Source organism: Miscanthus floridulus, chromosome 1, assembly GCF_019320115.1.
Source record: "Miscanthus floridulus cultivar M001 chromosome 1, ASM1932011v1, whole genome shotgun sequence".
Classification (NCBI taxonomy): domain Eukaryota; kingdom Viridiplantae; phylum Streptophyta; class Magnoliopsida; order Poales; family Poaceae; genus Miscanthus; species Miscanthus floridulus.
The window spans coordinates 44,574,557-44,643,789 of record NC_089580.1 but is presented as its reverse complement, the minus strand read 5'-3'; the positions used below and the strand labels follow the sequence as shown (position 1 = coordinate 44,643,789).

The 69,233-nt window shown below is 49.4% G+C and overlaps 7 protein-coding genes, 1 long non-coding RNA gene and 1 pseudogene across 9 annotated transcripts in view; 3 read left to right on the top strand and 6 right to left on the bottom strand.

Moving 5' to 3' along the window:
* The first annotated feature begins 1,907 nt into the window (after positions 1–1,907).
* Positions 1,908–4,840, top strand: LOC136482048 (photosynthetic NDH subunit of lumenal location 5, chloroplastic-like). The gene is made up of 7 exons (XM_066479301.1): positions 1,908–2,021; positions 2,138–2,317; positions 2,956–3,106; positions 3,207–3,295; positions 4,009–4,063; positions 4,143–4,228; positions 4,376–4,840. Exons 1-7 carry the CDS (start codon positions 1,989–1,991, stop codon positions 4,526–4,528), a joined length of 747 nt encoding a protein of 248 aa, XP_066335398.1. The 5' UTR covers positions 1,908–1,988; the 3' UTR covers positions 4,529–4,840.
* Positions 4,841–5,668: 828 nt separating this feature from the next.
* On the top strand, positions 5,669–6,290 carry LOC136482037 (zein-beta-like). Its single transcript, XM_066479290.1, has one exon. The coding sequence runs from the start codon at positions 5,730–5,732 to the stop codon at positions 6,288–6,290; it is 561 nt and encodes a 186-aa protein (XP_066335387.1). The 5' UTR covers positions 5,669–5,729.
* Positions 6,291–29,796: 23,506 nt separating this feature from the next.
* Positions 29,797–32,453, bottom strand: LOC136508038 (uncharacterized). 2 transcript variants are annotated; one of them, XM_066502675.1, is made up of 7 exons: positions 32,124–32,453; positions 31,697–31,806; positions 31,552–31,593; positions 30,800–30,967; positions 30,558–30,725; positions 30,158–30,367; positions 29,797–30,063 (listed from the first exon to the last, which is right to left on the bottom strand). In XM_066502675.1, exons 1-7 carry the CDS (start codon positions 32,326–32,328, stop codon positions 29,860–29,862), a joined length of 1,107 nt encoding a protein of 368 aa, XP_066358772.1. In that variant the 5' UTR covers positions 32,329–32,453; the 3' UTR covers positions 29,797–29,859. The 2 variants fall into 2 exon arrangements, with proteins under 2 accessions (XP_066358772.1, XP_066358836.1); XM_066502739.1 differs by having other exon boundaries at positions 30,800–30,889.
* A 5,751-nt stretch (positions 32,454–38,204) lies between these two features.
* Positions 38,205–39,501, bottom strand: LOC136482029 (lysine-rich arabinogalactan protein 19-like). Its single transcript, XM_066479284.1, has 2 exons — positions 39,346–39,501; positions 38,205–39,004 (listed from the first exon to the last, which is right to left on the bottom strand). Exon 2 carries the CDS (start codon positions 38,985–38,987, stop codon positions 38,442–38,444), a length of 546 nt encoding a protein of 181 aa, XP_066335381.1. The 5' UTR covers positions 38,988–39,004; positions 39,346–39,501; the 3' UTR covers positions 38,205–38,441.
* A 3,702-nt stretch (positions 39,502–43,203) lies between these two features.
* LOC136455967 (uncharacterized) lies at positions 43,204–46,444 on the bottom strand (annotated as a pseudogene).
* Positions 46,445–49,857: 3,413 nt separating this feature from the next.
* LOC136455960 (dynein axonemal assembly factor 3 homolog) lies at positions 49,858–50,718 on the bottom strand. The gene has a single exon (XM_066455700.1). The coding sequence runs from the start codon at positions 50,716–50,718 to the stop codon at positions 49,858–49,860; it is 861 nt and encodes a 286-aa protein (XP_066311797.1).
* A 439-nt stretch (positions 50,719–51,157) lies between these two features.
* LOC136507987 (uncharacterized) lies at positions 51,158–53,971 on the top strand. The gene is made up of 2 exons (XR_010771831.1): positions 51,158–51,731; positions 52,157–53,971. It is a non-coding gene; the product is annotated as an uncharacterized lncRNA (long non-coding RNA).
* A 2,670-nt stretch (positions 53,972–56,641) lies between these two features.
* LOC136507894 (lysine-rich arabinogalactan protein 19-like) lies at positions 56,642–57,938 on the bottom strand. Its single transcript, XM_066502520.1, has 2 exons — positions 57,783–57,938; positions 56,642–57,441 (listed from the first exon to the last, which is right to left on the bottom strand). Exon 2 carries the CDS (start codon positions 57,422–57,424, stop codon positions 56,879–56,881), a length of 546 nt encoding a protein of 181 aa, XP_066358617.1. The 5' UTR covers positions 57,425–57,441; positions 57,783–57,938; the 3' UTR covers positions 56,642–56,878.
* Positions 57,939–61,370: 3,432 nt separating this feature from the next.
* The window catches only part of LOC136507798 (uncharacterized), a 10,181-nt gene continuing 2,318 nt past the window's right edge, over positions 61,371–69,233 (bottom strand). The window contains exons 7-13 of the mRNA XM_066502431.1: positions 63,166–63,291; positions 62,830–62,982; positions 62,664–62,717; positions 62,373–62,474; positions 62,039–62,209; positions 61,862–61,941; positions 61,371–61,750 (exon numbers count right to left, since the gene is read on the bottom strand). Of these exons, the coding sequence (XP_066358528.1) occupies positions 61,690–61,750; positions 61,862–61,941; positions 62,039–62,209; positions 62,373–62,474; positions 62,664–62,717; positions 62,830–62,982; positions 63,166–63,291 (747 nt within the window). The 3' untranslated portion in view covers positions 61,371–61,689. The remainder of the gene's footprint in view (positions 61,751–61,861; positions 61,942–62,038; positions 62,210–62,372; positions 62,475–62,663; positions 62,718–62,829; positions 62,983–63,165; positions 63,292–69,233) is intronic.

The window sequence follows — 69,233 nt, the reverse complement described above, 5'->3', positions numbered from 1 at the left end:
ACATGTGGGCCCCACCACCCTTCTCCCCTTAACTGACATGTGGACACCAGACAAAACGACGACGGCGCTTGGACGGGGCGCATCCGCGCGTGGACTAAGGTTTTCATTATCGGAAATAAAAATTTATCGGAGGTCATGGATAAATAGGATAAGCAAGATATATCGGAAATATCGGACCAAATTCAAAAAAAATTCAAATTGTTTTGAAAAAAATTCGTAGAATTTGACTTGAAACTATTCCTAAGCTATTAAACATCACTTGTTCACTGATAAAAACAAGAATAAAACACTATAGTGTGGGATTGTCGCACGGCTGAATTTGGGTTGTCTGTGAGAAAGTAGGAAAGAAGGGAAAAATTTGACCGATGTCAAATTTTATCGGACCCTGTGGATAGAAAGAAAATTTCGGAAATTTCCATGAATTTCGGCCGATAAAAAAAACCTTGGCGTGGAGGTGGCGGCGCAGGCGCGCTCGCGCGGCCAGGGGCGCGTCCCATCCCCGCAGAGCCAGCACCCCGCAGAGCCCATGCCCACCCCACCCGGATGGACGCCGGCCGGCCGATTCCCCACTCGATCCACTCGCCGCGGCTGCGCATATCATCGACGACGGACGACGACACCTCGATCACCCCCTGTCCAATCCGCGGGACCACAGCCCCGCCGGCCGGAGCCGGACCCCCATCTGCCCCGCGCCCGCTCTGCCTGCTACCAGGACTGCTAGCTCGCTCATCAGTCGCGTGAGGAAATAGCTTGCTGCTGCGAGAGCTAGCGAGGTCGCCTAGCTTCTTCCGGGTTCCCAAACACTCTCTCTATAAGTAGAAAGAACTAGCCGCAGCGGCAAGAGAGCTCCCCTCCCCTCCCCTCCCCTGGATCGTGTGGTGCGTGGTGCAACGACGTGCGCGCGCCCCGAGCTGGTGGGGTGAGGAGCTGCGGTCGTCGCCTCGTTGGTGACCCATTATTGCTGGGCTGGCCGTGGCCGGCCTGCTGTGGTGTGGTCTGGAGGAGGAGGAGGAGGACGAGCTAGCGGCAGGGAGGGCTCGATCGACCGGCACGCAGCGGCGGCGGCGGCCATGCAGCGCGGGGACCCGCTGGTGGTGGGGCGCATCATTGGCGACGTGGTGGACCCCTTCGTGCGCCGGGTGCCGCTCCGCGTCGCCTACGCCGCGCGCGACATCTCCAACCGCTGCGAGCTCAGGCTCTCCGCCACCGCCTCCTGCTGCTCCAGTTCCTGGACGACCTGAGCGCGAGTAGGAGGACGCCGTGGAGCACGCGGACTCCGCCCCCCGTGACGACGACGGCGGCGTTGGCGGCTCAGGCCTGCCGTTGAAGATGGCGTTGAGGAACCCGCGAGCCGCGCACCGAGGGACGCCGGCCTCCTTGGCAGCCTTCTTCTCCGGCGCGGGCTCGGACTTCGCGGTGGCGGCGACGCTCGAGACGAGAGCCCGTCATAGCTGGAGCACTCGGAGAGTCGGAGAAGCTCGACGTGGTGGCACCGTGCGGCCCTGGAGCCGCCGCCTTGCTGCCACGATAGCTCCTCGCCGCGGGGATGGGACGCGCCCCTGGCCGCGCGAGCGCGCCTGCGCCGCCACCTCCACGCGCGGATGCGCCCCGTCCAAGCGCCGCCGTCGTTTTGTCTGGTGTCCACATGTCAGTTAAGGGGAGAAAGGTGGTGGGGCCCACATGTCAGTTAACGGTTCACGGATGACAAACCCGACGGAGTGTCATATAAGGAACAAAAGTTAAACTCGGTGTCAAATAGGGAACGAAAATTTTTTAAGGGCCAAGAAAGGAACGGATCATTTGTCTGGTGTCAAATAAGGAATTCTCTCAACATAATTTCCATGATACGTGGGGGGTTCATATGTAAGAGAATTTTGGCTCTCTCTCCGTTTGCCCTTTCTTATCTATCCGTCGTGGAGCGGAGAGTCTTCCCCACCCCAACCCATTCTCCAGCAACCATCTCCTCCTCTCCGTCCCCATCCCCTGCAATGGCGGCGGCGGCCACCTCCTTCGCGACCCTCGTAAGCCGAGCCCCCCCCCCCCCCCCCCCCCCCCCCCCCCCCCCCCTCCGCCTCCTCTTTGCCCACCATCTCCCAACCCTTCAATCGCCTGACGGACCCTCTCGTGTTGCTTGCAGGCCGTCGCGCGCTCGGCGGGGCAACGGTCCCTCCTCGCCTCCAAGGCCGCCCCCTCGCCGCTCCTCTCCCTCCGCAGCGCCGGCCTCCCCTCGCAGGCCGTCTCCTTCTCCGGGGGCCTCGCGGCGTCGCCCTCCCACAGCCGCGCGCGCTTCGCCACATCCGCCAGCGCCGAGCCCAAGGTACCATCTTTACGCTTGCGCTGCTGGGTTCCTTCTCTCTCTTGTTTAATTAATCTACACCATCTATCTATAGCGGCTGAAGTGGATACCGGGCGTGCGGTAAAGTTTGCATCTTTTTTCCATTCTACTATTCTATTTTACAGGGGAGGGAGATTATCATCCTTCAATAAGGAGGCTAATTTGTAATCCTGGCAACTTAGACAGCTTTTGGACATTCCATCTGCCTTAGATGTCAACCTTCCTGCTATCCACTTTATTAAATTGGACTTGCTACTCCTTTAGTTCAATGGGCATGCTAAATTTGAGTCACCACTAAAATTTCTGGGGACACAAGTTCTAATTGCAGCACATCATCAATGATTTGTTATGATAAAACGATTGACTCTTCAGACACTAGGAGGCCATGGGACACTCAATGTTTCAGGGACCTGTATCTGTCTGCATTATACCCACATTAGCCATCGCTTGTGCGAGGATGCAGATGTTCAATTATATTTAACTGAAACTGTGGGTTACTGGGTTAGGCAATTTTGTGGTTGCATTCAGTTAATATATGCAAAATACTCCTACCTATGTCACCTCAGTGTGTAATGTATGGCAGGATACCTATGTTGATTTGTCTCTTGTGCCTTTTGCAGGAAGCAGACCTTCAGTCTAAAATCACAAACAAGGTGTACTTTGACATAAGCATTGGGAACCCTGTGGGAAAGAATGTTGGGAGGATTGTCATCGGTCTGTATGGGGATGATGTTCCACAAACAGCAGAGAACTTCCGTGCTCTTTGCACTGGTACGAGGGATAGGACTACCATCTTGCTTGTTGTGCAATCTTATTAGTTTGAGTATTGCCTTGCCCAGAAGAGAAACATAACAAGGTCCACCTTTTGCAGGAGAGAAAGGGTTTGGATACAAGGGATCCAGTTTCCACCGTGTCATCAGCGACTTCATGATTCAGGGCGGAGATTTTGACAAGGGCAACGTATGTGTTAACCTGCTATCACTAAACTCTGTTGTACTGCACTTGGATATATTTTTTCCACTGTGCATATTCAGTTTAGAGAAATTAAAGAATATATCTGCATGCTGATGTGCTGATATGTTTTATCAAAAGACTGGATGATTTTTTTAACTTACTTTTCGTTCTACAAGTGTATCTGTTTTATCTTGTTGATTATTCTGCTAAATATTTTCTCGTTTTGGGATTAGTGAATTGAATTTACAGAAGTTCAGAGTGGTTTATGCCAGACATTTAATTGGTGAACAAAAAGAGGAATTGTCCTACTCCTACATAGGTTTCTTGATAGTCTACTAGCTTTGTGTCATACAGTAACCTTTGTGACGCTGCTAAAATCTTGTCATAGTACATTATGTCCATGATCTATTTGTCTTTATATATACATACATGCATTTTGCAATTAGTATCATAATTCATGAAATTAGAAGTGATCGGCATCTAGTCTTGTTTTCCAAACTTATGCACACATTTTCCATGTGTGACTTTATGAGGCCCAACTGGCAGTATAAGATTGGGACTTGGGACACTGAATTCTTTGTGCACAGTCTAGCAGATTGGTTTTTAAAAGACTACATAAAAGATTGGTTTTGTGCTTGAACAGTTGAACAAAGAGAAACTGAATTGGAAGATGCAGCTTTAAAGTTTTGCATGTGATTAACTAGAAGTTACATTTGCAGGGTACCGGTGGGAAAAGCATATATGGACGCACCTTCAAAGATGAGAACTTTAAATGTATGCTCTACATCTGAAACAGTAGTGATGGTTTCTAGTTCCATGCTAATCCTGATGGCATGCTGTTTTCTTGTTTTAGTGGTTCACACTGGACCTGGAGTGGTCAGCATGGCTAATGCAGGACCGAACACCAACGGCAGCCAGTTTTTCATTTGCACTGTCAAGGTAATCTTGTATACCTTGTTTAACTACCAGAAAAATGGACCTTTTTGGTGCCTCTGCTACTTCGACAATTTATGTTTCAACCACATTCTCTCATGTACTAGCTCCAAAACTAACCCGGAACTTGTATGACTGGTGCCTTGGATGCAGACACCTTGGTTGGACGGAAGGCATGTCGTGTTTGGCCAGGTCCTGGAAGGGATGGACATCGTAAAGTTGATCGAGTCACAGGAGACTGACAGAGGTGACCGCCCGAAGAAGAAAGTAGTAATCAGCGAGTGTGGGGAGCTTCCAGTGGTCTAAGTGTTACTCATCTGTTGTCCGTCTTACCTCGGATGGATGGTGATATTTCCCCCACCTGAGTTTACTGGTTCTGATGCTATGAACTTGTGCTATCTCTATGCTAGTTATAGAGATATTTCGAATTAAAGTAAGATCCCAAATCTGAGGCATACTGTTTGCTGCTCGGCTCGAATAAATGTGCTAGTTTCCCCTTGCCCTGTTTAGGGAAAGGGTTTTGTTCACGAAGTCACCCTGTAACCTTGTATGTTTCATACTTGGAATGAAGGTTCATGGAAATCATGATACAAAAATATTGTGTTGCATTGCATGCAAGAGCTGTTGATCGTCCAGAGCAATGTACATGGCCTGTTTGGTTTATGCCCAAACTTGCCACATCTAACTTTTGGCAAACCGAGAAAGTGTGGTGAGCAAAAATGAAGCCAAACTTATGATAAAGTTTGGCAAGAAAATAAGTCTACGTTGTGTGAGGCGGTGCTAAGAAAATATGGCGTGCCATAGCTACAGCAGTGAACCAAACACACGCCTATAAAACTGTGGCACGCTTGACTTGCGGCGTGGCGAGTTGTGATCACGAACCAAACATGCCTCCGTGCTATACATGCAAACTGATAAAGTCATGTGGAGTGGCACTATCATTCCAAGGTATCCTACTAACAACCAGCACAACATTACAAACTTGGTTTCACTGAGGCCAGAACTCACAGGACGCTACCTTCACAAGTAGAATGAATGGGTGATGAGTCATGCATGCTGATTTGTCAAGGTGTGCATATATACCTACATGAACTGATGGTGCTGAGTCATGCTGATGTGTCTAGCAATACTACTCAGCGTAGCCCAGTTTATCTCAACAAAAAACAAACAAACATACACGCCATTACAAAGTTAGATTCACAAGCGTCTGAATTCAGTGACAATCCTTGACATGTAAAGTGTTGATTCATATGTGCTGAAAGGAAGCTCAATGATCTGTCTATACATACAAATCCATGTAAAAAGGCACTTGTATTTCCACGTCATGCAATGCAACATTCCAAAATCATCAGTTGCAGATGCTGCAGAACGCAAGCCATGGATCATCTATAAATAGCTCCCACATATGCACTACTCTATCATCAGATCCCACATCCAGATCACAGGCACTACTACTGCACCAAAGCAAGCAAAGCAGTAGAGAGGATCGTCCAACAGATCAGCTAGCATGAAGATGGTCATCGTTCTCGCCGTGTGCCTGGCTCTGTCATCTGCCAGCGCCTCTGCTCTGCAGATGCCCTGGGCGGGGCTGCAGGGCTTCAGCCCCCTGATGACGATGATGGGCGCCGGCGGGCTGTACCCCTGCGCCGAGTACCTGAGGCAGCCGCAGTGCAGCCCGGTGGCGGCGCCCTTCTACGCCCTTCGTGAGCAGACGATGTGGCAGCCGAGCTTCATCTGCCAGCCGCTCCGGCAGCAGTGCTGCCAGCAGATGAGGATGATGGACATGCAGTCACGGTGCCAGGCCATGTGCGGCGTGGTGCAGTCCGTCGTGCAGCAGCTGCAGATGATGATGCAGCTCCAGGGCACCGCCGCCGCCAGCAGCCTGTACCAGCCAGCTCTGATGCAGCAATGGCAGCAGCTGCTGCCGGCGGCCCAGGCCCTCACCCCCATGGCCATGGTAGTGGCGCAGGTTGCGCAGAACATGCCGGCCATGTGTGGACTCTGCCAGCTGCCCAGCTACTGCACCACCCCCTGTGCCATCTCCGCTGGCATTCCGCCCTACTATTGATTCATTTGGGAAATCTGCTCTCTCTATATATGTAATAACGCAGTAATAAGACGACACACATTATCATGTGTGCCGTGGTGTGACCAATAATATATGCATGAGTCAACTACAAGTACTCATAATAAAGTTTTGGTTCTAAAGAATCTATCTATGTTGTCAACCACATCGCTTAATTGACTTGGTCAACACGTACAACGTCTTCACCTTCATTCATCCGGTACTTTTCTGGTCAGGCACATGTAGATATTTCAAAATCTCTGTTTAGGCTCAAAGTATAATCATGCATCAGTGGTGCTTCCCTAGAATAGCAGATATGCGTGAGTGGCATGGGTAGCATGTTTGAGATCAACAACTCCATCACTAGCATCAGTGGTGCTTACATAGCATGTTTGAAAAGACTTGAGGTGAATTCTTCCAAAAAAAAGAAAAAAAGACTTGAGGTGCCGAGGGACGATGTCGGTACAATGAAGAAAACCATCGAACTACTTCTGATCCACACGCCCCTCCTCTTGGAGTGCTCTATGTTCCTTGTCATCCCAACATGTCCTCTCGTCGTAGCTCTAGAGCATCTCCAAGAGATTAGCCAAAATGATTATTCAAATTTAGTGATTTAGCTATTCTCTAAAATGAATCTCACTTAAAAAAAAACTAGACTACTACAACAGACTATCTAAATTAAGACGCATGAGGTAGGCTATCCAAAAGTAGAGAGCGAATGAGGTGGGATAGAGAGCTAGTAAATTTGGAGTCATTTAAAGAGTCTGTTGGAGACGTTTTTTCCTTTAATAATAGCCAAATTTACCTTTAGAAAACGATTTGGCTAATTTTTTGGAGATAAAGCTTGCCACCCGCTCTTTGTGTTCATAGACGAGGAGTGTGTTAGCATCACTAGCGACGTCGACGTAAGGGAAACAGAAAAACACATCTCCAAAGTCTGTGCTTACATTTGATGGCTTTTATGCGGTGACCTAGTGAAGAAACGTGCTCCGACGGCTGAGACTACAACAAAATCACAAAATGTATATCTACTTTTTATATATGAGGTGCAATTGATCCACTAATTCTCCGATGCTTATGCGTGAGAGCTTGGCAAGTTGTATAAGTATTTTTTGTTCGAGAAGCAGGCCACAAGCAAAAAAATCATAGCATGACCGATATTAACTATGGTAGAGTGGTATGGGCAGCATGCTTGAGATCAACAACCTACTGGCATTATAGTGGCGATTCCAAAGTACGGTGGAAAAGGTTTGAGCCTTCGAGATACCGATGGATGTTGGTTTGATGATGGTGCCAACAAGTGGCTGCTTGAGGTAGAAGCGGCTCCAACTGACATGAGCAGAATTATGATAACCTGATGATGGTTTAGGGTAAAAAAGGCAATTATGGACAAATTTGCCAGAGAAAATAAAAAAATAGTTAAAATTTAAATTTACGAGGGACAAGGAACTAAACAATATTATGTAAGAGACTTGGATATATAGTAGTTTTATTGAGGAATGGAGAAAATTGTGCCGCCTTGAGATTTAGGCTTAGTAAAAAATTGGACAGCCACGAGGTAGCAGGGGAGAGAGGGGGGAGAAGAGGATGAAGATGACGAGAGTCAAAGAATTTATTGATGATAGTCGTACAGAGTTCATGTAGATGGTGTTAGTTTGATCTCCACCAATTGGCCCCAATGGGCCCTTGGATCAGCGCCCTGATCGGGGGCGCACAACCGTTCCATGGTTGGTGCCCCCCCGTCGCACAGCACCATAAATGGAGGTGGGGTCCGGGGCTCTAGCTACGAGGTTGACCTGAGCCGCCGTAACCAACTACAGAGAAACCCTAATCCGATCTAAAGAAGGGTGCTACCAGTGACGGGAAGCCCCACCGACTTTGTCGTCGCCTCTGTAGTGCCACCACCGGGACGTTGTACCTCGCCTCGCCGTCAGGACTGCGACTGCACTTCATCTTCGGTCGCTGCGGGCGCACTAGCTACCAAGGTACACCAACAGATGTTTTTACCCGCTAGATCTACACCTAGAGGTTAAGAGATCCTATCAATGGTACCAAGAGCTAGGTTCTAGTGTAAATCTAAATTAGGGGTAGCAATTTAGGAGGAGATGAGAAAGATCCAATTCGGATCAAGACAGAGGGTTCCGAACCCTAAACCCAAAATCGGGGAAGAAAAGGAGTGAGAAGGGCCTCGGATTTTGAAAAGCAACCCTAACCCTAACCCTAACCCGCGCAAAAGCTCGGGGAAGAAGAACAGTAACGCAACCCTAACCCTAATCGGGTGAAGCACAGAGAAGAGAAAGGGGTCTCGACACGCGAAGCCGAACCCTAACCCTAACCCACGAAATCATCTCGGGGAAGAAGAACGGTCTCTAACCCTAACCCTAGAAAACCCTAACCCAAGAAACAGATCAGACGAAGGAGAGGAGGACCTACCGGACTCTCCTGCCGCGCGTCACCACCACCGTCGCGTGGGTTGTCTCCTACCGGCGCGCGGGAAGGAGCTCCGTCGCCACCTCGTCGGCGAGCGGGGAGAAGCCGAGCCGCCGCTGCTCCTCGGGCCGAGCCGTGCGAGCTCCGGCCAAGGGTGCCGCCGCTAGTCTGCTGGACGGTGGCACGCTCAACCACATGGGGAGCGCGCGTGCCGGCGAAGGGGTCGGCAACGATGCCATGCTCTCTCCCTTTTCGCTCGGTCGATCGCTGCTGCTACGCTGAGGGGAGAAGAAAGGAGCGCGGCGAAGAGAGAGGAAGGGAGGCAGACGAATGAGTTAGGGTTCGGGGGAGGACGCCGCGCGGGCGGTTTTGTTCGAGCGAAACGCGCGCGTGGCCGTCGGATTAAGATGGATGGCGGAGAGTAACCGAACCGGAGGCCGGCCCAGGCGGGCGCGCGCGGCCGTGCAGCTTTGCCGTCCTAGGCCTAGGTTGCGGCCTGGGTGCGGGCAACGCACGTGCAAGGGAGCTGGGCTGGGCGGTTTTGCCGTTTTGGGCCGAGAACCAGTCAAGATTGAGCCCAATATTTTTTTCTTTTTTGTTTTCTAGTAAATGGTTATTTCTGGAAAATAAAAAATGGCTCAAATAAAATAGAAGAAATGTGATTTTTTCTGTGGGTAAAATTCACAAATTATCTTTAAGCTTCCGCTGCAAAGGTTAATGCTGATTATCTTCTAATTAAATTTGAACCAACGGAAGAATTTAATTTTGAAGAGCAGTTATATTTAGTAAATTATGATTATGTTGATCCTCTAATTAAATTGAAACCAACAGGAAAATTTAATTAGAGGAGTAGTCCGTTTTTGTTTATGTAAGATTATGGTATTGCCATTTTCTGACCAACGTTGATGATGACAATATTATAACGAATTTAAGTTTGAAGTTTAAATCTCTGGTAAATTTTAGACCAACGTGGTGAATTTTTCGAAGAGTAGATAAGGACCAAGAAATGCTCCTGAACTAAAAGAAGTATTTCATTTAGTTTTCGCTGCAATGAAGTTGATTATCCTCTAATTAAATTTGAACCAACGGGAGAGTTTAATTTTAAAGAGTAGTTATATGTATTTCAAGTTGATTTTTGAGTTCTATGCATTAATTCTATTTTCTATCCAACGGTGATATAGAATTGATGCAGAAGCACCTTGTATATTTTAATTCGATGATATCACTTGGCGCATGCCAACGGGCTGCAATGCTGGGGTATGTCAATGAAAAGGCTTGAGTCAAGCTAGTTCAGGACAGTTTTTATTAATTAGTTTATTAATTTTCTGATTAAATTGGAACCATCGGGAAGATTTAACTAGAAAATAAAGTATAAGTGAATGTTTTAGTCGTCATAACTAAGTTTTCGTATAGATGCATCCTGCATGGGGAGAAGTTTTGGCATAGTAATTATGTGTCCATCCAGCATGGCGGGAGAAGTTTTATGATGATTCACATGTTTTGTATCCCGCATAGCGAGAGAAGTTTGGGTAGCTCTAATGATGTCCTAGTATTGACCTTGGCACAATAGAAATGCATAGTCATGGTCAATACTAACCAAAAGATAAGAAAAGATGCAAGTGTGACTTACAAAAGTATCGCTAATGAAAGACCTCATTTAGTTCTTAAAGTGAATTGAGGAAAGTGTACTCCTAAACGGATCAAGAAATAACTTTGTTTACATGACACAATCATGTGAATGAAGTAAGTTATAAGTGTCTCCCCGTTTACAGGCCTTATGAATAGTTATCGAAATTATGGCAGTAAAGTTCATGCCATATTTCGAGAGGGAGAATATAAAGATCAATTAAGAAAGATACTCTTCATTAAGAATAAGATAAAGATTAATTAAGATGACTGTGATCGTTGGAGGAGTACAACGGTTACAATAATGATACCCCTAAACAGAGAAATAGCTAAATTCCTAGAGTTTTTAAAGTTTCGACAGGAAAATAGTGTAGTCAGTCTAAAAAATGTTAAGGTGGTGCTTAAAGCTCCATATGAGATTTTAACAGATTAAATCCAAAATAAGATATTTGAAGATATGCTATCTTTAGAAAAGATGGGAAGGTCTGGGGGAGCATGGTATGTAGAGGTATGTAGAGACCTAAGACTTGAAGAGAAGAGGGACTGTGTGCCCACTCCAGTGACTCAGGAGCAACAAGTTTCTCAATACCTGGTGATGTTGTATGACCAATACAACACCTGTTGTTAACTCTTCTAAGAAGATGAATAATGTAAACAAGGATCTTGTGATACAGGAGCCTGTAGAACCAATTGCCTCTTGGCAATGAAGGGCAACAACAGCCCCATATGAAAGTGCCAGTAGCTAAGGCCCCAGAAGGTCTCAAAGAATTAGTAAACCAGTTTTTTCTGATGACTATAAAGTCTATGTTAGTAAAGAAATTCAAATGAAAAGTGATCCCACCTCATTTGAAGAAGCCATGAGAAGTGTTTACTTATTTAAATGGCTAGAAAGATATAAAGTTAAAATGAATTTGATGAATACCAACGATATTTGGGACATAGAAGTAATTCCTAATGGAGGCAAAACAGTAGGCTGTTAATGGGTCTACAAAATAAAATGTGACTTTAAAGGGAATGTAGAAAGGTATAAAGCACGACTTGTGACAATATGCTTTAAGCAAAAGAATGAAAAGATTACAATGAGAGATTTCTCTCCAGTCTTATGTAAGGATTCTTTTAGAATCATAATGGTGTTTAATGGCACATTATGATTTAGAGTTACATCAGATGGATGTAAAGATGGCATTTCTCAACGGGGATTTATATAAAAGCGATTACATGGCACAACCCAAAAGATTTTGTCATGAAAGAAAAGAACATATGGGATGCCGCCTGTAGAAATCCATTTATGGGTTAAAAGTAAGTCTCTAGACAGTAGTATTTGAAGTTGATGAAACAATGAGAAAGTTTGGGTTTTAAGGAAAATGAGAAGGACAATAGCGTTTATGTGAAGTTTCAAGAATGGAAAATTCTTTTTCCACATCCTATGAATAGATAACATTCTACTCACTAGTAGTTATGTTAATCTGTCATTGGAGAAGAAGAAGTTTTATCCTCAAGTTTCAATGTGAATGATCTTGGTGAAGCGTCATTGGTTCTAGGAATCGAAATTCACCAAGATAGAAAAAATGAGGTATTAGGACTATCGCAAAGGCATACTTAGAAAAGTTTCTAGAGAAGTAAAGTATGCATGCGAGTAAACCTACGCCTGCTCCTATAGTCAAGGGTAATAGATTTGTGAACTTTAAGTGTTTCAGGAACCTATATGAGATCGATCAAATGAATATGGTTCCATATGCTTCAGCTGTTGGAAGCTTGATGAGTGTACAAGTACAAGTAAGAACTTACCCTGACGTAGTTTATGTATCCGGGATATTTTAGCAGAAGTCCAGTCCAGATATAGATCACTGAAATGGAGTTGAGAATTTCTTGCAATTTTGCAAAGTATCATAGGCCTCATGCTGAGTAAGAAAGAACAAGCACTCTCAAATAGTAAGGGTGCAAATGTTAAGTCTTAACGAGATGTGTAGTGAAATCCACAGCAGTTGCTAACACTCGCGGTTGAAGTATTATTGTGGAAAAGCTCCAAAGAAAAAGTTGCGGTGTCATCAGTGATGCATACCATAGTATAGCTTGACATAAGGCTTAAGGAACAGGCAAAATGAGGTTAAGGGAATTGTACCCGGATTTAATAATGATAGACAACAGGAATAACCATTTAAAGTAAGTTAACTCCTAAGACAACAAGTTAAGTGTGCTGCCAAACACATTGACACTAAGGTATATGTTGTAAAGGAGAAAATCCAGAATCATGTTGAAAGCATTGAGCACATAAGTACCGAGTGAGTACTTACGGATCCGCTTATCAAAGGCTAACCACTCAGTGCGTTTAGAGAACACACAGTCGACATGGGTTTATGGGAAAGCCTATGATTTCTAGATACTAAGGGCCTAGTTGAGTATCTGTTTCAAAACAGAGAGGTGCGTTGTAGCTATTGAATCTAATAGCAACAGACCGTGACGATGAGGCACGCTCTATGCACTGATCTGTGATGGAATGGGAATAAGATAAAGTAAGTAAGTTAAGTTTAAGGAATAATATGAGATCAAGGGGTAGAATGTTAGTTTGATCTCCACCAATTGGCCCTGGGCCCTTGGATCAGCGCCCTGATCGGGGGCGCACAACCGCTCCATGGTTGGTGGGCCCCCGTCGCATAGCACCATAAAAAGAGGTGGGGTCTGGGGCTCTAGCTACGAGGTTGACCTGAGCTGCCGTAACCACCTACAAAGAAACCCTAATCCGATCTAAAGAATGGTGCTGCCAGCGACGGGAAGCCCCACCGACTTCGCCGTCGCCTCTACAGTGCCACCACCGGGACGCTGTACCTCGCCTCGCCGTCGGGACTGCGACTGCACTTCATCTCCGGTCGCTGCGGGCGCACTAGCTACCAAGATACACCAACAGGTGTTTTTACCCGCTAGATCTACACCTAGAGGTTAAGAGATCCTACCAGATGGATGTAACAGAAGCGGATAAAGAGAGAAAATTAGAATCAAAGACAAACAAAACTATTTACAAAAAAAATCTCAAACAAAAAATAAATTAACAGAAAAATATGCAATTTGCGCGGATAACCTTACTAGTTTAATTAATTTGAGACTGATTTCATCGGTAGTGGACGGAATTGGAGTAGTGCGTGGTATGGTATATATGGGAGGGAGCAGCGTCTTTTCCTCCTTTTTGTGCTTCATTCCAAAGAAGCTTTTACAACAACGCAACCACACTTAGGTTTGCAATGGCCCACGGTCGATCTGTCCACCGTTGGTTTGTTCATCCAACGGACTATACACAAATTACATCAACATGCATGGTGCATATACCGTGTATAGAAGGTTCATTTCCATGCTATTGCATTGTTGGGAGCGGCCATATCGGTCGTCAGTCGTCACAGCAAGAAAAAGCTACTACCTAGCCGGCCGGCCTCCGTCTTCATTATCACACCATTTATTTCTAGAGCGAGCGAGCCATAGCCATAGACGCATGCATGTATATATTATGTAGAATCATCCAGTCATCCTGCAGTCTAGCTAGCAATTTTCAGATCGAGAGATCGAGAGAGAGAGAGAGAGAGAGAGAGAGAGAGAGAGAGGAACACGTACACTACCTACCTTAGGTACGTAGCTATACACCTAGAAGGCTAGAAGAAGAAGAAGAATTGGGGAAGGAAGGAATTAGAAAGATGCAGGACTGGGCACCGGTGTTCATCTCGTTGGTGCTCTTTTCATAGCTCTAGCTTCTAGTTACATACTAGCTGCTATGTATATATATACTGATCGAATAAGATGATCAGTAACAAACTAGCTAGCTATCAACCTAACTCCGATCCATACATGCTCACCCTTCAAGGGGCCGTGCAAGCTATAGACAGATACGTAGTACATACATACATGCATGTTTGTTTTCCTCTCACCAACTCTCTCAGCAGTCTGCACTGAACACTACCGTATGTCGTATATGTGATCGACACAGCCAGCCACAAACTTTATTAACCGGGAGAAATTGATTTATTCGCTAGCAAGCCACAAACGATATCCAAAAGATCGAACACTAGGCAGGTTTGCAGAACAAGCTAGGTCATCCGATTCCCATTGCATCATCGATAGCGAGGCAGAGGCAGGGCAGGAGGACGACAGTGCTAATTAAAGGTCGTAACAGCAAGAAGATTCCTTGCTTTAGGCCTCGTTTAGTTGGCGTTTTTTTTGGCGAAATAGTACTGTAGCACTTTCGTTGTTATTTGACAATTAGTGTCCAATCATAGTCTAATTAGGCTTAAAAGATTCGTCTCGTGAATTTCGTCTAAACTGTGTAATTAGTTTTATTTTTTATTTATATTTAATGTTTCATGCATGCGTCTAAAGATTCGATGTGACGGAGAATCTTGAAAAATTTTGTAAAATTTTGAGAACTAAACAATACCTTACTCTTACGATAGACCGATCGATCGATTTGCATTCGCTGCCTCATTTGCATTGGTTGGTGTTGCACGCACGCCACACACAGCAAAACAAGTTGTTAGTCCAAATCAGGAATTGACACACGACAGGACAACCAAGACTCCAAGAGAGCTAGCTAGCTACTCCATTCGTTCCACAATAATTTTCATTCTAGGAATAAAAGAAATCTCCAAATTACTAGCTCGTCATTTTCGGCTACTGATCGATTTTATTTGCTGTTGCGCTTAATCCAAACGTGTTCAAAGGAACGAACTATAAGAGATGGCACACAAGAACAACTGGTTGTTGAGAGCGAGCTATATGTCATAGACTAGTTCTATGACTACAAGATTGTCAATGACCGTTCTATAGCAGAGAAAGCTCATGAGATTCAGACACTGGCAAAAGAATTCGAGAATTTTCCATGTATGTTGCTGGATAAGTTTGTGGCAATGCAAGAAGAATTATTACAAAGTTGCCATCATCGTGGCCGGATTTTGTCACTTATCGAAAGCAAAAGAGGCAAGAGTTTACCGTTGCTGACCTTATTGGATCTTCGGATGTTGAGAAGTCAAGGACAAAAGACACTCGCGGCGTAGGAGAATGTTGGCCCACAGGATCACCGGCTCAGGTGAGTGAACCACTCACCAGTCTTGTCGAGCACCCGCTAGTGTTGCCGAGCACCCACTAGCCATGCTGACCACGAACAAGCGTTGTCCGTCCCCACACACTATGGCTAGAGCTAGAAGAAGAGAGAACAGAGCATGCACACACAGTACAAGACACCAGCGTTGACCGAAACCCTGTCTAGGAGATGACAAATCTGAACTCTCGTTACTGAGTTGCCGTGGTAGTCTATTTATACAACTCTATCCATCTAGTCCCAGTACAGCTGCCCTGCTGCAACAGTGACTAGATAACATACAGGGCTGACACTGCGCCGGCCACTGCATGTGCCTACAGTGCTGCAGGTGAGCATTTCGGCGCCTGCACCTGCAGTGACTACTGTATCACAGCAGGGGGCCTTTTCGGCGCCGCCTTCCCCTTGCCGTGTTCACACAAGGTAGCAGTAGACTATCTAACAATCTTTCCCTAATCCTACTGCTAACCCTTGTACCCCCTCCATGCCGATCATCTCCTTCAGCTCTGTGAGTCGAAGACGTCTGAGCGGCTTGGTGAGGACGTCTGCGAATTGCCGACCAGTTTAGATGAACTCGATGACGATCTGCCCTCCATCGACATAGTCCCTGAGAAAGTGGAACTTCACGTCGATGTGTTTACTCCGGTCGTGCAGAACTGGATTCTTCGCGAGGGTGATGGCGAGCTGGTTGTCCACCATCAGTGCTGGTGGGTGAGCTTCCACGCCGATCAGCTCACCCAGCAGCCGGCGTAGCCACACAACTTGGCACGCCGCTGTGGCCACCGCTACGTACTCTGCCTCGCACGTAGATAGCGTCACCACCTTCTGCTTCAGCGACAGCCATGAAATTGGGGCTGACCCGAGGAAGACGAGCACGCCAGAGGTGCTCCGTCGCCCGTCGATGTCCCCTGCCATGTCTGCATCATTGAACACAGTGAGCTGCAGCCTACTCTCGCCGATCTTTGGGAAGATGATCCCATGATCTACCGCCCCTTTGATGTAGCGCAGTAGCCGCTTCACCGCAACCCAGTGATCCTCTTTGGGATCCTCCATGAAGCGACTGATGTAGCCCACGACGAACGCAATGTACGGCCTCGTGTGGACTAGGTAGCGTAGACCACCGATGATGCTCCGGTAGAGTGTTGCATCCACCTTCACCGCGGTGCTGGCCTTCGTCAGCTTCAGCCGCTCCTTCATCGGAGTTACGCATAGCTTGCACTCAGCCATGCCGCTCTGCTCCAACCGCTTGGAGGCATACGCGCTCCGACCGAGCGTGAGTTCCTCCTTCCCCTATCTCACCTCAATGCTGAGGTAGTAGGAGAGTGCGCCGAGATCGCTCATTTAAAAACGAGCTGCCATCTCATGCTTGAAGCTGTTGATGTCCTCTGTGCGTGCGCCGGTGATGATTAAGTCATCCACATACACGCCAATGACGAGCTCCTCCTTCCCCCATCGCCACGTGTAGAGCGCGTGCTCGGTTGCGCACCTCTAAAACCCAAGCTCGACCAGCGTGGCGTCTAGCTTGGCGTTCCATGCTCGTGGGGCCTGTCGTAACCCGTAGAGCGTCTTGCGCAGTCGGAGCACCATGTGCTCCTCTCCCTTGACGGCGAAACATGGAGGTTGCCTAACAAAGACTGTGTCCGCTAGCTCGCCGTTGAGGAAGGCGGATTTAACATCCAAGTGATGGACGCGCTAGTCCTTTGCTGCTGCCAAAGCTAGTAGCAAACGAACCGACTCCATGCGCGCTACTGGCGCAAAGACCTCCTCGAAGTCTATGCCCTTGCGCTGAACAAAGCCTTGGGCGACGAGACACACGTTGTGCTTGACAATGGCGCCGAGTCCGTCCCGCTTGACCTTGTACACCCACTTTAGGCTGATCGGACGGCATCCTAGAGGTGGATCGACGAGCTGCCAAGTCTCGTTTTCCTCGATCGCCTTCATCTCCTCCAGCATCGCCCGTCGCCAGTTTCCATCGCGCTCGGCTACCGCGAACGTGGGTGGTTCCTCAGCACTGATGAGTAGCAGCTCTGCGTCATTGAGCAGCCTACCCGCCAAGCCTGAGGGACCTATGTCGCCGATGATGTCGTCTAGCCTGCGGAACCGCACATCCTCACCTTCGTGGTAGGCATCCACGAACTCAGTGATGTTACTTGGAGGTGAGGCTGAAAGCATCTAGGCCCCTAGTTGGATGTCGGTGATTAATATCAATACAAGATTACTATGACTAACGTGTGTTTTGCAGAAGCAATTAAGTTAGGTCATGGTAATGGTGATCGATTGGGCAATCGAGGTGGTCATGCCCCTACGATGGAAATCATTTCGGTTTTCAAAGGATGGACGACAAGGTTAAGGATGACTAGTTCTAAGTATCGATTGGAGTTGGAGAGACACTTAGAGTAGTTTAGGACTTTGTTTTTCCTTTGGCCGTACTATTAAGGGGGGTATGGACGGGTAGCTTGACCTAGATGAGTCTAGTGAGTTAGGTGTGGTGCACACTTGTTATTACTAGCTCTAGGTAGCTCCTATGAATGCCTAAGATCCTTTGGAGCAAACTTCATTCACATATGTTTGAGAGTTGGAAGTGAATGGAGGGTCAAATGCTGACCGGACGCTGGCTCCGGTGTGACCGGACGCTGGCCGTAGGGTCCGGTCAGTTCATTTGATCAACAGACTGCATTCGGTGCGACCGGACGCTGAAGGGGTCAAGTGACCAGACGCTGAGAGGCAGCGTCCGGTCGACTCTAGTAAGGTTCCAGTGAAGGGAATCTATGACCGGACGCGTCCGGTCAGTACTGACCGGACCCTAAGGGTTCAGCGTCCGGTCGAGTCCAGTAAGCATCCAGTGAGGGTTTCATGCGACCGGACGTGTCCGGTCAGTGGTGACCGGACCCTGCCAGCGTCTGGTCAATACATTTTCACTGGCTCGCGGGTTGAACTGATCGGAGCATCCGGTCAACACGACCGGAGCGTCCGGTCACCCCGTAGAAGCTCATAACGGTTTATTTTTCAGGCTGTCTTATAAATAGAAGCTCCACTCGTGTGTGGAGTTACTTTTGCTCATTCCAACAGCTGAGAAACACGTTTGTGAGTGTCAAGAAGAGCAAGGTCCTAGTGAGGTGATTGAGATTTGAGAATCCAAGAGAGTAGCCTCATTAGTAAATCAAGAGTAGCAAAGTGTGCATCCATCTTCTCATTAGGCTTCGTGTGGTCAAGTGAGAGTTCGTGCTTGTTACTTTTGGTGATCGCCATCACCTAGATGGCTTGGTGGTGATTGGGAGCTTGGTGATCACCCGGCGGAGCTTGTGGGTGACCCAACTCAAGTTGTGAGCGGCTTTGGGTGATTCGCCGTGACAGAGTGTCGAAGAATCAACCCGTAGAGAGCACTTGATCCTTGCACGGATCAAGGGGGAGCTACACCCTTGCGCGGGTGCTCCAACGAGGACTAGTGGGGAGTGGCGACTCTCCGATACCTCGGCAAAACATCGCCGCGTTCCTCTCTCTCTCTTTACTTTGAGCATTTACTTTGAGTATTTACTTTGAGCAATTCAATACTTGTCTTTACATTCGTAGAATTGCCATGCTAGAGTAAGTTTGGAACATAGGTTGCAAGTCCTTTGTGCGTTAGTTTGATAGAAACACTTTTCTAGGCACAAGGGGTTAATTGGGCCATCTGTAGGATTTGATTATTGCAAGAAATTTTAGAATTAGCCCAATTCACCCCCCTCTTAGGCATCTTGATCCTTTTAGAGGCGAACTCGATCGGCGTCGATGGAATTCCCTGTTCCACCAGAGCGCTCGGCACAGCACCTTGAGTGCTCGGCACTACTTCTGGACAGCTCGTCATAACTCCTGCAGTGTTCGACCACACTGTAGGAGTGCCCAGCCTCAGTCTTGGAGTGGTTTGCACCACTGCAAGACGTCTTGGCTCCGCCACGGGAGTGCTCGGCACCCATCGTAGAGTGGTCGCCACCACTACAGAACCTCCCGGCACCACTCTTGGCGTGCTCGGCATCCTTCCGGGAGTGCTCGGCACTCTTCCTTGAGTGCTCGTCATCCCTCCCAAAGTGCTCGGCACTGCCCTAGGAGTGCTCGGCTCTACCGCCGGAGTGCTCGGCACTCCTCCCGGAGTGCTCAGCACCTCTTCCCCAGCGTCTCCACCACCGTGGATGACCAAGCGCTCGACGATGAAGGTGTTGGTGAAGCTGCCAGCTTCCCCTATGCTCAGACTGCTCCAGTCCCAAGCTGCCTCCTCATCGAACATAACGTCGCACGAGACAAGCACCTTGTCTCCGCATGGGTCGTAGAGCCGGTACGCCTTGGTACCCTCCGCGTAGCCTAGGAACACCATGGGTGTGCTCCTGTCCTCCAGCTTGGTGAGGTTCGGCTTCGTCTTCCTGACGTGGCCGATGAATCCAAAAATCCAAAGGAAGGACACGCTCGGCTTGCGCCCATACCAAGCTTTGAACGGCATCTTGCCCGTTAGGGCCTTGGTCGGAGAGCGGTTGAGAATGAACACCACTGTGGTCACCGCCTCACCCAGAACCTTGTCGGCATCCCTTTGGCCTTCATCATGGATCGGGCCATGCCGACCACCGTCTGGTTCCGTCTCTCCACCATGCCATTCTGTTGTGGTGAGTACGGTGCGGTGTGGTGTTGCCCCACACGCTGATCCGTGTAGTACGCAGCAAACTCCACCGAAGTGAATTTGCCGCCGCGATCAGTCCTCAGCACGCGGAGCTTCTTGCCGCTCTTGGCCTCCGCGCGCGTCTTGAACTTCTTGATCGCCGCCACCGCTTCGTCCTTGCTCATCAGGAGTTGTAGCCACATGTAGCGACTGCAATCATCCACAAGCAGGAGGAAGTACCGCCGACCACTGTTTGTAGTAGGCGTGATCGGCCCGCAGAGGTCGTCGTGGACAAGCTCGAGAGCATCCTTCGCGCGATACTTGGCCGCCTTTGGGAATGGTAGCCTCCTCTGCTTCCTGGCTAGGCAGCTGTCACACAGCTCGCCTCCGTACTTGATGTGGGGTAGCCCTCGGACCATCTTTTCCAGCCGACCAAGCGCGTCGAAGCTGAGATGTCCGAACCGGGCATGCCACATCCACGGTTCCTTGGAGTGTCTTGCCGCCAGGCACACCGGCTGCTCTACCTTCAGGTCGAGCAGGTACAACCTGTTCAGGGACCTCTTAACCTTGGCAAGAAGTCGCTGCTCCCGGTCCCTGATCCTAAGAACTCCGTCCTTGATCAGTACCTCGCTACCGCACTCATCCAGCTGACCAATGCTGATGATGCTGGAACGCAGCTGCGGGATGTAATATACATCCGTTAGTGCGCGGTGCTCCCTGTTCAGGCACATGAAGATAATGGTGCCACGCCCTTGGATAGTCACCCTTGAGCCGTCACCAAACTTCACCGTACCGGTAACATCGTCGTCGAGCTCGGAGAAGGATTCCTTGGAGCCCGTCATGTGGTTACTGGCACCAGAGTCCAGATACCACCGCTGCTCCTGGTCGGTGCCCACACGTCTGAGGTCAACTTGAGCACGTGGTTCATCGAGGTTGACGATCTTCAGGGCCTTCCCAGGTCCTTCCACCGTTGTTGCCTGTTCCCTCTCCTCGGCCTCGACGTTGTACAGTGCACAGAACGTTGCCATCAGGATAGTGGCCTCATCCTCATCATCGGCTTGTGCTAGATGAGTGTGAGTCTTCTTCTCCTGCTTGCGGTTTGGGCACTCCCGTGCCTAATGGCCCATTTTCCCACGATGCCGGCAGGCGTTGGGGTTGACCTGCTTCTTCTTCGAAGAAGCCTTGTCGCGGCGCTTGCTATCGCCACCGCGGCTGGAGGAGGCGGCTGCCTTCCCGGAGTTCCTCCGAGCAGCCCACTCCTCTTTCGTCAGCAGGAGTTTCCTGCTGTCCTTCATTGCTGTCTCCTGCTCCAGGCGCTCGTCCACCGCCCGCAGATGGCCTGTCACATCCTCAATGGTGAGGGTGGACAAGTTCAGCATCGTCTCTATGGAGAGAGCGATCTGGATGTACTTTGCCGGCACGGAGTGGAGGTACTTGGAGACCGCCTCTTCTTCGTCGATGGGACGCCGTGGCTCTTCAGCTTGCTGATGAGCGTCTGTAGACGGAGGGAGAAATCCTTCACCGTTTCACCATCCTTGAACTTGAGGTTGGCGTACTCCTGCTTCAGAAGCTGGGCCGTCGCCTTCTTTGCGCGGTCGAAACCGACGCGCATCGCCGCAATAGCCTCCCACGCCTCTTTAGCAGAGCTCTTTGCCCCCAACGGCTCCCTGTACTTCGCCGGTACAACAGCGAGGATAGCCTCCAACGCTGACATGTCATCTTCTTCATTGTCGGTGCCCTTATCAACAGCATTCCAGAGCCGTCGGGCTCTGAGCTTGACCTTCATGGTCACCGACCACTCTCCATAGTTGGTGCGAGTCAGCGTCAGCCAACTGGAGCCGCTGACCTCCCGCACCGTGCGAACAACGACCTCCGGTCGTGGCTAGGCAGCCACAGCAGTGCCATTGCTGTCGTCCATCTCCGAACCGTTCGTCATCGCCAGCGGTTAGTCTAGCGACGGCGCTTGTATAGCTCTGATACCACTTGTTGGCCCACAGGATCGCCGGCTCAGGTGAGTGAACCACTCACCAGTCTTGCCGAGCACCCACTAGCCGTGCCGACCACGAACAAGCGTTGTTCGTCCCCACACACTATGGCTAGAGCTAGAAGAAGAAGGGAGAACAGAGCATGCACACACAGTACAAGACACCAGCGTTGGCCGAAGCCCTGTCTGGGAGATGGCAAATCTGAACTCTCTTTACTGAGTTGTCGCGGTAGTCTATTTATACAACTTTATCCATCTAGTCCCAGTACAGTTGTCCTGCTGCAACAGTGACTAGATAACATACATGGCTGACTTTGCGCCGGTCACTGCATGTGCCTATAGTGCTGCAGGTGAGCAGTTCGGCGCCTGCACCTGCAGTGACTACTGTATCACAGCAGAGGGCCTTTTCGGCGCCGTCTTCCCCATGCTGTGTTCACATAAGATAGCAGTAGATTATCTAACAGAGAAGAGTCGGGTCCATTAGATGTTTTGCTATTTGACAGATCTTTATTGCCCTCCTTTTTTTTCTAATAACATGCATATTAGCATTTGGTTGACCAAATTATTGTGGACGAAGTAGATGGGCTCCGTTAATATACAGTTGACATATACATGCTTCAACTGTTATGTTGAGAATTCCACAAGACTGAAGCCTAATGATTGTACGTACTCTGAAATTTGTGCCCCATCCTCAAATAAAGACAGAAGGAAATTAAAAAGCACACCTGAATGCATGTATCAGTTGGGTTGATTGGTCACGCAATTGAACGAAGACTTATTGCTGCTAAGCTTACCTCAGCTGCTCAACATATACATTGCATAAATATCATTAGTTAAGGATAATGAGAAACGTCCAGATAGATATAGATCCCTCTCGCTCTCGGTGTCTGTTAGTATCACACTTTATACTTTCTAGTAAGAAGAAACGCTAGCTAGCTCTGCCGCATACTGAATGAAAAAGAAAGAAAGCAATTCCTTATAATAAAGTAGTCATCTCTTCTGGTGACAACAATCTCCACCACCTGACCTAAGTAATGACCAGCAAATAAAAGTAGCGTTGTTTCTGTTTACATACACAGACACACACCCAAAAAAAGGTATCTCCGTCCTGAACATACATATACATACCAGTAGATATAATATATGGTTATTAGAAGTGAAGGAAGAGAAATCTATACACAACTGAAAGAGAGGCGTGTGGGCAGAGGGGACGACATGCCATTGTCATGTGGGAACGACCATGGAAAGCGAGACATCACCAACCAACCAGAACCAGAATCAGCAGGCGGATCATCATATCATAGCAATCAAATATGCAAAGCATGGCCAAGAGAGAGCTAGAGCGAGCACTGTATGTACCAGCAAAACCAAACGAAAGCATGCAGGCCACATGCGTGTGATGAGGTATAGCTCACCTCACCTCTTCTTCTCCGGCTCGGCCTTCTTCCCCCAGCCACTACTCCACAAGCAAGTCAACAAGACACTAGGTAGCTAGCCGGCAATAGTATTATACTGGTAGTAAGCGATCGATCATCCATCCATCGATCGATCAAGTGAAGAAAGATCAGGAGAAGGATGTCGGACTGGGGCCCCGTGGTGATCGGGCTGGTGCTGTTCGTGCTCCTCTCGCCGGGGCTGCTCGTCCAGCTGCCCGGCCGCCACCACTTCGTGGAGTTCGGCAACCTGCAGACCAGCGCCGTCTCCATCCTCGTCCACTCCATCATCTACTTCGCGCTCATCACCCTCTTCGTCATCGTCATCGGAGTGCACATCACCACCGGCAACTAGCTACCTATAATATATCTCGATCACCACCACCTTGTTGTAGATTCAATCATATCGTCTTTTCATTAATTTCCTCCTCTTCTTCATTCGCTTCTTTCTTTTAATGCATGCATCTGTATTACTACATCATATATACATGCCTTCCTACTTCTGACTCCTCTGTGTCCTTCATCACCATACTAGAGTGTCGTGTATGTAGTAAGGTGGATATGTAAAGGAAATTTTTTTTTGCCCCACCCCTTGCAAATAAAAGGATCGGACCAACTCTTTCTTTGTTCAGGTACTTTTTTTAAGTTAAAAGTATCGTTGGTTCATTAACTTTTACCTATGTTTCACTTAGGTCCATCAACTACGAAAGTGGTTTTTCAGGTCCATAAACTTTTGAAGTGATGCATCTCTAGTCCATACCCCTTCGTTTATATTTTTAATCTGATGTGGCAGTCCACGTTGTCGCTGATCTGTCTTCTGGAGTCATGCGAAACGAGGTCGCGCGAAGGCGGGGCGGCCGGAAGTGGCAATCCTAGCTCCACGGAAGGGCTCGGGCTTGTGCTAGTGCGTGTCCGTGATCCAGTGCGGCCTTCAAAGACTCGGCCTTGGTTATCACGGGGTCCGCGGAGGACATGGACATGGCTGCCGCGAGTGGCGCGGCAGCGCCGTGCTGTGCAAATGTGCCGCAGTGTGGGACGCCTTCGCGGTGACAAGCCGCGCCGACGCCACTGCGGCCGCGGCAGCGTCGTGCGAGCGACCGTGAAGTGCACGGTCTGTGCAAAGGGTGGCGGGGCACTACGTGCCTGCGGCAACGTCGTGCGAGCGACCGTGAAGTGCACGGTCCGTGCGAAGTGCACGGCATCGCGTGTTGATGGTGTCCGAACGGACTGGGCGACGTGAGCTTGCAGGAACCACGTACGCGCGCATCCAGGCGAGGTCACGAGGCGGCTCGAAGGCCGGGCAGATAGGCCAAGGCGGAAACAAGGAAAAAGGGCGGGTCTCGGGTGTGCTCACCAGCGGGCTTGGTGACGGCAGGGCGCCTGGTGCAGGGAGGGTTCGGTGTAGACAGGGCCGATGCAGGGGAAGGCGTGTCCCTGAGCGGCGCGGCTTCAGTGGTTGCGGCGGTCACCGTGGTCGAAGGAGAGCCAGCGCCGGGGCGAGGAAACTCCTGCAGGCGGTCGGATGAGCGGGCGTCGATGGCTAGATACAGATAGGTTGGGCCTTGGGTCACAGAGCGGCTCACCGGTGGCTCGGGAGGTTGCCGATCACGGAGCAGAGGCGGTAGGACGCCGGCGGTCCACAGCACGGCGTCGCGGACGGCGTCTCGTGGCGCGGCGCAGAGGAACGGCGGGGCTCGGCGAGGTCGACACGTTCTTGTGCTGCGAACAAGACGATGGTGAAGGCTGGGACGGACGACAAGGCTTCTACGGCAGGAAAAGGGGAAGCTTTGATCTTGGGGAGGCTCGCCGACGACTTGCGGGTGGAGGTGCGGCGGTGGGCTGGCTCGGAGTCGCGGTCGCAGGTCGAGGGCGCGGCCAGGGTCACAGGCTACTCGACGAGGATGGAGGCGGGGTCGTGCGGCTCCGTGGCGACGAAGGCTCGGTGCAGGGCTGCAGGCAGAGCTCCGCGGCGGCGGCGGGGTCGTGCCGTCGCGGCCTCAGGGCGTCTCGGCCATGGCGGCCTTGGGCTGGGAAGGGAGGCAGGGAGGATTGGGCTGCGGCAGCTGGGAGAGGGAGAGGGCAAGGGTGAGGGCAGCAGCACGTGACGAGGGCAGCGCGAGCGCGGCGTGCGTTGCATCGGGGAAGCAGCGGGCAGAGGTCTCTGGCTAGCGTGCGCATAAGCTTCACCGGGAGAAGGCCAGGTATCGCCGCCGCCCCTGTGGAGCAGCCGAACGCGGCGCCGCTGCCTGTGCTGACCGTGGACCTCCAGAAGACAGATCAGCGACAACGTGGACTGCCACATCAGATTAAAAAGATAAACGAATGAGTATGGACTAGAGATGCATCACTTCAAAAGTTTATGGACCTAAAAAACCACTTTCGTAGTTGATGGACCTAAGTGAAACATGGGTAAAAGTTAATGGACCAACGATGCATTTAACTCTTTTTTTTACTAGCCCTCTCCAAACTTCTATAATTTCTCTCGTACAACTAGCATTTTTTTTTAGAATTACACATTACAACATAGATGCCCACAATACACACGCACACTCACACCCTATGAACACATCACATACGCAAACCCTATCCCTACGAAGTATATTGTAGTTGAAAAGAACATTTTTTTTGTGTGTGTTATCTGATTCATTCTTTGAGTACTGTGACTAGTTAACTAGAAAAATTATCTATTGTCCCAAATGTTACTCCCGTTACGGAAGTAGAGTGATATTTTGGGTTGCGTGTAATTAACCTAGCTACCAGAACTTTTATTATCAAATACTTTGTGATTAAGGGCCCGTTCGACTTACCTAGAAACCGACTTGTTCGGCTTGTTTTTTCAGCCGGAACAGTATTTTTCTCTCACAACAATTCAGCCAGAACAGTGTTTTCAGCCAAGTTTCAGCGAGCCGAACAGGGCCTAAGGGTACAATAAGATTCAACACATTAAATTTAGAGGTTTTATATGTCTCTAACTAAAGGTACTTTCATTAACCATGTAAGTTTTCTGTGGTTCAAAGGGATAAGATATATATACTACTGATCCCTCCATCCTAAAAAAATAATGTAATTCTAGGTTTTGAGCTAGTCAAACGTTAAGATTGATCAACTTTTTAGAAAATAATATCAATATGTATGTCTCTAAATAAGTTTATTATGGACATACATATTCCACTCATATGGTACTTATTCGATATCATATTTTTTATATAGATTTAGTCCTTGGAAAGTGAGAATTACATTTTTTTAGACAAATAAAGGGACTGTATAGGAGAAGTTGTAGTGTTAAAATTTGTGTTATAGAGACCGTACGTGTTGATATTCAAGTCTCTCTCTTTTACTTAGACTCTACCATATACCCAAATGTTGTACAAGACATGCATGAGAGTTAGGAGGACCAATGGATCCATCCATCTTATTAGTTAGGTCATGCATGCATGCTATCATAATCATCAACTTAATTCAATGTCCCCCAACTACTACAACCATATCTCAGGCAGCTACTTAATTTCTCAGCATCCATCTGCCTCTTGCAAAACTAAATATTTTCTCCTTTACAAACAACAATTAGTTGATAACTTTGACCTCACTGTTCAAAGTTTGATATTTGGTTGCTTCTCATAGATAGAGATATACATACTGCACGAGAGAACGAAACCAATTGTAAGTGTATATGCATGTTCTCAAAGTGCCTAATTTTGACGGAAAATGTATTATACACTCTTCATATTATTTGAGTTGACTAACTAACCATTTGATAAATTATGACAAGTTAAAGGGATGGTTGTTTTTACATGGAGTGAGTATATATGTACATTTTCGAAAGGATAATTTCGAAGAATTAGAAAAGGAAGTCCCTTATGTTTTATTTCTTTTTTAGTTTACACAATAAGTACATGTTGTGTAGACGTGACAGAGACGTAGATGATCGTCCACTACCTTTCTTTCTCCTATATATGATGATGATGAGGCGATTCTTGTTCACCACTGAAGGATGATCGATATGACTGAAGCTGAACGGTGGTACCTAAAGATAGCATCCAACAAACAATTTTATTAATAGAGTTCCTAAGCATAGCATAGCGGCTCTGCACCATCTGTTTTTTAGGCCCTGACGACCTCTCTCTATAATAATATTAGCAGTAATGACATTATTTATAGAAGATTGGTAGTGTCGCATTCCTCCATCACTTCCGGTGATCCAAGAAAAACATCTAACACAACAGTACGTCGACGGACGGCGATGGGCAAGGCATCATGGAGGACGCCGTCCTTGGTCGCATTGGCGCTGCTGGTGGCGCTGCTGGCGGCAGGAATGGAGCATTCCCTGGCTGCCGCGGCAGAGGAGGAGGGGTCAGCGGCGCCGTCGGTTGCGGATACTGATGCACCGGAAGCTGATGCACCAGCGGTGGCGGACGAGGACACGACAGGCGGCGGCGACGGAGCTCCGGCACCAGCGCCGGCGAGCGAGGAACCCAGCCCCAGCCACAAGACGACGATAGGCGCCAAGGCCAAGGCGGGGCTGCACACCGTGATGGCGGGCATCTCCAAGGGCAAGAACGAGCTGGAGTGCAAAGTCCTGGGCCGCCATTGCCCCGCCTCTGAAGCTCCCTCCGCCCAGTAATAATTAATAACATATAACAATAACAAAAAGGCATCCATGATCCATCCACCACACCACACATTCTTCATTTGTTCATTCTTGTTCAATGCGGCGATCTGCATGCATGTATGAATTATGATCATTCCACTCCCCTCCCCTCCCCTCCCTCTCGGTCTCACAATGCAAGGAGAAGAGAGCAGAGGAGATAATAATGCAGTCAAACATGGGTACATTAAGAATTTCTTGTTATTTATATTCTTGATTGATTCTTAACTGGGTACATTAAGAATTTCCAATCGAGCAATTCATCCATCAATTGGCCGGTGATATATATATATATATATATATATATATATATATATATATATATATATATATTCATTTTGATCAAAAGGGTGTGTAAATATAAAAACCAACAAACCAGCAGAGGAATGTATATGAATCTCACAAGTTTGCAAAGTGCAAGAATGACAGGCACTCATCATTCAGACAGAAATTCTGTGTTTCAAAAGATAAGGTGTGGCCGAATACAAAATTCACAATACTGGAATATATCTTCATATCATCATAGCAGCAAACCAGAGTGGTAACAACAAAGTACCTTTGGTTCCAAATTTTAAGACATTTGGCTTTTCTACATTCATGTCTTTTGCTATGCACTTAGATATACACTATGTCTAGATACATAGTAAAAGCAATGTACTTAGAAAAGCCGAAACGTCTTATAATTTAGAACGAATGGAGCATATATATCTTCTTGTTGCCAAAACGAAAAGGCAGATTAAATGTCGAATTTCTTTGAGATCCTTAGTTGCAAAATATAAGAGACAGTTGTTTTTTAGGAAAAATAAAAAAGCCCAGGCATCGTTCTCAGACTTTCATAGTTCTAAAACCAGGCATCACTAAGGTTTCCCTCATTGGGAGATAAACAGGACAATATTTCCTACGGCACAATGTATAAATATATTTCAAAGATCAATGGAAACTGTTCTCTTCTCAATAGGTGTTTGTTCAAGACACCCTTTTATATGTATAAATATATATTAGAGATCAATGAAAGTTACAGTTCTTCCAATCACTTTCATTTACATTAATTTCTAACAAAAAAATAACTCAATGTTCGAGAAAACCTTCGAACCTTGGCTTTTACCTTTGCCGATGAGAGGAATTTTTTAACACCAGCCCCGTAAATTCGCACTAGGATTCGAACCCAGGCCTGCTAGATGCTACGCAAGTACTCTAACCACTCGGCTAAGGGCCCTCTTCGCAAGGTTGCTAAGTACACCTACTCCTACAGGCAGGCTACTGCATGCCGGCCCGGGCGGCACCAAGCTCTAAAATCTCCATGAATCAATCATTGCAATCGTGGGGGTATTACTGTATAATAAGCCTCTGTACTCTGTATTTGAACACACATACACACCACACCCACATGCTTACCGCTCACCAAGATCACCCAAAGTGGGAACGCTCGATAATACTTCCTCCGTTCCAAATCAGAGTCGCTTAAATTTCTTAGTACATCTATTTTGCTATGCATCTAGATAAATAATAATATGTCTAGATACATAAAAAAATAAATGAACCAAAAAATTAAAACGACTTATAATTTAGAACATAGGAAGTATTAAATAAGGTGGAGAATGAAATAGTATTTTTTGCTAGGCTCACCCCTACCGAGTGCTTAATGGCAACATTCACCAATTTCAAAGACAGGGAATACAATCACTAAGAGTAGTTGCAACCATCAAAATACTAGTTGTGTTCAATTTTCTGCATCAAATGGCCGGATGGCCGAGCACTAGTCCTCTAGAATCACTTGTTTAGCTTCATATGCTTCTTCAGCCTCCTTCAAGTAACGGGGCAACTGTCCTAGCCACTTATTCCTAATTCCAAGGGCCCACACAATGTCTTCATAGACTAGCTTGACGGCCTTCGGCTTTAATTTGTCTTTGTATTCTGGTGCATTCTGCAGCAGCTTCTTTAGCTCATCTTCTGAAAAGATCTGGGAAAAAAAAGCACATTGGCCCATTACCCAAATGACAAGTTTGTCAAATGCACACAAGATTAGAACATATTTGCAAAATACTATGATTTACCTGCCGAGGATGACCAGCTAAAAGATGATCTTCAGGGTAACATACCATCTTGAGAGCGGTGGCAAGTTTAAACAAACTCCAACCCTCAGAATTAATGCCAGATATGTTCTTAAGGTGTTTGCCAGCCTCACGCAAGGATTCAGAATGTTTTTCCACACAACAATCATAGTTATACACGACACATGCCACCTCAATAATACGATCATTAATCTGGATGCAAAGAGCATTTGTACGTCACTATCAGAAAAGAAACAAAAGCAAAATAAAAATATTTCATCAAAATACTTTGGTCAGTGAAATTCAAGGGCTAATATGCACATAAAGAGTAACAGTACATGACAGGGAGCAACATAAAGCACTTCACATAAGACATATATGGAAAATGGGGTGATGAGCTCACAATCTCTGGTTTGTAGACAAAGTGATATTTATCCAAGACCCTTTTCATTCCTTCACTCATGAGGGGGCGATCATCCTTAGTCAGCTCGGCAGGCACTAAATGGTGCATGCAATTCTTCAGGCCCCACATAACCTCCATCACGGTACTATCATGCAGGCAAGATATTTTCTGAAAAAATCCACAGTAAAATTGGTGCTCAAAATTGTTCACAGACATAAGCAAAACAAGGAACTAATACTGACCATGGTTTTTTCAATGATTTCCTTATATTCATGACTTCCTACAGCTAGTTTCTGGTCAGGCTTGATACAACATCTGATCATCTTCGCAAGCTGTTCATTAACACCAGTATTAGGGTCAATGGCACTGGCCTTATCCTCAAAAGCTTCAAATGCTTTCAGCCAACAAATCTGATAAAGAAATGAACAGAGACATGAATGTTAGGAGGACACATGCAATTAGTGAAATGATATGCCATGTCTTAGCTATAGAGTGGGTAATTCAGTAAGTACATGTGCCTCAATTGTAAAGATATAGCCTTGCTTGATTGAAAACTGACCATAGCGGCATTAGTTGGTAGTAGTATCATTACCATTTCAGGCCTCAATCATCCCTATCTAGCAGTTACTAGTCAGGAATTCGGGCATGCAAATATCGCCGAAGGTATAAATTTGTACCAACCGCTTCTTTAGATATCTCTTCGCACCACTAGTGACCTTTTAGCTAGTAAATAGTTTTGGGGGAATAAGAATAATACCATCATGCTACATGCTTTCTAAACTGATTAGCATTTCTAACTGATTTATGGCGACAAATTTGCATTCAGAGTCATTAGTAAACAGCTAATGACCACATGACTTCACAATTCTTATCTGATGCAACCAATGAATAAAACAGCAAACATGAATGCTGCTAAATTGCTGCTCACAGTATAAATTGGATACGAGTAACATAGAATAGAAATAACAATAAGGTGGAAAGAAAGAGTTCTAACTGTTTCTGCTATATCACACTTCACGAAATCAGTCCATATGTGCTGCATGTCACAGAGAATAGAGAAAAATGAGGTCAATGGCAAAGACAGAAAGAGCAAACTGCTGCAGATGAATACACAAAGGTAGCCGATTAAACAAAGTTACCTCTATGGCACCTGGTAGAAGGAGTTTCACCCCATCATAACTGAACAACGCAAAGCCAGAGGGCGTTTCAAAAAGGACCAGAATGATCCCATTGTTTCCCAACTCGACACCTGAGGAAACAAAGATTTAAAATAAATTTAGGCAAGCAGAATTAGCAAAGAGAAAGAGAAACATAGTTCGTCCAGATACGAAGCGCGAAGTCAATCTCGTCCAGTTATGAAGGGCGAAGTCAATTGTTCAGAGGCATTCCTCGTCCACGACACCGTAGATCACCACAGCACAGACTCAACACGTCAGCCCCAATTCCCGAACCCTAAAACCTAGATCGACTTCAGCAGCCTAACAACAACGTCAGGCTCAATTTCCAACCCCTAACAACTAGATTGAGAGAGAGAGAGGATGATGGCAGCGGGGCGGTTTGACTCACCTAGCCCGGGGAAGTAGTTCCAATTCTCATATTCCTCCACGTCGTCTTCGTCGCCCTCCTCCGACTCTTCCTCCCGGTCCACCGTTTCCTCCGCCTTCTTCTCCTTCCCCTCTTCCCACGCCCTGGAGGGCGAGGCCTTCGCCTTCACCACTTTGCCCTCCCCCCGTGGCGTTGAAGGCGAGGCCTCCTCCGCCTTCACCACCATCTCCTTCCCCCGAGCCGTTGAGGGCGCCTCCTGCGCTGTCGAGGGGAAGGAGGCACCGGCCTTCTCCTCTGGTCTCCCCTAAAATGATTAAACTGGACCCGTTCCCTCCCTGACCGCACCGGGTGAAGCCGGACGCTACTTATCACCATTCGAGTTTTTTTCGACGCCGACATGTGGGTCCCCGTCTGCCTGGCATCCCACCCCGCTCGGCCACCACGCCGTCCCGCCCCCGCCCCACCTCCACTGCGCGGCCTCCCCGCGCCTCTTCCTTCCTCTCGTTCTACACAACACGCGCGTGGGGGAGACCGGTCGCGCCTCTTCTTCCCGCGCCGCCCGCCGCCCGCCGCCAGAGCTTCGTCGACCTTCTCCGGCGAGCAGGTGATGGCCGGATTGGGGAGATCCGAACTTCCTCTACTTCCCACACCCCCTTCTTCTTCCACAGCGTTGGGAAAAACGGTCCCTAGGGTTGGGCTGACGCGGCCTGACGGCGGTGCACGGCTGGGGCGATGCTGGGCCTTCTCTTCGCCACCATGGTGGTGGGCGGCTACCTCAAGGGCTCTGGAATGTTGAAGCGCCTGGGCAAGCTCCTGGCGTGGCGGAGCCAGGGCGGCCGCTACCTGCTGTGCAGCGTCTGTGTCGTCACCGCGCTCGCCAGTGCGCTCTTCACCAATGACACCTGCTGCGTCGTGCTCACCTAGTTAGTGCTGGATCTCGCCGCCGAGCGCAACCTCCCCACCAAGCCCTTCCTGCTCGTGCTCGCCACAAGCGCCAACACCATCGAGAAGCTGCTCACGGATGGGCAAGTTCATGCATCCAAGTTCCTGATGCTTTCTGGAAAAATTAAATCTCTGTCTATATACCTGTCTCTTGTTATTATCTTTTCTCCTGTGCGTTGCGGTGAATGCAGGGCGGTGATTGGAGCAGTGGCTTCATTAGGTGAGGTGATTGGAGCAGTGGCTTCATTAGGTGATTGCTACTGCTCTTGCAACTTGCGAGTCGTTCTATTCTTGGAGGATTATTTTAGTTTGCTCTTGGATTATTTTTTTATTGTGCTGATGGGAGTGATGATTAGCTGTGGATTAAAAACTTTAGATTAATAGAATTATAGAAGTTTATTTAAAGTATTGGAGTTATGGCAAAACTTCAATCTTTCAGCTAAGAAATTTCTATGTTTAAACAATTAAGAACCAAGTTTATATGATGAAGCAGCTGGGAGATCTTTTCCCTTTTGGTTTGAGAATTATAACGATGAAACTGGAATCATATATAAGATGAGGCTTACCACAGTAATCTCTTCAGCTGTAACAAATTTTGGTTTGAGAATTAGAGTTATGAAACTGGAATCATATATTTCGTTGTACACTCACTTTAGTTTCCTTGCCTTTTCCCAGGGGTTAAATCATCTTTGCCTTTTTATTTTGGAAGCAGCTGGTTCGTGATCTGAATATTTGTTTTGAGAATCATAGTCGGCTGAAACCGCCATTCTCTTTCATCTACGCCAATTTCAATCACACAAAACCTCTTCAGCCACCATGGAACTGAGCTATTGGCCTATTGCTTTGCTTTGTCTAAATGATCGACCCATCTGGAAGTAAGACATCGCTGCTGCTTCTGTGCTTCTTATTAATTAGCTAAACAGGCGAGTGTTTCTGTACAAAAAAAATTATGGTGTAAAATTATTGCTTACAAGATGTTCAATGAAATATCTATGAGCTCAAATCATGTCAGATGTTGGTTAGAAACCCGACGGCATTAATATCTGTTAGAATAAAGATCAGATTAGTGTAAATCAATCACCTTTGTTTATTCAAATTCTTCATGCTCTCACGGTGACTTTCAATTATTGGAAAATGGTTTTGTAGGTATGTAATGCGTAAGGCTTTCCTATCTTTGCCATTTTCCAGTAGTTTGTTTTTTTTTTTCTAATTCACATGTTTTATAGTGCAACTCACCTACCCATGTAGTTCGTTCTTTGGATATTTTTTGGAGTGTAGGCGGTTCATTTGCAACATATTCACTAAAAGATCTAAAGAGATAATAAATCCAATGTAAGACAAATGTTCAGCACTACCATGACACACGATGGACCATTCTTTTTTTATACAAAGAGCTCGTACCAAAATTCCCAACTCTGATATAGTTCATGTTACGAAGACCAGTTTTAAAGGGTAACAACAAAGCTTTGGCAGAAAATGGAGAAGATGGGATTGCTATGTTGATGCAAAAAATGGAGAAGATGGGATTGCTATGTTGATTCTGTATGCTAACTAAAAAGTTCATGTTTTCTACAGAATTTGCACATGTGCTTTCCCGATTTTGCACCTGTAGCTAGGCATGCAGGAATCAGGATTTATTTTATCCAAAGGAGATGAGGTAACTGATGCAATGTTTTTGTGCTGTGTCGATCGATTGCATTGCTTATTTACATGAATAACATGATGAGTAATGTAATTCCAATTTTATCATGATGAAGCTATTACCTCAGGCTTGATACATTCTCTCTAAAGTTGGAACTACTATCTTCTTGCTTGCCCAGCATATCTTGAGACTGGTGCTTTCCTCAATACCAGTCAGACTTGCTTAGGCTTTTAATTTCCTAATGTTAAATTTACCTAACATATGGTGGCAGTTACTCGTCCTCAGATCAAGCAGAAATGTTCAGTTGTGACTTTTCTAATTATTCACTTACTCCATTTTCCATGCTGCTCCCTCTCTCTTAGAATCTTACACATACACCACATCCAATTATTCCCTTACTCTATTTTCCATGCTGCTCCCTCTCTTAGAATCTTACACTTACACCACATCCAATTATTACTAATGTCAAAGCTGCAAAATCAACACAGATACTTTTTATGGTGCAATTTCAATCTTGTAAATTTCATACATGCTGTTTAAAATTGGTACAAATGTTCTCAAGTTAGCTCACGGCTTTCATTTTTCTTTTTGTGCAGAGCTTTGGAAAGGAGGAGAAGAAACAACTTACCCAAGATAGTGGGAAATTGCAGCTTGTGGCATGATTTGATGAAATTAGAAATTAGTGAGCCAAAACAAAGCAAAAAACTAGAAATTGGATTCTATATTATCATCATCATCTTTCTTTACTGTTTGATCCTACAAGTCTTGATTTAACAATAGTTATGTAACCCTTTGGTTTTGGGTTGTTGAATTCTGCACTTCTGAGATGGGGAGGCTCTATTATTTGTATGTTGATTTTGACCCGTATTTGTTTACCATACCCATTGCGCTGAAAATATTAAAGCCCCCCTAAGCAACGCACGGGCATCTGCTAGTAGAGACATAACTCTATGTTTCAAAAGAAACTCTATGGTAGAAGCAAAGATTCTATCCAGTAATATAACACATTCCACTCTTTGAAACAGCAGGCTAACTGACAACATATAGAGTTCAGATTTGGTGCCACAAAAATCATGTTTCATGTATGTAATACACATAAAGTTAAGTATAGCTGCACCAATTCAGTTTGAAATTCATCCTAGATGCCAAGAAACAAAATAGACAAGCAACCAACCTGGCACTCTTCATCATGTGCTGACAGTGACACTTCTATTTTTTTAATCTCAGCATCAAAGATGAATTTCAATCTGAATTGTCGTGGATACACTTTAGATGTACTATATACATGATTCTTGTGATGACTTCTGAAACATTGTAACATGGTATTTTAGTCCTTTAGCTAACGAGGGCGCTAGCCCCCCTGAGCGCCATATGATTTTTCCAACATATATATGTTCTAGCTGTGAAAAAGGAAAGGCAGATTAAGTGGCGATTTCTTAGAGATTCTTAGTTGCAAAAAATGGGACACCTTTTTTTTTTAAGAAAGACCACCTTGCCTGGCTTACCTAGCACCGTTCTCAGACTTTCAGAGTTCTAAAAGCACTCATTATTACTAGTGTGCAAAGCACAAGAATGAAAAGCAGCGTGCAAATAGGTACGTACTTCGGACATAAATTTTGTGTTTCAAAATAAAAGGTGTGGCCGAAGGAAAAATTGAAGTACTAGAATATGTTGAACTCATTGGATCAGCAAGCTAGAGTGGCAACAATATATATGTGTTCTATTTGCAAAAAAGAAAATGCAGATCATATTTCGATTTTTAGTCGAAAAAAAGGAGAGAGAATTCTACAACCCATGAACTGAATGAAATAATAAAAGTATATATGCAATATACTCTTGTTTCTTAATTGGGTGTATTAAGAATACCCAATTAAGCAAATCATCCATCGATCGGGTATATATTCATTTCGATCAAGAGGACATAAATAATGAACCAACAAAACAACAGAGGAAGACAAGCGTTGCACAGGGAAGGCAAGTACTTGTGTGACAATAGCTAAATCACTAGTGAGTGAGTTTGCAAAGTACTAGAATGGAAGGCAGTTGAGAAAATGGGACCTAACACAAGACAATGGCAGTATTCAGACATACACACTGCGTTTCAAAAGAAATTAAGGGTAGAAGCAAAGATCCGAATACTAGAATACATTCTGCTAATCAGATCAGCAAGCCAGAGTGGTGAAAGCATCTATATGTTTTAGTTCAAAAAAAAGGCAGATTAAGTGTCGACTTGTTAGAGACCCTTGGTTGCAAAAAATAAGAGACATAACCCCTTCTTAAGAAAAAAGGTCACCTTGCCTGGCCAGCACCATTCTCAGACTTTCAGAGTTCTAAAAGCAGGCATCACTAGGGTATATCATGGTCATGGGAGATAAACAGGACAATATTTTACAAAAGTATTCTACAAAAGCCCGTGAGGATATAATAACATTGGTCCAATTGAATAATTCATCCATCAATTGGCCGGAAATATATTATTTTTTCAATCAAAAGAGTATAAATAATGAACCAACAAAACAACAGAGGAATGTAGATGACACGAGTTGCGTGGGGCAACCAAAGTGACCATAGCTGAATCAGAGTGAATGAATTTGCAAAGCACGAGAATTAAAGGCAGTTGAGCAAATGTTGTACCCGCTTTACACATGATAATGGAGTATAGAGACATAAACTCTATGTTTCCAAAGAAACTCTAGGGTAGAAGCAAAGATTCTATCTAGTAATAGAATACATTTCACTCTTCGGATCAGAAAGCTAACTGACAACATGTATATGTTCTAGCTGTGAAAAAGGAAAGGCAGATTACGTGGCAATTTCTTAGAGATCCTTAGTTGCAAAAAATGGGACACCTTTTTTTATTTTAAGAAAGACCACCTTGCCTGGCTAGCACCATTCTCAGACTTTCAGAATTCTAAAAGCACTCATTACTAGTGTGCAAAACACAAGAATGAAAAGCAGCGTGCAAATAGGTACGTACTTCAGACATAAATTCTGTGTTCAGCAAGCCAGAGTGGCAACAATATATATGTGTTCTATTTGCAAAAGGAAAATGCAGATCATATTTCGATAATGGCAACAATATACATGTGTTCTATTTGCAAAAGGAAAATGCAGATCATATTTCGATTTTTAGTCGAAAAAAAGGAGAGACGGTTTCTTTTAGGGGGGTGTGTGTGTGGTGGGGGGAGACTGCCTGCCTGGCACCATTCTCAGACTTCAGAGTTCTAAAAGCAGTCATCACCAGCGTTTCTCTCATGACAGATAAGCAGAACAATATTTCCTATAGCACAAGAGGAGATAATGATATTGATCCACTTGGAACAGAATTCTACAGCCCATGAGCTGAACGAAATGCAAAATAGCAATGCTGAAACTAATAAAGCATTGTGCAAATCAAGGAGAAGAGGTAAACAGAGGCATGCACACAAGAGTTCGACAATAGCCCAATAATGATACCATAGAACACAGCAAAAAATGCAGCGTGGCTAGTGGATACCATTCCAACACAAGATCCGATATATCTTTCAGACAAAAGCCTTCTCACCAGCAATTTGATATACCAATTGTAACAAACATATGCAATATCCCTGGTGCTGCCTCAGGTAGTCCAGTGCAGTGGCATTAGAAATCTACAGTGGGTCCCATGAAAATCCCTGGTTATTTGAATCACCTCAACTCAAAAGATCAAAAGAAAACGCAAACGCAGAGTCCGCGTATCAGCTCACCCCAACTCACAAAGCTTCATGGGCTACTTACTAATCGGCTTTTGCGGTGGCATTCTTGACGGCCATGCGAGCGCACGCCTCAAATCTCTTGACTGCTTCAGCACACTTGAGCGGGTCCTTTGCGTTGGTCTTGTAACACTCGAGGCATCCTGCCCTCTCCAAGGTGCAGGGCATGGGGTTCTGGTACGGCACCTTAAACTCCTTGTCGTGCAGCTCCTTTGCTCTCTTGCTGAGCTCCTGGCGTGCCCCAGCCTCCTGCTTCTCCAGCTTCTCGAGAACCGCCTCACTTTCTTTCAGTGTGGAGCGGGTGGCTTCCACCTCCGGCATTGTGGCCGGGGGTGGCGGGGGAGCAGGGGTCACGGGCAGAAACATTGGGGGAGGCTGCAGAGGCCACCCAGGAGCAGGAGCAGGGCTGGTCGTCTTGGGTTCGCTCGGGAATTCCAGGGGCTCTTCATGTGGCTGGATGGTGGGCTTCTTCTTAGGCTTGGGCTTCCTGGCTTTCCGTTTCACCTTCTCATCATCGCGAGCAAGCTGGTCGATGAGCTTGGTGCTGATCTGGATTGTGTAGTCACCCATTGCAGCAGAGATGTGTCCTGCGCCAATAGCAAGCGTATCAATGGCCACATTCACCTTTCTAGAATGCTGATAATTGCGAGCAAGATGCGGATTGTTTAAAGGTAAAATGTGTGTTTTCACTGGATTTGTATACTCCGTTAGAAGCACATCAAATGCGCGATGGTACCCTTAGAAGTAAAAACATGGGGGCGTACACCAGATATTTTTTACAAAAATCGAATAGAAGCTAGCAGTAGGCATAATCCTACATGTGCACCACGTACAAACACTTGTAATTAGATCGGATCCGGATACGAATAGCTTAGGCTAGGGTTTGGGTGCTCGGCTTTGCACAGCAGGAACGGAAGAGAAGAGGTACCTGGTGGGTGCTCGTCGCCGAAGAAGACTCCCGACGACTTCCTGGCACCTGGCGGCGGCGGCAGCCGGCCAGGCAGGCGGCGGCGGTCTGCACGAGAGAGAAACAGAGAAGGCGGACGCGGGAGGAAGGGGAAGCCGGAAGGGGACAGGGGAAAAGGAAAAAGAGGCACAGGCTGACGAAAAATTTATATTTTTACCATTATAACAATCATCACTCGTCCGATTCTTATCACAATTACATATTTATCAGAGAAGAGGGATGAAATCTTACAAATTTGCCAAAAACGAGCGCTTTTGCATACGTGGTGTGCCAGGTCACGATGCTTGCGTGGACGTGCATTGCGAAAAGACGAAGTTGTCCCTGCCCGGCTCCTCTCTCTCCCTCTCTAATAGCTGGGTCCCGCAGCTCCTCTCACCGTCATGTGGGCCCCACTCGTCAGCTTCATCCCCCCGCCTCCAGCTACTTCAGCTCCTCTCACTGACAGTGTCGTGTGCAGGTACACCAGCTGCTTCAGCTCGGCCGCGGTGTGGTGGCTGCTAGCGCCGGACGACGGTGGACGGCGGATGTGTGCAGAGCTCCTCAAGGATCTTGCCCTCCACGTCGGGGTGCTTGGTTAGGAGCCTGAAGAACCATGTCAAGCCGAGCTCGTCATGTCCCGGCTGGCTGTTGTGGAGCTTGTCGCGCTTAGGAGGAGCGCTCGCTGCGGCCTGCGCATCCTCATGCCCGCGACCCCAAGCTTCCCCTACCTCGCTCTCCTTTCGTGCCGCCATGACCAGAGCTCCATCGTCACCATCGATCTCCCCAATCCAACCGTCTCTGCTACTCCCAACAGGCTCTGCGAGTTTGCAGTAGCATGACGACTTCACCCTGCCACTCGTCGTTCAGCAACCCCCGCTCCATCGTCGTGAACCACCGTCATCGCCGCTATTGCCGACCCGAGGTCGAGCTCGCTAATCTCAGCATACACAGCAACTCTCGCCACTCCGTCTCCTCCGTTGGTGCTGCAAGGACCCGCCGTGGCCACCTATCCACATCTCAGCACCAATCCATGGCCGCAGTGGCGTCTTCCCCCTCGACCGAAGCACTCCGCCGGAGAGCCCCGCTTCTACCCGTGGCTGGCTGCCACCAGTCCCTCTCTCCCGCAAGAACTCCTCCATCGACTTCGTGCGCGGTGCCTTATCATCGTCCTCGGCTGCTCAGCAGCCATGGATGGGGACGAAGTTGGATGTGCCTGGGTCCCATCCAGGTGCCAGAGGTGGGAGATGAAACTGACAGGTGGAGCCCACATGGTGGCGAGAGGAGCTGCAGGTCCCGTCTGTCAGAGAGGAAGAGAGAGGAACAGAGCAGGGGCAGCTTCGTCTTTTCGCAATGCACGTCCACGCTGGCACCGTGACCTGACACGCCACGTACGCAAAAGCACTCGTTTTTGGCAAACTTGTAAGATTTCGTCTCTCTAAATATGTAATTGCCATCCTAGGAATGAGAATCGAACGAGTGACGATCGTTATAATGATAAAAATATAAATTCCCGGTAGGCCGAGGCTCGGCGATGCTGTTGATCCCGTGGGAATTTACATGGGCCTTACCCCGGCAGATTTGGTCATCCAAGCAAGGTTTCTAGGCCCGGTCATTCTTCAATCTTTTATTAACTCTCTGGTGATGGCTGACTCTCCTTTTGCCTTCTTAATAATAAGATGGGCACGACCAAATTTATATTAGCAAACCAAACTATGGCAGTGAAGCGAATAGTAACCGATTTTTATGGGATTGCCAATTTTTGGTCTTTCTTCTCAAGCCCATAAACCAAACATGTCCGTAGGTTCCAAATAAAATATCAAAATTAAATTCCACTCCTGAACACAAATGCGTGTTTGGCTGGCTCCCTAGGCGTGTCCGGTTCCTTTGCTGGTCACAGTGTTGCCTAGCCCAGTAAAGATTGCAAGCAAGTTTGAGTGCTTGGTTCCTTTGCTAGAGTGTCTCGGAACTTGTGCAGACAAGATTTCCTTCACCTAGTTGGGCAAGTTTTTCGTTGTTGGTGCCCACAGAGCAAGTCAAGGCTTTCGCCTCGCCTCGCTGAACAAGGTGGGCCTTGCCAGCGTGGGTGAGCCAATAGTACTCCCGCAATAGCAATGAAAATTTTTGCTAGTGCAAACCCCGAGGCAAGCTCGCTAGGAAACCAAACGCTTCTTCTATCTCAATTTCTAGCCGAGCAAGAGTAAGGGAAAAAATTGCTAGCGCAAATCCTGCTGGAGATCTCACATGAGAACTAAGCACGCCCATAATGGCCATTGGCCAGTATGGTAATGTTGTGGTGCGGGCGTTCGGGCGGATGGACTCCGTCTCGCACCGTTCGTTGCCTCAAAAAAATTAGATCTCCAACTCCGCCTCGCACGCTCGCCGCAAAGCTCCGCTCCCCACCGCTGCCGCGAGTGGCGACTGCCTCCGCTTCCTCTGCCCCGGGGCCCTCGCCCGCCTTCGCGACGCTAGGCTCCGCCACTAGAGTCACGCTTGCCGCCTGCCCTTGCCCTCATCGCCGGCGCCGACGCCAGCGTCCTGCTCATTACCTCCTCCTGCTGTTGGAGGCAGCCATGCCGTACTCCGCGACGGCCTCAAGGCTCCTCGCGCCCTGGTGCCCCTAGCAGAAGAAGCTCGCGGCGGCCAAGCACATGGTGCTCTTCGCTCCGCCACCTCCTAGACCCGATCTACCCATCGAGGCGGTTATCGAGCTCCTCAACACGCCTGACATGGTGGTCGCCACCCACTAGAGTGTTGCGCCTGACATGTTGCAATCATTTATTTCAAGTGTTTCAGATGTTTTAGAGGTATGTTGCAAGTATTTCATACGGATATTGCAAAAGTAGATCGGGATGTTGTATATGTTGCAATGGTTGTACATGTATGTTGCAAGCTTCTGTTCCCAATGTTTCATCTGTTTTTCAGGCGTATGTTTTAAGTGTGTTTATTCGGATGTTGCATATTGCAAGCGTTTTATCTGGATGTTGCATATGTTTTACAATGGTTTTTAAGTGTTTTTCATGTGTTTTTACAAGTATTTCAGATGCATATTTCATCTGTCTTCGGACGTATGTTTCAAGTGTTGCATCTGGATGTTTCAAAAATAGATCGGGTGTTGTATCTCCCTCCTCCCTTTATGCTGCCTCACCTCGGTGTCTCCTTCTCTTCCTGATGCCGGCTGGGCATTCACCGCTCTCTCCTCTGCTCCATGCTGGTGACGTTCAGGGCGGCACGAGTCCTGCGTGGACGCACGAAACGGCGCGAGCGCTCCGTCCATCAGCACGTCCAGGCAAGCCCGGTGGCCAGTGACGAGAGATCGGGAGAGAAATGAGGTGGCTTTTTGCAGCTTTGTTCGCATCGTCCTTCCCAAGTACGGAGTAGGAGTTAGCTCCACGGTGCTAGGTCCGTCAACCTCGGCACGTCATTCTGTGTTCTGACGATGCCCAGGTTGTTCCTGGTCGTTAGTGAGACCCTAACAGTGATTAAAATGCAATTAAGAGCATACATGGACCGGGACGACGCGAGAGAACAAGCTTAAGATCCAGCGATGCACTTTACTCTGAAAACAATCACAAAACACAAAAAATTGGCAAATTCGCTCTTCCAAATTTCATGATCACATCTCATCGGAACTTGAGTTCCTCTATCATCATTCATCATCTCACCGGATTCCAACTAACGCCCTGTTCGCTTGGCTTATAAGCCGTACTTTTTTTAGCCAACGAACAACATTTTTCTCTAACATCAAATCAGCCCAGTACTTTACAACATAGCTTATCAGCCAAACGAACAGGGACATAAAACATTGATGCCCATCCAACTAGACTAGCTCCACCCTAATCAATATCTATCCCATCAAACAGCACAGCTTCAGGCCCCACCACATAGTCCTCGTCTTATTGTGTTGAGCTTGGCGTGTCCACGCCATGGGACTTTCTCCCGGCTTCGACGGCCTCCCTGTTTGTTTGTTTCATTCAACATGACCACAAGATCTTAGCACAAGAACAGCATGCTAGCAAAACAAAAAGGCATCTTCTTTACAAACAAGGGAATGCTTCTAAGTTCTAACCTGAATGCGCTGACAAGCTCTTTGTTCTCCGGATCAAGCTGCACCCCCTCATAAAAGGCGTTGGCGGCGTCCTCAAACCTCTGCCAGGATCACCAGCAAACAGCAAATGAACCAGTCATCATCTAAAGACAAATCAGAAGCGGGTGAATTCCCAATCACATCACAGTGCCTCGCGTACCTGTAACAGACGATGGGCCGCACCTTCCCTGTAGCAAGCTTTCGCCCAATCTGGTCTCAATGCCCGGCATGCTTTCGCATCCTCCAGGGCTACGTTCAGCTTGCCCTGCTCGCAGCCAGCAGAGGCTTCTGTTTGAGAGCACTGTTGCGTCAGTTGGGTCCAACTCTGTAGCCTGAAATGCAATTCCATACTAACATTAGTCTCTTGCGGCTAAACTAACAGCACTCTGGACATGAAGAATAACAGCTGGATCTCAGGTACGGTTAAAAGCACAATTCCAGAGTTCAATATTGCTGTGCTTTGTCTATGCAGAAAAAACATTCCATCTTAGTTACCTGCGTATAAGCATCCACTGCTACAAGGTAGTCCTTTCTTCTGAAGGCATCATCACCTCTTGATTTGGCTTCCAAGGATCTTTTCTTTGTCCTCGGGTGACACCTGCGCAGCCAATTAACTAATGTCAGATTTCAATTTTCTGCTAACCTCAACAATTAAATCAAGTCTACCTCTATTTAAGATGATAGAGGCCTACCCCTGATTATGTCCTAATACAAGTATATGACTTGACTGTCATTAATATAGTACAAGCCCGGACCGACACCAAAACTATGTAACAAGTGCATGACATACCTCAACAGTTTGTGTTCGGCCTGATTTCAGAGATGTCACTTCCTTCAATTGAGACTGCAAAGTTTGTTCAACAGTTAGCAGACACGGAGAGTTTTTCTTTTTTTGGTTAAAGGTTTATGGATCCTATGACAATGCAAAATAGCTAAAATGTTGATTCAAGAGGCACCTTTTCCCCATACTCTTTAGGCAGCATGTGTTCTATAATCCCATCTACGTTCCAGTTTGAAACACCTGGAATTGGGGATGTTAATGGTAAAAGAAGTTCCACAGCTTCACGGTTATTTCTCCAAGCAGCAACCTGAACTGGCTTCAGTTCATCCTGAGGTAGAAAATCACATGGCAATCAAGTTGTATTCAGTGTTCGTTGGCATGGTCTGGATACAAAGACCAAAAGATTGCTTGCATCTTTATGGATATTTAAAACAGGTCAACACATAGCATGAACCTGACATTGAAATTTCAGTATGACACTACTTGTTTTATTACGATGAAATACAACTTACATCATCGCAGGTATTCGGGTCAGCTCCAGCTTTAAGCAAACATTTGATAACTTCTATATTTCCACTATCTGCAGCAATATGCAATGGGGTTGCTCCACCAGCCTTGACATTTGGGTTTGCACCAGCCTACATTGCATATTATTCGGTTAGTTTCTGAGGTAGAAGTCATAGTTGATACTCCTTCCATCTGTAAATAGAAGGCGCAACTCCTCCAGCACCAAGACCAGTAAACGATTTAATTTACGTGCGTTCTGAGGAAAGCTGTTTTGGATGTCGCGCATGCGTGCATGCAGGAATGGCCAGCCCATTCACTCCTCCACGCGCGAGAGAGAGACCATGCACGCTCTGTGAGTAACGGTCTGTGCATGCGGCGAGGGAGGCGATGAGGTTAGCAGTCACAGCAGTAAATGTTGCATGTGCGTGAATGGTGCCAGGACTCGGCCGCCTTGTACACTCAGACTATAGAAAAAGTGGTTACGCCTTCTATTCACGGACAGAGGGAGTACAAGGTATTAGTAACTAAGTACATGGAACAATATTGTGTTGCATGTATCAGTCAACTAAGCATTTTGGTCCCCCCCCCCCACCCCCCACCCCCCCACCCCTGAAACTCCTTTATGCTGGCAAACAAGCATCACAGTTCGCATTGCATAATCTAAGCAAGACTGAAAAAGAGGGGCACAAGAAATATGCTTAATTTTATTTATGTGCGTATTCCTACGAATCCCAAGGGCATAGGACACAGCATGAGTATTGCTAGAGTTGTGATTTCCTTATTGGGCTAACCCTAGAAGGGTAGCAATGTATATTGGTCATACATGGGCCTCATGGGCCTAATACACATACTCTCATACTCCAACACCCCCCCGCAGTCTGAGCTACCGGCGCAGCGGAGTTACAGACTGGACATGAAAAGAAGCACACACGATCACACGATCCCCCCCCACAGACGCAACTAGCCACCAATGATGTTGAGGCTGGAGCGAAACTCGGTGAAGGTCGATGACGGGAGGCCCTTGGTGAAGATGTCGGCAAACTGGGAGGTGGTCGGGACGTGGAGGACCCGAACATCGCCGATGGCAACCCGATCACGGACAAGTGTAGGTCGATCTCCACATGCTTGGTCCGTTGGTGCTGCACAGGGTTGGTGGAGAGGTACACCGCACTGACGTTGTCGCAGTAGACCAACGTGCTCCGGGAGAGAGGGCTGTGGAGCTCGGCAAGGAGCTGTCGGAGCCAGGAGGCCTCAGCCACGCCGTTAGCGACAGCTCGGTACTCCGCCTCGGCACTGGATCGGGAGACCACCGGCTGGCGCTTGGACGACCAGGACACCAGGTTGCCGCCCAGAAAGACAGCGTAGCCGGAGGTAGAGCGCCGAGTGTCCGGACACCCGGCCCAGTCGGCGTCAGTGTAGACGACGAGCTCGGTGGAGGAAGACCGCTGAAGGAGTAAGCCGTGGTCGACAGTGCCGCGGAGGTAGCGGAGGAGGCGCTTGAGCGCAGTGAGGTGAGGCTCTCGGGGATCATGCATGTGAAGGCAGATCTGCTGTACTGCATAGGTGATGTCTGGCCTGGTGAAGGTGAGGTACTGAAGGGCACCTGCCAGACTCCGGTAAGCAGTGGGGTCTGCCACGGCGGTTCCCACGGCCTCGGACAGCTTGCCCTGTGTGTCAACTGGAGTAGAGCAGGGCTTACAGTTAGTCATCCCAGCACGCTCCAGGATATCAAGAGTGTACTGCCGCTGGTGAGGAGAAGGCCGGTGGGGCGAGGCTCAACAGTGACCCCGAGGAAGTGGTGGAGCACACCAAGATCCTTCATAGCAAACTCCTGCTGAAGAGAGGCGATGACACGGCTGAGTAAGGACGGACTGGAGGCTGTGAGGACAATATCATCAACGTAGAGCAGCAGATAGGCAGTCTCAGCTCCATGGTGATAGATAAACAGGGACGTATCTGACTTGGCCTCCACAAACCCCAGTGTCAGCAGGAAAGCAGCAAACCGAGAATACCACGCCCGGGGGGCCTGCTTGAGCCCGTAGAGAGACTTGTTGAGCCGGCAGACCATGGCCGGACGAGAAGAGTCAACAAACCCCGCTGGCTGGCTGCAGTAGACCGTCTCGGTGAGAGTCCCGTGGAGAAAGGCATTTTTGACGTCCAGCTGATGCACGGGCCAAGAGCGACTGAGAGCCAGGGAGAGCACTGTGCGTACGGTGGCCGGCTTCACCACGGGGCTGAAAGTCTCATCATAATCGACTCCAGGGCGCTGAGTGAAACCCCGGAGAACCCAGCGAGCCTTGTACCTCTCAAGGGAACCATCAGCCCGCCGCTTGTGTGTCCAGATCCACTTCCCGGTGACGACGTTGGATCCGGGTGGACGGGGCACCAGATCCCATGTCTGGTTGGCGAGGAGAGCCGCGTACTCCTCTTCCATCGCGCGGCGCCAATGAGGGTCCGACAAGGCGTCGCGAACGGAAGAGGGAACAGGAGAGATCTGCGGGTCGTCGGGCATCGTCGCGAGAGCCCGGGGCCGCAGGGTTCCAGCCGCGTGTCGCGTCACCATAGGGTGAACATGCCGCGGGTGTCGGTGAAGGAGTTGCGGGTTGGTACACGGCGACACGACACGGGCAGCCTGAGGCGGCGGCGGCGGTGTAGGGTCGCCGGCGGAGAAGGGGCCACCGGTGTTGTAGGCGTCACCAGTGGAGAAGGGGACCCCGGTGATGCCGGAGGCAGCGGTGCCCGCCCGGCACACGCGCCGGTAGACGTGCACCGGCTGGGCGAAACGCGCAGGAGGTGCGACAGGCAGCGTCCCCGTACCCGCTGCGGACGTAGGGTGTAGGAGCAGCTCCGGAGGGCGACGCCTCCGGACCCGGGCAGGGCGCAGGGCCAGGGGCGTCACTGGTGGGTGGCGAGGCGGGGCAACGGGCCCGGCGAGGGGCACGGGGAAGCAGTACCTGCAGGAGACAGCGGTAAAAGTGCTGGACCCCCGTGTCAGTGGGAAACAAAGAGAAGGGTCCGGATCGGGGGTGGGAGATGGGGTGGTGGTGGTGAAGGGGAAGACAGACTCATCAAACACCACATGGCGAGAGATGATGACCCGACGGGAGGTGAGGTACAAAGCACCGGTACCCCTTATGATCCGGGTGAGTACCCAAGGAAGACACACAGAGTGGAACGGGGAGCCAGCTGTGGGGAGCGGTGCAGTGGTGTTAGGGTAACACGCACACCCGAAGACACGAAGGTGGTCATACCGAGGAGGGGTACCGAAGAGAGCGTGGTGTGTGGTGTGGGAGCCGGGCAGGCAGCGGAAGGAAGGCGGTTAAGGAGATAGTGGAGGTGTGCAGACTCTCTGCCCCAGAAGCGAGCAGGTAGCGACGCCTGGAGCAGAAGGGTGCGCATGGTGTCGTTCGTGTGTGCGAATCATGCGCTCGGCCTTGCCGTTCTGGGAGGAGGTATACGGGCAAAGACATGCGCAGCTGGACACCGTGAGAGAGGAAGAAGGCACGGGAGGTGCCGTTATCGAACTCACGGCCATTGTCACACTGGACGGCCTTGATGGTGAGGCCGAACTGAGTAGACACCCAGGCGAAAAGTGGAGAAGAGTGGTGAAAGTATCCGACTTCGCACGCAAAGGGAAAGTCCACGAATAATGCGAGAAATCGTCAACCACCACAAGATAGTATTTATACCCAGAAATGCTGATGACAGGAGATGTCCATAGGTCGCAGTGTACAAGATCAAACACATGCGTAGCATGTGAAGAAGAGAACAAAAAGGGAGACGAACATGACGGCCCAGCTGGCACGCATGACACAAGTGCTCATCGTGAGCCCGAGTACAACCAATGTCGGAACTGCGACTAAGCTGCGTCAGAGCATCACGTCCAGGATGGCCAAGGCGACGGTGCCAAGTGGTGGAAGAAGGAGTGGCGGCGAAGGCAGCTGACAAAGTAGACGGCGACGAAGAGGAAGCAGACGCCCGGAAACCGAAGGGTGTAAAGGGGTCCCGTGCTGTCACATCGGAGAAGAGGACGCCGGGAAGCCAAATCCTTCACAGTAAGACCAGAAGAGTCAAATTCAACAGAACAAGAATTGTCAGCTGTAAAACGACGAATAGAAAGAAGGTTGTGAACCATAGAGGGTGCAACAAGAATGTCAGGAAGACGAAAGGAACCATGAGTGCCGGCGGCACCCACGGACGTAACTGGAATACAGAACCATTCGCGACCATGATGGACGAAGGATGAGAGGAAGAGAATAGAAGAGAGTATACCAGGGTCTGGAGTAGTGTGGTAAGTGGCACCCGAATCGGCAATCCAGTCGGTACCAGCAGGCGGTGTCAGGGCCATGGTGCTGAAGGATCTGGCCAAGGCCGCCGGGTTCCAACCGACAGGCCCGGGCAAGATGTCGGGAGGTGGCACCCACGAAGATGGGCAGTGAAACCCTGGAGGAGCTCCAGTGAGCAAGGCTGCTGGTGGGCGAGGCTCTCCGCCTGGAGCCGGGAAGGGCCACATGTAGATGCGCCCCGACCACGGGTTGTGGAAGGAGGGCGAGGGTGCACCCCGTGGAGTCGCGGGCGTAGGGGCTCCGGAGGGCGACTGCACCGGTGTGTGGTGGCTTCCGCGGCCCCCACGTCCCCCTCCACGGCGACGGCGGCCGCCACGGCCCCCCCACCCCCGCCCGGCCCGGGGGAGGAGAACCAAGAAGCGACGACGGCGGTGGAGCGAGGGAACGCGCCGGAGGAGTAGCGGCCAGGGCAGTCGAGGAAGACGAGGACCCTGGCGTGGAGGTGGACCCTGGCTGGACGCCCTGAGTGAGCTCCTCCATGACAAGGTCGTCGGACCTGCAGGAAGGAGGGAAAGGGCCTCTGCCGGGTGATCCACGTCCGGAGGTGGGCGTAGCGGTCACTGAGCCCGCGGAGGACATTGAGGACCAGGATGCGGTCCTCCACGGGCCAGCCAAGGTCGCCGAGGGAGTCCGCCATGCTCTTCATGCGCCGGCAGAAGTCGCCAACGGAGAGGTCACCCTGGACGAAGGTGCGGAAGCTCGCATCGAGACGCAGGGCCCGGGCTTCGGCATTGCCCAGAAACTGGCCCTCGAGCGCAAGCCAGGCCCGGCGAGCGTCAGCAGTTGCGGACGAGGTCGTGGAGGTCCAGGGAGATCGTCCCGATGATCCAGGAGAGGACGACGCTGTCCAGGCGCAGCCACGATGAGGTCTGGACTGCGACCGAGGCGTCGACTAGGACGTGGTCGTCGAGGGCGTAGCGGCGGAGGGTGAGAAACCAGGTCCCTCCAGCGGGCGTAAGAGGGCGACTCAGGTTCGAGGACGACCGGGACGAGGAGTCGGATGTTCTGGACACCCCCGGCCTGGTAGTGGAGCTGAGCGACGTGCGGGTCGGCCGGGTCGTGCCAGATGACCGTGGTGTGAGACGCGCGGTGACCCGTCGAGCCGAGGAGGTGGCCGCGGTGTCGTAGGATGTAGGGAGGACGAGGAGCTGCTCCGCCTCAGCGATCTGGCGGGCCAGGGCATCAGCCGCGTCGCGCTCGCGCTCCAAAGCGAGGGCGGCCGCCCGCACCCGGGCCTGGCTGTCAGCAGCAGCAGCCCGTGCAGCCACGAGAGCAGCGGCGAGAGCGGAGCTGGCCCCTGCCGTCTGGAGAGGGGCAGGGGCGGCAGAGGAGGAGGAGCGGGGAAGAAGAAAGGCTCCAGGTTCTCCCCCGCACCCCCAGGCGGCAGCGGCGTGGCTGTCTGCCGCAGCAGCGGCGGCGGCAGCGGCCAGGCTGCCCACCCCGCCCGCGGCGGCAGGGCCAGTGGCCAGGCTGCCTGCGCCCGCCCGCCCCGCGGCGGCAGGGCCGCCTTTGCCGCCGCCCGCAGCTTCGGTCCGCCTTCGCCCGCGCCCGCAAGCGACTGGTGCCTCCTGCGCCCGCACCCTCTCATCGTGGCCCCGCTCCCTCAGCTTCTGTCGGTCCACCACTCCGCGCCCCATCTCGAGTCCCTCTCTCCTTCACCCTCTGTCCCGCTCTTCCTCTCCTTCACCGCCTCCCTCTCCCACCCTCCATCTCCCTGCTTGCTTCTTCTTTTCCAGCACCGGCCTTCTCCTCTGGTCTCCCCTAAAATGATTAAACTGGACCCGTTCCCTCCTGACCGCACCGGGTGAAGCCGGACGCTACTTATCACCATTCGAGTTTTTTTCGACGCCGACATGTGGGTCCCCGTCTGCCTGGCATCCCACCCCGCTCGGCCACCACGCCGTCCCGCCCCCGCCCCACCTCCACTGCGCGGCCTCCCCGCGCCTCTTCCTTCCTCTCGTTCTACACAACACGCGCGTGGGGGAGACCGGTCGCGCCTCTTCTTCCCGCGCCGCCCGCCGCCCGCCGCCAGAGCTTCGTCGACCTTCTCCGGCGAGCAGGTGATGGGCCGGATTGGGGAGATCCGAACTTCCTCTACTTCCCACACCCCCTTCTTCTTCCACAGCGTTGGGAAAAACGGTCCCTAGGGTTGGGCTGACGCGGCCTGACGGCGGTGCACGGCTGGGGCGATGCTGGGCCTTCTCTTCGCCACCATGGTGGTGGGGCGGCTACCTCAAGGGCTCTGGAATGTTGAAGCGCCTGGGCAAGCTCCTGGCGTGGCGGAGCCAGGGCGGCCGCTACCTGCTGTGCAGCGTCTGTGTCGTCACCGCGCTCGCCAGTGCGCTCTTCACCAATGACACCTGCTGCGTCGTGCTCACCTAGTTAGTGCTGGATCTCGCCGCCGAGCGCAACCTCCCCACCAAGCCCTTCCTGCTCGTGCTCGCCACAAGCGCCAACACCATCGAGAAGCTGCTCACGGATGGGCAAGTTCATGCATCCAAGTTCCTGATGCTTTCTGGAAAAATTAAATCTCTGTCTATATACCTGTCTCTTGTTATTATCTTTTCTCCTGTGCGTTGCGGTGAATGCAGGGCGGTGATTGGAGCAGTGGCTTCATTAGGTGAGGTGATTGGAGCAGTGGCTTCATTAGGTGATTGCTACTGCTCTTGCAACTTGCGAGTCGTTCTATTCTTGGAGGATTATTTTAGTTTGCTCTTGGATTATTTTTTTATTGTGCTGATGGGAGTGATGATTAGCTGTGGATTAAAAACTTTAGATTAATAGAATTATAGAAGTTTATTTAAAGTATTGGAGTTATGGCAAAACTTCAATCTTTCAGCTAAGAAATTTCTATGTTTAAACAATTAAGAACCAAGTTTATATGATGAAGCAGCTGGGAGATCTTTTCCCTTTTGGTTTGAGAATTATAACGATGAAACTGGAATCATATATAAGATGAGGCTTACCACAGTAATCTCTTCAGCTGTAACAAATTTTGGTTTGAGAATTAGAGTTATGAAACTGGAATCATATATTTCGTTGTACACTCACTTTAGTTTCCTTGCCTTTTCCCAGGGGTTAAATCATCTTTGCCTTTTTATTTTGGAAGCAGCTGGTTCGTGATCTGAATATTTGTTTTGAGAATCATAGTCGGCTGAAACCGCCATTCTCTTTCATCTACGCCAATTTCAATCACACAAAACCTCTTCAGCCACCATGGAACTGAGCTATTGGCCTATTGCTTTGCTTTGTCTAAATGATCGACCCATCTGGAAGTAAGACATCGCTGCTGCTTCTGTGCTTCTTATTAATTAGCTAAACAGGCGAGTGTTTCTGTACAAAAAAAATTATGGTGTAAAATTATTGCTTACAAGATGTTCAATGAAATATCTATGAGCTCAAATCATGTCAGATGTTGGTTAGAAACCCGACGGCATTAATATCTGTTAGAATAAAGATCAGATTAGTGTAAATCAATCACCTTTGTTTATTCAAATTCTTCATGCTCTCACGGTGACTTTCAATTATTGGAAAATGGTTTTGTAGGTATGTAATGCGTAAGGCTTTCCTATCTTTGCCATTTTCCAGTAGTTTGTTTTTTTTTTCTAATTCACATGTTTTATAGTGCAACTCACCTACCCATGTAGTTCGTTCTTTGGATATTTTTTGGAGTGTAGGCGGTTCATTTGCAACATATTCACTAAAAGATCTAAAGAGATAATAAATCCAATGTAAGACAAATGTTCAGCACTACCATGACACACGATGGACCATTCTTTTTTTATACAAAGAGCTCGTACCAAAATTCCCAACTCTGATATAGTTCATGTTACGAAGACCAGTTTTAAAGGGTAACAACAAAGCTTTGGCAGAAAATGGAGAAGATGGGATTGCTATGTTGATGCAAAAAATGGAGAAGATGGGATTGCTATGTTGATTCTGTATGCTAACTAAAAAGTTCATGTTTTCTACAGAATTTGCACATGTGCTTTCCCGATTTTGCACCTGTAGCTAGGCATGCAGGAATCAGGATTTATTTTATCCAAAGGAGATGAGGTAACTGATGCAATGTTTTTGTGCTGTGTCGATCGATTGCATTGCTTATTTACATGAATAACATGATGAGTAATGTAATTCCAATTTTATCATGATGAAGCTATTACCTCAGGCTTGATACATTCTCTCTAAAGTTGGAACTACTATCTTCTTGCTTGCCCAGCATATCTTGAGACTGGTGCTTTCCTCAATACCAGTCAGACTTGCTTAGGCTTTTAATTTCCTAATGTTAAATTTACCTAACATATGGTGGCAGTTACTCGTCCTCAGATCAAGCAGAAATGTTCAGTTGTGACTTTTCTAATTATTCACTTACTCCATTTTCCATGCTGCTCCCTCTCTCTTAGAATCTTACACATACACCACATCCAATTATTCCCTTACTCTATTTTCCATGCTGCTCCCTCTCTTAGAATCTTACACTTACACCACATCCAATTATTACTAATGTCAAAGCTGCAAAATCAACACAGATACTTTTTATGGTGCAATTTCAATCTTGTAAATTTCATACATGCTGTTTAAAATTGGTACAAATGTTCTCAAGTTAGCTCACGGCTTTCATTTTTCTTTTTGTGCAGAGCTTTGGAAAGGAGGAGAAGAAACAACTTACCCAAGATAGTGGGAAATTGCAGCTTGTGGCATGATTTGATGAAATTAGAAATTAGTGAGCCAAAACAAAGCAAAAAACTAGAAATTGGATTCTATATTATCATCATCATCTTTCTTTACTGTTTGATCCTACAAGTCTTGATTTAACAATAGTTATGTAACCCTTTGGTTTTGGGTTGTTGAATTCTGCACTTCTGAGATGGGGAGGCTCTATTATTTGTATGTTGATTTTGACCCGTATTTGTTTACCATACCCATTGCGCTGAAAATATTAAAGCCCCCCTAAGCAACGCACGGGCATCTGCTAGTAGAGACATAACTCTATGTTTCAAAAGAAACTCTATGGTAGAAGCAAAGATTCTATCCAGTAATATAACACATTCCACTCTTTGAAACAGCAGGCTAACTGACAACATATAGAGTTCAGATTTGGTGCCACAAAAATCATGTTTCATGTATGTAATACACATAAAGTTAAGTATAGCTGCACCAATTCAGTTTGAAATTCATCCTAGATGCCAAGAAACAAAATAGACAAGCAACCAACCTGGCACTCTTCATCATGTGCTGACAGTGACACTTCTATTTTTTTAATCTCAGCATCAAAGATGAATTTCAATCTGAATTGTCGTGGATACACTTTAGATGTACTATATACATGATTCTTGTGATGACTTCTGAAACATTGTAACATGGTATTTTAGTCCTTTAGCTAACGAGGGCGCTAGCCCCCCTGAGCGCCATATGATTTTTCCAACATATATATGTTCTAGCTGTGAAAAAGGAAAGGCAGATTAAGTGGCGATTTCTTAGAGATTCTTAGTTGCAAAAAATGGGACACCTTTTTTTTTTAAGAAAGACCACCTTGCCTGGCTTACCTAGCACCGTTCTCAGACTTTCAGAGTTCTAAAAGCACTCATTATTACTAGTGTGCAAAGCACAAGAATGAAAAGCAGCGTGCAAATAGGTACGTACTTCGGACATAAATTTTGTGTTTCAAAATAAAAGGTGTGGCCGAAGGAAAAATTGAAGTACTAGAATATGTTGAACTCATTGGATCAGCAAGCTAGAGTGGCAACAATATATATGTGTTCTATTTGCAAAAAAGAAAATGCAGATCATATTTCGATTTTTAGTCGAAAAAAAGGAGAGAGAATTCTACAACCCATGAACTGAATGAAATAATAAAAGTATATATGCAATATACTCTTGTTTCTTAATTGGGTGTATTAAGAATACCCAATTAAGCAAATCATCCATCGATCGGGTATATATTCATTTCGATCAAGAGGACATAAATAATGAACCAACAAAACAACAGAGGAAGACAAGCGTTGCACAGGGAAGGCAAGTACTTGTGTGACAATAGCTAAATCACTAGTGAGTGAGTTTGCAAAGTACTAGAATGGAAGGCAGTTGAGAAAATGGGACCTAACACAAGACAATGGCAGTATTCAGACATACACACTGCGTTTCAAAAGAAATTAAGGGTAGAAGCAAAGATCCGAATACTAGAATACATTCTGCTAATCAGATCAGCAAGCCAGAGTGGTGAAAGCATCTATATGTTTTAGTTCAAAAAAAAGGCAGATTAAGTGTCGACTTGTTAGAGACCCTTGGTTGCAAAAAATAAGAGACATAACCCCTTCTTAAGAAAAAAGGTCACCTTGCCTGGCCAGCACCATTCTCAGACTTTCAGAGTTCTAAAAGCAGGCATCACTAGGGTATATCATGGTCATGGGAGATAAACAGGACAATATTTTACAAAAGTATTCTACAAAAGCCCGTGAGGATATAATAACATTGGTCCAATTGAATAATTCATCCATCAATTGGCCGGAAATATATTATTTTTTCAATCAAAAGAGTATAAATAATGAACCAACAAAACAACAGAGGAATGTAGATGACACGAGTTGCGTGGGGCAACCAAAGTGACCATAGCTGAATCAGAGTGAATGAATTTGCAAAGCACGAGAATTAAAGGCAGTTGAGCAAATGTTGTACCCGCTTTACACATGATAATGGAGTATAGAGACATAAACTCTATGTTTCCAAAGAAACTCTAGGGTAGAAGCAAAGATTCTATCTAGTAATAGAATACATTTCACTCTTCGGATCAGAAAGCTAACTGACAACATGTATATGTTCTAGCTGTGAAAAAGGAAAGGCAGATTACGTGGCAATTTCTTAGAGATCCTTAGTTGCAAAAAATGGGACACCTTTTTTTATTTTAAGAAAGACCACCTTGCCTGGCTAGCACCATTCTCAGACTTTCAGAATTCTAAAAGCACTCATTACTAGTGTGCAAAACACAAGAATGAAAAGCAGCGTGCAAATAGGTACGTACTTCAGACATAAATTCTGTGTTCAGCAAGCCAGAGTGGCAACAATATATATGTGTTCTATTTGCAAAAGGAAAATGCAGATCATATTTCGATAATGGCAACAATATACATGTGTTCTATTTGCAAAAGGAAAATGCAGATCATATTTCGATTTTTAGTCGAAAAAAGGAGAGACGGTTTCTTTTAGGGGGGTGTGTGTGTGTGGTGGGGGGAGACTGCCTGCCTGGCACCATTCTCAGACTTCAGAGTTCTAAAAGCAGTCATCACCAGCGTTTCTCTCATGACAGATAAGCAGAACAATATTTCCTATAGCACAAGAGGAGATAATGATATTGATCCACTTGGAACAGAATTCTACAGCCCATGAGCTGAACGAAATGCAAAATAGCAATGCTGAAACTAATAAAGCATTGTGCAAATCAAGGAGAAGAGGTAAACAGAGGCATGCACACAAGAGTTCGACAATAGCCCAATAATGATACCATAGAACACAGCAAAAAATGCAGCGTGGCTAGTGGATACCATTCCAACACAAGATCCGATATATCTTTCAGACAAAAGCCTTCTCACCAGCAATTTGATATACCAATTGTAACAAACATATGCAATATCCCTGGTGCTGCCTCAGGTAGTCCAGTGCAGTGGCATTAGAAATCTACAGTGGGTCCCATGAAAATCCCTGGTTATTTGAATCACCTCAACTCAAAAGATCAAAAGAAAACGCAAACGCAGAGTCCGCGTATCAGCTCACCCCAACTCACAAAGCTTCATGGGCTACTTACTAATCGGCTTTTGCGGTGGCATTCTTGACGGCCATGCGAGCGCACGCCTCAAATCTCTTGACTGCTTCAGCACACTTGAGCGGGTCCTTTGCGTTGGTCTTGTAACACTCGAGGCATCCTGCCCTCTCCAAGGTGCAGGGCATGGGGTTCTGGTACGGCACCTTAAACTCCTTGTCGTGCAGCTCCTTTGCTCTCTTGCTGAGCTCCTGGCGTGCCCCAGCCTCCTGCTTCTCCAGCTTCTCGAGAACCGCCTCACTTTCTTTCAGTGTGGAGCGGGTGGCTTCCACCTCCGGCATTGTGGCCGGGGGTGGCGGGGGAGCAGGGGTCACGGGCAGAAACATTGGGGGAGGCTGCAGAGGCCACCCAGGAGCAGGAGCAGGGCTGGTCGTCTTGGGTTCGCTCGGGAATTCCAGGGGCTCTTCATGTGGCTGGATGGTGGGCTTCTTCTTAGGCTTGGGCTTCCTGGCTTTCCGTTTCACCTTCTCATCATCGCGAGCAAGCTGGTCGATGAGCTTGGTGCTGATCTGGATTGTGTAGTCACCCATTGCAGCAGAGATGTGTCCTGCGCCAATAGCAAGCGTATCAATGGCCACATTCACCTTTCTAGAATGCTGATAATTGCGAGCAAGATGCGGATTGTTTAAAGGTAAAATGTGTGTTTTCACTGGATTTGTATACTCCGTTAGAAGCACATCAAATGCGCGATGGTACCCTTAGAAGTAAAAACATGGGGGCGTACACCAGATATTTTTTACAAAAATCGAATAGAAGCTAGCAGTAGGCATAATCCTACATGTGCACCACGTACAAACACTTGTAATTAGATCGGATCCGGATACGAATAGCTTAGGCTAGGGTTTGGGTGCTCGGCTTTGCACAGCAGGAACGGAAGAGAAGAGGTACCTGGTGGGTGCTCGTCGCCGAAGAAGACTCCCGACGACTTCCTGGCACCTGGCGGCGGCGGCAGCCGGCCAGGCAGGCGGCGGCGGTCTGCACGAGAGAGAAACAGAGAAGGCGGACGCGGGAGGAAGGGGAAGCCGGAAGGGGACAGGGGAAAAGGAAAAAGAGGCACAGGCTGACGAAAAATTTATATTTTTACCATTATAACAATCATCACTCGTCCGATTCTTATCACAATTACATATTTATCAGAGAAGAGGGATGAAATCTTACAAATTTGCCAAAAACGAGCGCTTTTGCATACGTGGTGTGCCAGGTCACGATGCTTGCGTGGACGTGCATTGCGAAAAGACGAAGTTGTCCCTGCCCGGCTCCTCTCTCTCCCTCTCTAATAGCTGGGTCCCGCAGCTCCTCTCACCGTCATGTGGGCCCCACTCGTCAGCTTCATCCCCCCGCCTCCAGCTACTTCAGCTCCTCTCACTGACAGTGTCGTGTGCAGGTACACCAGCTGCTTCAGCTCGGCCGCGGTGTGGTGGCTGCTAGCGCCGGACGACGGTGGACGGCGGATGTGTGCAGAGCTCCTCAAGGATCTTGCCCTCCACGTCGGGGTGCTTGGTTAGGAGCCTGAAGAACCATGTCAAGCCGAGCTCGTCATGTCCCGGCTGGCTGTTGTGGAGCTTGTCGCGCTTAGGAGGAGCGCTCGCTGCGGCCTGCGCATCCTCATGCCCGCGACCCCAAGCTTCCCCTACCTCGCTCTCCTTTCGTGCCGCCATGACCAGAGCTCCATCGTCACCATCGATCTCCCCAATCCAACCGTCTCTGCTACTCCCAACAGGCTCTGCGAGTTTGCAGTAGCATGACGACTTCACCCTGCCACTCGTCGTTCAGCAACCCCCGCTCCATCGTCGTGAACCACCGTCATCGCCGCTATTGCCGACCCGAGGTCGAGCTCGCTAATCTCAGCATACACAGCAACTCTCGCCACTCCGTCTCCTCCGTTGGTGCTGCAAGGACCCGCCGTGGCCACCTATCCACATCTCAGCACCAATCCATGGCCGCAGTGGCGTCTTCCCCCTCGACCGAAGCACTCCGCCGGAGAGCCCCGCTTCTACCCGTGGCTGGCTGCCACCAGTCCCTCTCTCCCGCAAGAACTCCTCCATCGACTTCGTGCGCGGTGCCTTATCATCGTCCTCGGCTGCTCAGCAGCCATGGATGGGGACGAAGTTGGATGTGCCTGGGTCCCATCCAGGTGCCAGAGGTGGGAGATGAAACTGACAGGTGGAGCCCACATGGTGGCGAGAGGAGCTGCAGGTCCCGTCTGTCAGAGAGGAAGAGAGAGGAACAGAGCAGGGGCAGCTTCGTCTTTTCGCAATGCACGTCCACGCTGGCACCGTGACCTGACACGCCACGTACGCAAAAGCACTCGTTTTTGGCAAACTTGTAAGATTTCGTCTCTCTAAATATGTAATTGCCATCCTAGGAATGAGAATCGAACGAGTGACGATCGTTATAATGATAAAAATATAAATTCCCGGTAGGCCGAGGCTCGGCGATGCTGTTGATCCCGTGGGAATTTACATGGGCCTTACCCCGGCAGATTTGGTCATCCAAGCAAGGTTTCTAGGCCCGGTCATTCTTCAATCTTTTATTAACTCTCTGGTGATGGCTGACTCTCCTTTTGCCTTCTTAATAATAAGATGGGCACGACCAAATTTATATTAGCAAACCAAACTATGGCAGTGAAGCGAATAGTAACCGATTTTTATGGGATTGCCAATTTTTGGTCTTTCTTCTCAAGCCCATAAACCAAACATGTCCGTAGGTTCCAAATAAAATATCAAAATTAAATTCCACTCCTGAACACAAATGCGTGTTTGGCTGGCTCCCTAGGCGTGTCCGGTTCCTTTGCTGGTCACAGTGTTGCCTAGCCCAGTAAAGATTGCAAGCAAGTTTGAGTGCTTGGTTCCTTTGCTAGAGTGTCTCGGAACTTGTGCAGACAAGATTTCCTTCACCTAGTTGGGCAAGTTTTTCGTTGTTGGTGCCCACAGAGCAAGTCAAGGCTTTCGCCTCGCCTCGCTGAACAAGGTGGGCCTTGCCAGCGTGGGTGAGCCAATAGTACTCCCGCAATAGCAATGAAAATTTTTGCTAGTGCAAACCCCGAGGCAAGCTCGCTAGGAAACCAAACGCTTCTTCTATCTCAATTTCTAGCCGAGCAAGAGTAAGGGAAAAAATTGCTAGCGCAAATCCTGCTGGAGATCTCACATGAGAACTAAGCACGCCCATAATGGCCATTGGCCAGTATGGTAATGTTGTGGTGCGGGCGTTCGGGCGGATGGACTCCGTCTCGCACCGTTCGTTGCCTCAAAAAAATTAGATCTCCAACTCCGCCTCGCACGCTCGCCGCAAAGCTCCGCTCCCCACCGCTGCCGCGAGTGGCGACTGCCTCCGCTTCCTCTGCCCCGGGGCCCTCGCCCGCCTTCGCGACGCTAGGCTCCGCCACTAGAGTCACGCTTGCCGCCTGCCCTTGCCCTCATCGCCGGCGCCGACGCCAGCGTCCTGCTCATTACCTCCTCCTGCTGTTGGAGGCAGCCATGCCGTACTCCGCGACGGCCTCAAGGCTCCTCGCGCCCTGGTGCCCCTAGCAGAAGAAGCTCGCGGCGGCCAAGCACATGGTGCTCTTCGCTCCGCCACCTCCTAGACCCGATCTACCCATCGAGGCGGTTATCGAGCTCCTCAACACGCCTGACATGGTGGTCGCCACCCACTAGAGTGTTGCGCCTGACATGTTGCAATCATTTATTTCAAGTGTTTCAGATGTTTTAGAGGTATGTTGCAAGTATTTCATACGGATATTGCAAAAGTAGATCGGGATGTTGTATATGTTGCAATGGTTGTACATGTATGTTGCAAGCTTCTGTTCCCAATGTTTCATCTGTTTTTCAGGCGTATGTTTTAAGTGTGTTTATTCGGATGTTGCATATTGCAAGCGTTTTATCTGGATGTTGCATATGTTTTACAATGGTTTTTAAGTGTTTTTCATGTGTTTTTACAAGTATTTCAGATGCATATTTCATCTGTCTTCGGACGTATGTTTCAAGTGTTGCATCTGGATGTTTCAAAAATAGATCGGGTGTTGTATCTCCCTCCTCCCTTTATGCTGCCTCACCTCGGTGTCTCCTTCTCTTCCTGATGCCGGCTGGGCATTCACCGCTCTCTCCTCTGCTCCATGCTGGTGACGTTCAGGGCGGCACGAGTCCTGCGTGGACGCACGAAACGGCGCGAGCGCTCCGTCCATCAGCACGTCCAGGCAAGCCCGGTGGCCAGTGACGAGAGATCGGGAGAGAAATGAGGTGGCTTTTTGCAGCTTTGTTCGCATCGTCCTTCCCAAGTACGGAGTAGGAGTTAGCTCCACGGTGCTAGGTCCGTCAACCTCGGCACGTCATTCTGTGTTCTGACGATGCCCAGTTGTTCCTGGTCGTTAGTGAGACCCTAACAGTGATTAAAATGCAATTAAGAGCATACATGGACCGGGACGACGCGAGAGAACAAGTTTAAGATCCAGCGATGCACTTTACTCTGAAAACAATCACAAAACACAAAAAAATGGCAAATTCGCTCTTCCAAATTTCATGATCACATCTCATCGAACTTGAGTTCCTCTATCATCATTCATCATCTCACCGGATTCCAACTAACGCCCTGTTCGTTTGGCTTATAAGCCGTACTTTTTGAGCCAACGAACAATATTTTTCTCTAACAACAAATCAGCCCGCAGTACTTACAACAATGGCTTATCAGCCAAGCGAACAGGGCATAAAACATTGATGCCCATCCAACTAGACTAGTTCCACCCAATCATATCTATCCCATCAAACAGCACAGCTTCAGGCCCCACCACATAGTCCTCGTCTTATTGTGTTGAGCTTGGCGTGTCCACGCCATGGGACTTTCTCCCGGCTTCGACGGCCTCCCTGTTTGTTTGTTTCATCAACATGACCACAAGATCTTAGCACAAGAACAGCATGCTAGCAAAACAAAAAGGCATCTTCTTTACAAACAAGGGAATACTTCTAAGTTCTAACCTGAATGCGCTGACAAGCTCTTTGTTCTCCGGATCAAGCTGCACCCCCTCATAAAAGGCGTTGGCGGCGTCCTCAAACCTCTGCCAGGATCACCGCAAACAGCAAATGAACCAGTCATCATCTAAAGACAAATCAGAAGCGGGTGAATTCCCAATCACATCACAGTGCCTCGCGTACCTGTAACAGACGATGGGCCGCACCTTCCCTGTAGCAAGCTTTCGCCCAATCTGGTCTCAATGCCCGGCATGCTTTCGCATCCTCCAGGGCTCGTTCAGCTTGCCCTGCTCGCAGCCAGCAGAGGCTTCTGTTTGAGAGCACTGTTGCGTCAGTTGGGTCCAACTCTGTAGCCTGAAATGCAATTCCATACTAACATTAGTCTCTTGCGGCTAAAGTAACAGCACTCTGGACATGAAGAATAACAGCTGGATCTCAGGTACGGTTAAAAGCACAATTCCAGAGTTCAATATTGCTGTGCTTTGTCTATGCGGAAAAAACATTCCATCTTAGTTACCTGCGTATAAGCATCCACTGCTACAAGGTAGTCCTTTCTTCTGAAGGCATCATCACCCCTTGATTTGGCTTCCAAGGATCTTTTCTTTGTCTCGGGTGACACCTGCGCAGCCAATTAACTAATGTCAGATTTCAATTTTCTGCTAACCTCAACAATTAAATCAAGTCTACCTCTATTTAAGATGAAAGAGGCCTACCCCTGATTATGTCCTAATACAAGTATATGACTTGACTGTCAATATAGTACAAGCCCGGACCGACACCAAAACTATGTAACAAGTGCATGACATACCTCAACAGTTTGTGTTCGGCCTGATTTCAGAGATGTCACTTCCTTCAATTGAGACTGCAAAGTTTGTTCAACAGTTAGCAGACACGGAGAGTTTTTCTTTTTTTGGTTAAAGGTTTATGGATCCTATGACAATGGAAAATAGCTAAAATGTTGATTCAAGAGGCACCTTTTCCCCATACTCTTTAGGCAGCATGTGTTCTATAATCCCATCTACGTTCCAGTTTGAAACACCTGGAATTGGGGATGTTAATGGTAAAAGAAGTTCCACAGCTTCACGGTTATTTCTCCAAGCAGCAACCTGAACTGGCTTCAGTTCATCCTGAGGTAGAAAATCACACGGCAATCAAGTTGTATTCAGTGTTCGTTGGCATGGTCTGGATACAAAGACCAAAAGATTGCTGCATCTTTATGGATATTTAAAACAGGTCAACACATAGCATGAACCTGACATTGAAATTTCAGTATGACACTACTTGTTTTATTACGATGAAATACAACTTACATCATCGCAGGTATTCGGGTCAGCTCCAGCTTTAAGCAAACATTTGATAACTTCTATATTTCCACTATCTGCAGCAATATGCAATGGGGTTGCTCCACCAGCCTTGACATTTGGGTTTGCACCAGCCTACATTGCATATTATTCGGTTAGTTTCTGAGGTAGAAGTCATAGTTGATACTCCTTCCATCTGTAAATAGAAGGCGCAACTCCTCCAGCACCAAGACCAGTAAACGATTTAATTTACGTGCATTCTGAGGAAAGCATTTTGGATGTCGCGCATGCGTGCATGCAGGAATGGCCAGCCCATTCACTCCTCCACGCGCGAGAGAGAGACCATGCACGCTCTGTGAGTAACGGTCTGTGCATGCGGCGAGGGAGGCGATGAGGTTAGCAGTCACAGCAGTAAATGTTGCATGTGCGTGAATGGTGCCAGGACTCGGCCGCCTTGTACACTCAGACTATAGAAAAAGTGGTTACGCCTTCTATTCACGGACAGAGGGAGTACAAGGTATTAGTAACTAAGTACATGGAACAATATTGTGTTGCATGTATCAGTCAACTAAGCATTTTGGTCCCCCCCCCCCCACCCCCCACCCCCCCACCCCTGAAACTCCTTTATGCTGGCAAACAAGCATCACAGTTCGCATTGCATAATCTAAGCAAGACTGAAAAAGAGGGGCACAAGAAATATGCTTAATTTTATTTATGTGCGTATTCCTACGAATCCCAAGGGCATAGGACACAGCATGAGTATTGCTAGAGTTGTGATTTCCTTATTGGGCTAACCCTAGAAGGGTAGCAATGTATATTGGTCATACATGGGCCTCATGGGCCTAATACACATACTCTCATACTCCAACACCCCCCCGCAGTCTGAGCTACCGGCGCAGCGGAGTTACAGACTGGACATGAAAAGAAGCACACACGATCACACGATCCCCCCCCACAGACGCAACTAGCCACCAATGATGTTGAGGCTGGAGCGAAACTCGGTGAAGGTCGATGACGGGAGGCCCTTGGTGAAGATGTCGGCAAACTGGGAGGTGGTCGGGACGTGGAGGACCCGAACATCGCCGATGGCAACCCGATCACGGACAAAGTGTAGGTCGATCTCCACATGCTTGGTCCGTTGGTGCTGCACAGGGTTGGTGGAGAGGTACACCGCACTGACGTTGTCGCAGTAGACCAACGTGCTCCGGGAGAGAGGGCTGTGGAGCTCGGCAAGGAGCTGTCGGAGCCAGGAGGCCTCAGCCACGCCGTTAGCGACAGCTCGGTACTCCGCCTCGGCACTGGATCGGGAGACCACCGGCTGGCGCTTGGACGACCAGGACACCAGGTTGCCGCCCAGAAAGACAGCGTAGCCGGAGGTAGAGCGCCGAGTGTCCGGACACCCGGCCCAGTCGGCGTCAGTGTAGACGACGAGCTCGGTGGAGGAAGACCGCTGAAGGAGTAAGCCGTGGTCGACAGTGCCGCGGAGGTAGCGGAGGAGGCGCTTGAGCGCAGTGAGGTGAGGCTCTCGGGGATCATGCATGTGAAGGCAGATCTGCTGTACTGCATAGGTGATGTCTGGCCTGGTGAAGGTGAGGTACTGAAGGGCACCTGCCAGACTCCGGTAAGCAGTGGGGTCTGCCACGGCGGTTCCCACGGCCTCGGACAGCTTGCCCTGTGTGTCAACTGGAGTAGAGCAGGGCTTACAGTTAGTCATCCCAGCACGCTCCAGGATATCAAGAGTGTACTGCCGCTGGTGAAGGAGAAGGCCGGTGGGGCGAGGCTCAACAGTGACCCCGAGGAAGTGGTGGAGCACACCAAGATCCTTCATAGCAAACTCCTGCTGAAGAGAGGCGATGACACGGCTGAGTAAGGACGGACTGGAGGCTGTGAGGACAATATCATCAACGTAGAGCAGCAGATAGGCAGTCTCAGCTCCATGGTGATAGATAAACAGGGACGTATCTGACTTGGCCTCCACAAACCCCAGTGTCAGCAGGAAAGCAGCAAACCGAGAATACCACGCCCGGGGGGCCTGCTTGAGCCCGTAGAGAGACTTGTTGAGCCGGCAGACCATGGCCGGACGAGAAGAGTCAACAAACCCCGCTGGCTGGCTGCAGTAGACCGTCTCGGTGAGAGTCCCGTGGAGAAAGGCATTTTTGACGTCCAGCTGATGCACGGGCCAAGAGCGACTGAGAGCCAGGGAGAGCACTGTGCGTACGGTGGCCGGCTTCACCACGGGGCTGAAAGTCTCATCATAATCGACTCCAGGGCGCTGAGTGAAACCCCGGAGAACCCAGCGAGCCTTGTACCTCTCAAGGGAACCATCAGCCCGCCGCTTGTGTGTCCAGATCCACTTCCCGGTGACGACGTTGGATCCGGGTGGACGGGGCACCAGATCCCATGTCTGGTTGGCGAGGAGAGCCGCGTACTCCTCTTCCATCGCGCGGCGCCAATGAGGGTCCGACAAGGCGTCGCGAACGGAAGAGGGAACAGGAGAGATCTGCGGGTCGTCGGGCATCGTCGCGAGAGCCCGGGGCCGCAGGGTTCCAGCCGCGTGTCGCGTCACCATAGGGTGAACATGCCGCGGGTGTCGGTGAAGGAGTTGCGGGTGGTACACCGGCGACACGACACGGGCAGCCTGAGGCGGCGGCGGCGGTGTAGGGGTCGCCGGCGGAGAAGGGGCCACCGGTGGTGTAGGCGTCACCAGTGGAGAAGGGGACCCCGGTGATGCCGGAGGCAGCGGTGCCGCCGGCACACGGCGCCGGTAGACGTGCACCGGCTGGGCGAAACGCGCAGGAGGTGCGACAGGCAGCGTCCCCGTACCCGCTGCGGACGTAGGGGTAGGAGCAGCTCCGGAGGGCGACGCCTCCGGACCCGGGCAGGGCGCAGGGCCAGGGGCGTCACTGGTGGGTGGCGAGCGGGGGCACGGGCCCGGCGAGGGGCACGGGGAAGCAGTACCTGCAGGAGACAGCGGTAAAAGTGGCTGGACCACCGTGTCAGTGGGAAACAAAGAGAAGGGGTCCGGATCGGGGGTGGGAGATGGGGTGGTGGTGGTGAAGGGGAAGACAGACTCATCAAACACCACATGGCGAGAGATGATGACCCGACGGGAGGTGAGGTCAAAGCACCGGTACCCCTTATGATCCGGGGAGTACCCAAGGAAGACACACAGAGTGGAACGGGGAGCCAGCTTGTGGGGAGCGGTGGCAGTGGTGTTAGGGTAACACGCACACCCGAAGACACGAAGGTGGTCATACCGAGGAGGGGTACCGAAGAGAGCGTGGTGTGGTGTGGGAGCCGGGCAGGCAGCGGAAGGAAGGCGGTTAAGGAGATAGGTGGAGGTGTGCAGACTCTCTGCCCAGAAGCGAGCAGGTAGCGACGCCTGGAGCAGAAGGGTGCGCATGGTGTCGTTCGTGGTGCGAATCATGCGCTCGGCCTTGCCGTTCTGGGAGGAGGTATACGGGCAAGACATGCGCAGCTGGACACCGTGAGAGAGGAAGAAGGCACGGGAGGTGCCGTTATCGAACTCACGGCCATTGTCACACTGGACGGCCTTGATGGTGAGGCCGAACTGAGTAGACACCCAGGCGAAAAAGTGGAGAAGAGTGGTGAAAGTATCCGACTTCGCACGCAAAGGGAAAGTCCACGAATAATGCGAGAAATCGTCAACCACCACAAGATAGTATTTATACCCAGAAATGCTGATGACAGGAGATGTCCATAGGTCGCAGTGTACAAGATCAAACACATGCGTAGCATGTGAAGAAGAAGAACAAAAAGGGAGACGAACATGACGGCCCAGCTGGCACGCATGACACAAGTGCTCATCGTGAGCCCGAGTACAACCAATGTCGGAACTGCGACTAAGCTGCGTCAGAGCATCACGTCCAGGATGGCCAAGGCGACGGTGCCAAGTGGTGGAAGAAGGAGTGGCGGCGAAGGCAGCTGACAAAGTAGACGGCGACGAAGAGGAAGCAGACGCCGGAAACCGAAGGGTGTAAAGGGGTCCCGTGCTGTCACATCGGAGAAGAGGACGCCGGGAAGCCAAATCCTTCACAGTAAGACCAGAAGAGTCAAATTCAACAGAACAAGAATTGTCAGCTGTAAAACGACGAATAGAAAGAAGGTTGTGAACCATAGAGGGTGCAACAAGAATGTCAGGAAGACGAAAGGAACCATGAGTGCCGGCGGCCCCCACGGACGTAACTGGAATACATGAACCATTCGCGACCATGATGGACGAAGGATGAGAGGAAGAAGGAGGGTGAATAGAAGAGAGTATACCAGGGTCTGGAGTAGTGTGGTAAGTGGCACCCGAATCGGCAATCCAGTCGGTACCAGCAGGCGGTGTCAGGGCCATGGTGCTGAAGGATCTGGCCAAGGCCGCCGGGTTCCAACCGACAGGCCCGGGCAAGATGTCGGGAGGTGGCACCCACGAAGATGGGCAGTGAAACCCTGGAGGAGCTCCAGTGAGCAAGGCTGCTGGTGGGCGAGGCTCTCCGCCTGGAGCCGGGAAGGGCCACATGTAGATGCGCCCCGACCACGGGTTGTGGAAGGAGGGCGAGGGTGCACCCCGTGGAGTCGCGGGCGTAGGGGCTCCGGAGGGCGACTGCACCGGTGTGTGGTGGCTTCCGCGGCCCCCACGTCCCCCTCCACGGCGACGGCGGCCGCCACGGCCCCCTCCACCCCCGCCCGGCCCGGGGGGAGGAGAACCAAGAAGCGACGACGGCGGTGGAGCGAGGGAACGCGCCGGAGGAGTAGCGGCCAGGGCAGTCGAGGAAGACGAGGACCCTGGCGTGGAGGTGGACCCTGGCTGGACGCCCTGAGTGAGCTCCTCCATGACAAGGTCGTCGCGGACCTGCAGGAAGGAGGGAAAGGGCCTCTGCCGGGTGATCCACGTCCGGAGGTGGGCGTAGCGGTCACTGAGCCCGCGGAGGACATTGAGGACCAGGATGCGGTCCTCCACGGGCCAGCCAAGGTCGCCGAGGGAGTCCGCCATGCTCTTCATGCGCCGGCAGAAGTCGCCAACGGAGAGGTCACCCTGGACGAAGGTGCGGAAGCTCGCATCGAGACGCAGGGCCCGGGCTTCGGCATTGCCCAGAAACTGGCCCTCGAGTGCAAGCCAGGCCCGGCGAGCGTCAGCAGAGTTGCGGACGAGGTCGTGGAGGTCCAGGGAGATCGTCCCGATGATCCAGGAGAGGACGACGCTGTCCAGGCGCAGCCACGATGAGGTCTGGACTGCGACCGAGGCGTCGACTAGGACGTGGTCGTCGAGGGCGTAGCGGCGGAGGGTGAGAAGAACCAGGTCCCTCCAGCGGGCGTAAGAGGGCGACTCAGGTTCGAGGACGACCGGGACGAGGAGTCGGATGTTCTGGACACCCCCGGCCTGGTAGTGGAGCTGAGCGACGTGCGGGTCGGCCGGGTCGTGCCAGATGACCGTGGTGTGAGACGCGCGGTGACCCGTCGAGCCGGAGGAGGTGGCCGCGGTGTCGTAGGATGTAGGGAGGACGAGGAGCTGCTCCGCCTCAGCGATCTGGCGGGCCAGGGCATCAGCCGCGTCGCGCTCGCGCTCCAAAGCGAGGGCGGCCGCCCGCACCCGGGCCTGGCTGTCAGCAGCAGCAGCCCGTGCAGCCACGAGAGCAGCGGCGAGAGCGGAGCTGGCCCCTGCCGTCTGGAGAGGGGCAGGGGGCGGCAGAGGAGGAGGAGCGGGGAAGAAGAAAGGCTCCAGGTTCTCCCCCGCACCCCCAGCGGCAGTCGGGGGGTGGCTGTCTGCCGCAGTCACGGAGGCGGCGGGGCGGCCAGGCGCCCACAGCCCGCGCCCCGGCGGGCAGCGGCCAGTGGCCAGGCTCCTGCGCCCCCAGCCCGGGCGGGCAGGGCCGCCTGCGCCGCCCGCAAGCGGGGCTACGTGCTGCCGCCCGCGCCCATGCCCGGTAACGCTGGCCGCTGCGCCAGCACCGCAGGCGCCAGCCTGAGCACGCACCGCCGCGGCGGACCCACCCGCCGCCCGCGCTGCGCGGCACCCGCGCCGCCCCGGCAACGCGCCCGCAGCCCCGCGCGCGCGCAGGGCTCGCCAGCCG

Coding starts and splice junctions, on each gene's coding strand:
- LOC136482048 (XM_066479301.1), top strand. CDS start 1,989: ATGGCGGCGGCGGCCACCTCCTTCGCGACCCTC. Junction 3,107..3,206: donor CTTCCGTGCTCTTTGCACTG/GTACGAGGGATA, acceptor CACCTTTTGCAG/GAGAGAAAGGGTTTGGATAC. Junction 4,064..4,142: donor CAAAGATGAGAACTTTAAAT/GTATGCTCTACA, acceptor TTCTTGTTTTAG/TGGTTCACACTGGACCTGGA.
- LOC136482037 (XM_066479290.1), top strand. CDS start 5,730: ATGAAGATGGTCATCGTTCTCGCCGTGTGCCTGGCTCTGTCATCTGCC.
- LOC136508038 (XM_066502675.1), bottom strand. CDS start 32,328: ATGGTGGTGAAGGCGGAGGAGGCCTCGCCTTCAACGCCACGGGGGGAG. Junction 31,807..32,123: donor GAACTACTTCCCCGGGCTAG/GTGAGTCAAACC, acceptor TTGTTTCCTCAG/GTGTCGAGTTGGGAAACAAT. Junction 30,368..30,557: donor TTGTCTACAAACCAGAGATT/GTGAGCTCATCA, acceptor CTTTGCATCCAG/ATTAATGATCGTATTATTGA.
- LOC136482029 (XM_066479284.1), bottom strand. CDS start 38,987: ATGGGTGACTACACAATCCAGATCAGCACCAAGCTCATCGACCAGCTT.
- LOC136455960 (XM_066455700.1), bottom strand. CDS start 50,718: ATGGGGCGCGGAGTGGTGGACCGACAGAAGCTGAGGGAGCGGGGCCAC.
- LOC136507894 (XM_066502520.1), bottom strand. CDS start 57,424: ATGGGTGACTACACAATCCAGATCAGCACCAAGCTCATCGACCAGCTT.